Source organism: Amblyomma mixtum, chromosome 8 (genome assembly GCF_055824585.1).
Source record: "Amblyomma mixtum isolate Tamu chromosome 8, ASM5582458v1, whole genome shotgun sequence".
NCBI lineage: Eukaryota > Metazoa > Arthropoda > Arachnida > Ixodida > Ixodidae > Amblyomma > Amblyomma mixtum.
In genome coordinates, this window is record NC_143019.1 from 95,641,252 (window position 1) to 95,703,462 (window position 62,211).

Sequence of the window (62,211 nt, forward strand, 5' to 3'; positions counted from 1 at the left end):
CGGCGGAGCGGGGTTGTGGCTGGTACGTCATACCATATGTGACTCGCCGCGTCTCGCCGCAACTGCTGCTCGCGGAGCTGGCGGCGTGGTGACGGTGAAAAACTTTAATTCTCAAAGAGAGTTGGGGGTGAGAAAACCCCGCGGTATGGTCGGTATCCTTAGTCCGGGACACAGCACGACGAGGCCCCGTCTCGCACCCGCTTTACTAGAGCCTTTTGGAACTCCAGTGTAGAGCAGGTGAGGAGGGCAGTCTCCCATGCCTCTCGGGTGGGGTTGGGGGAAGGGGGAAGGTGAGGATTCTGAGTACATGCCCACACCATGTGAAAGATATCACAGATCTCTCCACAGTGCGGGCAGCGCCCATCCGGGTTAGGATCGAAGTGTTTTGCTGTGGCAGGACAGAGAAGGGTTCCTGTCTGCAGGCGCCGCAGAGTTCGCTCCTCCGCCTTACTCAGCCCCTTGGCAGGTGCCAGGTAGAGACGGTGGCTGTCGCAGTAATGGATTAAGATTTCGCGGAACCGCAGCAGCAGTTTATGAGCTTCTGAGCCAGGAGAGCTAGGATGAGGAGCCTGGTGTCCGCTCGCCTTCGCAACTGCGTTGAACAGCGTGATTCAACACCCACCTCGCAGATGCACTGAACCACCTGACTCGCCGTTCATCTGATAATAAAAAGCCGGAAGCGTCGCTTGACGTTCACAGAACTATTTAACACACCAGAAGACAGCCCTCTCTTTAATCAAGCAACAACCAAGTCATTGATATGCATTAGAGCTAATCCACAGTAAACCGTGTCTGACCATGCTTAGTCGAACTTCCGCTCTGCAAACCAGGTTTAGCCGCGTTGAACCCCAGCCAACTTTTTTGTGAATAATTTTGCTGTGACGCCGCCCGCAATTTACTAGTGAGCTTTTAGTAGCTTTTCGTGTTGGTATGTTCGGTTACGATAGTACCAAATAGCCGTCCCGATGTGTTTGCAACGAATCATTTGGTGTTCACAAATGAAGATTTTGCAAAAGTGCAGTTTTATTCCGCTTGGACTTTTACCGTTTACAGCGTACCCGTGTATCTCTGGCCATTTTTTCGTGGGCGTGCTACGCGTTGTTTGCGGAACCACGTTCGCGCTGCATTTATTTTATTTGTCTTGGCTCCATCAGATGCCATACGATTGTATCTGTGCGTTTCCCCCGCTATCCTTCGGCTTTTTTATTTTCTTCTTGTTCGCGAAGTGTCCGCTCTGGCTGAGGCAGTAAACGCTCAAATATCTCTCCCCCTCTCTCTTGCTCCTCCTCTTCTCCCTTCCCCTCCTTCCGATGGCGCACCAGAGACAAGGCTTGCAATGAATGGCGATGGATACGTAAGGAGAACGCTGCATTGGACCAATGAGCGTTTTCCACCGGTCTCTGCATGCAGATATCGACGTTTCGTGGAGCTCGTCAGCCGCAGACGACGCTATCGCCGGACGGCATAACCGCACGCGTTCCGCAGGGCATACACTTCGTTCAGAACAGACATGGGGCGCGCGACGTGCGTAGATTGCCCCGTGCCCGCGTTGTCGGCGGTTGCATGGGTTTTGCCATTTTCCTGCGACTGTGTTTGCTCTTCAGCGGATCGAATCAAGCCAGTGGCAGCGAGGGTTTGCTTCGGGGGCGTCGTTTGGATCGCTTTTTTCGTTATTACCGAGGCTTCGATCCATCGGTTCCGTGATAGAGATAATTCGTTAGGTAGGCAACAGATAAAGCACAGGCAACAACATGGAACCTTCATTAACCGTTTTTTTTTTCAAGCTTCAACCTTGAACCTCATTTTCTGCTGTACATTCAGTGAAGGTACAGCAAACTGGAACGCACCCAACGAAAAGCAGTAACGTTTATTTTCAACAAATGCGGTCGTGTTTCAATCTCGGAATTGCTTCAACAATGTGACCTCGCGTCTGTAACTAAGAGGCATCGCATATATCTAATGTCCTTTTCCCAGTTCATTGCAGGACATTACAGTATTGACACTTATGGTCTCTCCACTTACTCGACAGGATATAGTACAAGACAGCGGCATGACAAGTCAATAATGCCCCTAACTTAAAGAATTAATTCTTTAAGTACTCTTCCCAGAAACTATAGTTGACTGGATGGCCTCACTAACGACGCAGTCATGTAGACGTCATTAAGACCATCTCAGGTGCACCTGAAATAATTTACTATTGTTTTGCCTTTATGTGTGCGTAGCCACCCTGCTAAGCTCTTGAACAAATACCGCAGTATGCATAAATAAATAAATAAATAAATAAATAAATAAATAAATAAATAAATAAATAAATAAATAAATGTCTGGACTCATGGGTGGAAGTGTAAGCTTTCATTGCATCTGAACAAATTCTTTCGTAGCGAGATCCGTACGTTCAATATGCAGTGTGTGTAAGGATTGTTACCCTAACGGGTGCAAATGAATATCGCAGCAAGATTATAAACTAGACATGGAAACGTGAGTGATTGGAGCATGGGTTGTGGACCTGCTTTCGGTTTCGTCATGGGAAGTGTACCTGCGGAAATTTTATCAAAATTGCATGCATCTTGGGTGTCACCTTCATGAACCCTACTGTCGTCATTTTCTTCATATTCTGCCGCCAATAGGACCAGGTGTCTCCTCTGTTTCGTGTTAGGGCAGGCACAGCTCTTGACTTGTGCATCTGTTCAACACGAGTCCTGAACTAAAACGTGACGGTAAACCGGGGGTCTTGCATGCCGTCTCTCCCTGAGAAATATGGAAAGAACCAACAGGTCTATGCCAGCAGTTTTAACGTACCTGCGGTGCTTAGCAACCCTGAGCACAACCTCCTTGTAGTGTCTCCACAAGAACCCCCCCCCCCCCTCCCAGCGGTGTGTGTATGTGTGTGTCAGTATTCGTCACCCGTCACGGCTCACGAGCTACAAAAAAATACCTATGTGCCTCAGGGGTTACAAAAAAAACCACCGAATGGCTGATATTATTTTCCAGCCGCGTCACCAGTAGTCAGAAGCTAGAGTAGAAACCTGAAACGCGTGTGTTTTATATGGTTGGCAATTGAAAGTATTCCCCGTTCTTCCAGGCGAATTCGAGTGCGGTAGACACGAAACCCAAAAGGCGCCGGTGTGCTGTGCGATGTCAGTGCCCGTTAAAGATCCCAAGTTGGTCGAAATTATTCTGGAGACCTCCACTGCGGCACCTCTTTCTACTTTCAATCTCACCTTCCTCCCTTCCCCTGCGGCGCGATTGAGGTGTTCATCGAGAAGTGATGCTGTTACTGCGGCCATTCCTTTTCCTAAAAAATGCATACACTGCACCTGTTCTTTCACTCCCACCTTCCTCCTTTCCCTTGCGGCGCGATTGAGGTGTCCATCGAGAAGTGATATAGTTACTGCGGCCATTTCTTTTCCTAAAAAAACATACAGTAATGCGAGCGTGGTAGAAATAACCAAGGAGAGGTAAGGCTCCAGTATGGAAGTTGCTAGGCCGTTAGTTCCTTCGGGGTTGCAAAATAAGTTAATACCGCTGCGGCTGCGTCGGCGTGCCTCTCACGCCGTCGGTCGGACGTCATCAGCTCTAACCGACCGCTGCCGTTTCATTAGGCGCCCGGTGCTGGCGCCTTTGACGACGATCAGAGGCGCGAGTCACGTTACGCCATGCTGCCCTCGCTCATTCCACGGCTGTGCGGAGGGCGCTGTCAAATTGCGGACGGCGGACGTCTAGACGGGACGTCGACGTGACCTGGCAAGCCTAGACGGCGACACGCTGCCATCTCTGCACTGCGCGCTCTGCTCCGCGGAGAGGGCAGGCCGTTCCGGGGCTATCCCGAGTTTGGTTGCCAGGTCAGCCGTCTGATATTCTCGACAGTCGACGGGCTCCCCCACGTTTTAGATTAGGGAGCGATGTCCCTTTGCGGTCGCCATCGCTTGCGTGTCTTCGTCGCTGTGCCTCTTTCCACTGGCGTTCTTAAGTGCTTGTTGCGTAAGCAAGTGAGAGTTATTTTACAAGTTGCTTTCTTTAACAGCGACAGCTGTTAAGGCCTTGTGTGCCGTTTTAACGACGATTATGTCGTCGTTGAAGCTATGGAAGAGGGTAAACGGGGATAGGGCTTTCACCATGCTGTGCCATGCGGTGCCGGTGCTGTACTACTATTTCTGTAGCCCGAACAGCAGTATTCCACAGTTCGATATCGACGTTGCGGCATACACGTGTTGTCTTGGTGTTTCAAAACAGAGACTTGGTGCATCATATGGGATACGTCAGTTCACACGACACTCATCACTAAGTAGTCTTCATTACGATTAAGGAAGTGCAAAATAAAAAGCGTTTCATGTGCGGCCTAAATATGATCCTCATTCAGAGTCATCGTCGTCGTTTATTTTTTTCTACGTAGACAATGAAATGCCACAAAGGTTTATTTCGCACACGGTACGGTAAAACGCACGGGGTTCCAGATCACTGCTTGACAGCGGTGCGATTGCAAGAGAGCCCACAACGCCAGCATGCTTTTCACCCGTGGGCGTGCATGCCAGCTTTGCCTTGAGGGAGACATGATCCCGCAGGCTCGACTAAGTGTTTGTCTTCGTGCGGTCTGGCGGCCTCTGGGAATGCTGGTTGCTCTGTGATATAAATGTGTACTGCTATAGGGATATTTAGTACACATCGTTTTTATTATTCTTGTCATGTTGTGTTAAAGGAAAAAGACACCTTTAGCATACCATGTCACCGTTAGCGGAGTACCGGCAGCCCGCGCACAGCTAATGCGCCTGCGCAAGCCGCCTTGACGACGCCAGATGGCGGCAGGTACACGGCGGCTGCGCTCGCGCCAGCAGCATCGGGGCCGATCAGCGCGCGCTCAGCGGCGGTGGGCGGGCTCCTGGTACTCCGTCAACGGTAACACTGCGTGCTAAAGTTGTCTGTTGTTTCCGTATACCTGAACTTCGTATTAAGACCAAAGGCTTTAATGCGTCATCGTTGTCGACAGAAGGCTGTCAGCAGAGGTGTCACGCTTTTCGGTTGGTCGAAATGGTTATGACGTCAGAGTGCGGCGGAATTGAAGTAATGAGGTCACCCACGGATGCCGGACGCCCCCTTTTGGAGCACATGTTAACCAATTAAATAGTTGCCGTCCGCTCCGACAGGGGGCGTAAGGCGTCCGTGGGTGATCACATTACATACATCATTACTGCGGACAGAGCCATGAATACAACCGAACTCATCGAAGCAGAGAAAGTCGTGCTAAAGAAGCAGCCAAAGTCGGCAGTCAAAGTGTGTAGTCAATAAAGCACTAGTACAGCACAAACAGTCTCGCAGTCAATGCCAAACAGTGCGCCAGGAAAGACCAAACAATGCCAAACAGTGCACCTTGCAGCACTTTAGAAAGTGCCCCCTGAATGTTTTCTCACGCTTCGCTGACGATTGCTGTTTGCAGGCACGACATGGATGGAGGAGATCGTCTCGCTGGTGATGAACGGCGGCGACCCTGACCGCGTAAAGAACAAGCTGCTCGTGTACCGGGTGCAGCACCTGGAGGTGGGGCCACCCGTGGGCCACCTGTGGCACCTGCGCAAGACCCGCTCACCCCGGCTGCTCGCCACACACCTCCCCCTCAAGCTCATCCCCAAGCAACTGCAACAGGCCAAATGCAAGGTAAGTACGCTATCCTCCTTTCTGGAAGCGCAGATGCGGCTTACTGTGCATAGTTCGTGAAGGTACAGTAAGCAGTATGCTCGAAGGTGACACGCGTCCTGGACAAGTACAGTCTTCGTCAAAAGTAACCTGCACGTTTTTCTTATAAGACGTATATTCAGGCTATTATGCCAGCCCTCAAGGTCTAAATCTCTGTATGGTAAGAAGAACCCCTGTTGCCACCTTCAAAGGACTTTTTGATCTTTAGGGAAGCCGTGAGGGCTCTGTTATATAAATCAGAAGCAACCCATGGAGCCTGGTTACTTTTGACAAAGACTGTACGTTACACTAGACAAACACGTCCGCATTTGACACGAGCTCTGTAGCGGCGCAGGTCGGTGGAACACCGAGGTTCTGCGCGCGTAGAGTTAAGGGTTCGCAGAGCTGTGCCCGAGCCAATCAAGGCAGGGGCTATAGATTTGACCATTTTATGTCCTATTGTTGTCTTTTTGGTCATGGGCAATTATTGTCGTCCACCATCGTAGACACCGTCGCGAAGCCACGACCAGAGCAATCGAGAATGTAACCAAAACGGTAGAAAAGGCCCCAAGTGGCTCGCGAAACCCCCTGGGAAGCGGAATCACACGCTACGTGGCGTTGATAAGATAGCATTGAGTTAAACTGCTCATAAAACTAATCCGGAAGAGCATGCTATCGAACAAGTTGCCTTTGCATGATATAAATGAACTGGGCACTTGACGAGGACCGAGAAGAAACACATACGATGACAGACAAGCGCTAAGTTTTGCGCCCACTTCTTTTATATTATAAAACCAGTCATGTGGCCTCCAGTGGGTTCTGAGACCCACGTTGTTCTGTCGGAGCTCCCGTCTGGCTCATGCGCAATACCATGGTAAATTTCACAACACTAACACTAGGGGAGGCCCCTACTCGGCATAGCCGACGATGCATAGCATCTCACCTTAGCCCAGAACCCCGCTTCCGGCTCCGGGGCCCAGTTTTAAAGCCCTAAAGGCCCGGCCCACATTCCGTAGCTTCCAATCATGTTGCGGTCTTAACATCATTGGTTCATCCAGGGCATGGCCAGCCCTCCAGCTTCCGTAAGGTAGAGCTCTCTCGCCACCACAAAATAAAAACAAACACAAATAGACATTCGTGCCAGCACGTGCGCGAGTCGGTACCGCGGAGCGGGGTAGACACCCGTAATTCCCGGCGCGTTCGCGAGCGGCCGCGTTCCAAGGAAGGAGACGCTTCGCTTTGAGCGCTCCCAGCCGCGTTCCGATGGCCCCGCGTACACTAACGATCCCTTACATTGGCTTTGCATGATATAAATGAACTGGGCACTTGACGAGGACCGAGAAGAAACACATACGATGACAGACAAGCGCTAAGTTTTGCGCCCACTTCTTTTATATTATAAAACCAGTCATGTGGCCTCCAGTGGGTTCTGAGACCCACGTTGTTCTGTCGGAGCTCCCGTCTGGCTCATGCGCAATACCATGGTAAATTTCACAACACTAACACTAGGGGAGGCCGCTACTCGGCATAGCCGACGATGCATAGCATCTCACCTTAGCCCAGAACCCCGCTTCCGGCTCCGGGGCCCAGTTTTAAAGCCCTAAAGGCCCGGCCCACATTCCGTAGCTTCCAATCATGTTGCGGTCTTAACATCATTGGTTCATCCAGGGCATGGCCAGCCCTCCAGCTTCCGTAAGGTAGAGCTCTCTCTCCACCACAAAATAAAAACAAACACAAATAGACATTCGTGCCAGCACGTGCGCGAGTCGGTAGCGCGGAGCGGGGTAGACACCCGTAATTCCCGGCGCGTTCGCGAGCGGCCGCGTTCCAAGGAAGGAGACGCTTCGCTTTGAGCGCTCGCAGCCGCGTTCCGATGGCCCCGCGTACACTAACGATCCCTTACATTGGCTTTGCATGATATAAATGAACTGGGCACTTGACGAGGACCGAAAAGAAACACATACGATGACAGACAAGCGCTAAGTTTTGCGCCCACCTCTTTTATATTATAAAACCAGTCATGTGGCCTCCAGTGGGTTCTGAGACCCACGTTGTTCTGTCGGAGCTCCCGTCTGGCTCATGCGCAATACCATGGTGGGCTGGTAGCAATGTCACTGAATTTATTTCAATTAATTTCGTTGCAATGTGCCACGGGGGCAGGTAGCTCACAACCTAGCTAGTGTTCAGGTTGCCACGTGTCATTGTAGCTATAGGTTGTGGTGACGTCGCGCAAGGTTCACATGACCTCTCTCGACCAATCAGGGAATTTCGTGACAGAGACGCCGGAAATCTTTTTTTTTGTGCGAACGACAACCTAAATGCTGTCACATTAAAGAAACCTTGTCCCCGCATAAATGCAAATTGAGCATGACTGGGAGGTCACAGAAGAAGAAAAGGCACACAGAAACTCTGCCTGTCGTCACCTTTAACTAGATGTGGGGAATGGCAGAAGGCGGTGCAAAGAGGGGTGACAGTTTGCAAGCAAATTCCAAGCCCCGGTCTGGAGCTTGCGTCGGTGGACCCGATTCAATCGAAACAAAAGCCTGTCACCTATTTCGTGGACGCCACTGCTATTCTTAAGAGCAGTTGGATTAGAATATGTCTCTCCACAGTTGCACGGGTATGTCACTGTCGCTCTGCTGGTACTTGCTGAGGCCCGCTTGGGAGCCTCAGTCCGCACCACATTTGTCGTGTCGTTTTATTACCGCGCTCGTGTGTCCCTGGAAGGGAAGGTGCGCATGCGAGCGCATGCGACTTTCGCCGCCTGGATATTTGTTCCACTATGTCGCAACGCGGATCATTTTTTTTTTCGCCAAGATGCGCCGAGCTTACTAAAGCTGCACTAACGCGGGAGTGCTCCTGTATATAGGAACACTAGCACTCGGTCGCTGCCAGCGCCGTCTACTCGCCGAAGTGGTCGCGCAGAGAAGCCCTTTGTAGCCCTTTTCTAACCGTTTATACCTCGAGCCCGCTCGCTGAGTGCAGGCGCGACAAGTCGGCTGATCGTCCCTTGTGGCGTATCGCTCACCAGCGCTAATCTTCTTGATACTGCGGTGTACGGCGATAGGAAACACCGATCGGGACATTGGGACAGCGGCTATTAAACAATCGCGTGGCTGTTTTTGGCGATAACGAAACACACCACGCCTGGCAAGGATGTCGAGCGGCGGTGTACGGCTAGCTTGAAACATAGAACTGCGCGCTGAAATTAGCTATACTTGTATGACCCTCAACGCGTACAACTTTCCGGATTCGGAAGGTCGTGTGTGACGGTGTAGGGTGCTGCGCCCCGACGCGCGTTCCATTTTTAGCCCAGGGCGCGTCGATGGCTGACTTTTGTGAGCTTCGTTTAGCCGTTCGTCGAGCTCTCGGTGGTTTGATCCTGTTTTTGGCGCGTAACGCGGTGGTTGGCGCGCTTTTGGCGTTGCTAGGCGTGGTCCTATGCCCTTCCTTCGATTTTCGTATTATTCTCATGCGGCCCTTTATCGGCGTCCTTTGGTTTGGGTGGAAATGGCCGCATTTCCGCCTCTTTGTGGCGCTTTTGTTCCCGCTATAATGGATCGCTTCGCGCCAAACTACGGCTCCTTCCACGACCGAAAGGGTCATGCAGTCTGACCGAGCTGCGCTGTTGTAGCATTTGTGGTCAAGTTATGCTGTCCGAAGTCCGCTTCACGCAGACTATATCTGTGCCAGATAGCTTTCTAAGTAGAATGTCTATAAAAAAAGCCTTTGTGCGCCTCCCCTTCCCCTTTCCTTTCCTCCTTTCCCGCCAGGTCGTTGCTTTATAATTGATAGTGGCATACAGCTGTCCAACAATGCTCCTTAGATGGACACCGGGCAGCCGTTAGGCTTTAACAAGGAAAAGTACAAAAACATTATAATTGTACCGGACTCCCATCATTCACGCCTTATGGCCAGATGATGGGCCCGGGCTTGCTCTTACAAAGTTTCTTGTTGGCACTTCACGGCACGTCGCACAACTATCGATGTGCTCTCTGTAGCATCCTGGAGAGGAACATGCTTAAGGTCGATTACCGTGATGTACGGACGCCATTGCGGTGTCAAGTCCTAGAGACTATGTGCGCTGTCCTTCCACAGAAGGGAGTCGTGATCATGAATATTGCTGTATGAGTACATACTTCCTCGCGCATGTTTTTAACGCACCAGTGAAATTGGAGCTCCAAAGTTAGTCGCTGAGGTGCACGTTAAGTAGCATTGAACCGATTGACAAGACAAGGAATGATATGACAACGGCGACTGCATAAATTGGCGAGCTTAAAGAATTCAAATGCGTGAAATCCGTACGTAAGGCATGGAAGTCCTTTTGAGCTAGCATTTGAAACGCTAACGTAATCGTCGATTAAAACTCAGATCAAGCTTCTCCGCTGCACAAGCGCCAAGTAGGGCGCGCATGACGCCGTAATCGAAGGTACCGGTACATTTGCAATGCGTTAAGGCTTGCTTTGAAGGAAAAAAACCAACGCCAACGAAGGTTTAGCTCGTCGAGAGTTGTTTGGCAGCATCAAACGAGGCAGAGCAGGATGTGACTGACGGCAGCAGCATTTTGAAACCTTATCTTCCGTGACGTCATGCTAAACTTAATCACACTTCTCTGGTGCATTGAGGAGAAGTCTAAATTACAATAATCGATCACGTCACTATTTTCAATGCTAGCGCAAAAACACCTCGTATGCTTTATCCACAGACAAATATATGAATATTGCGGAATTCTAAACGTCGTGCAGTTTCCCTTTAAGGGACTTGTTATATGCAGTGTGTGTCTTCTCTTCAAAGAACGCTATGCTGGGCGAGTTGGTTGGTGTGCATTCTGACGACCAGGGCGAAATTCGACACTGGACAGAAGTACAGCACAAGCGCACGGGTTGTCTTTTATTTCTGTCCCTTTTCTTCATTTGTACATTTTTCTCGAAAGTGTGCAGTTTGCCGGCTTTGTTGCCGCGCAATGGGGCGTTATTGGGTCATGTCACAGAGCTTGGCTGCGAAGCTCTTAGCTGGGCTGTAGTAACCGTACTGCGAGCACGAGAGGCCGACAGCCGGACGCATAATTAACAACATGACGATAACAATGGCTTTTTATATCGGCAGAAGCAAGCTCTCGTGAATATGCTACTGAAATGTTGACAACTTCATTAAAAAAAAATTAACTTCACGAAGGCCTCAGGTGATATCTTTCTTGACCATCTGGACTCCCTTTGTGCAAAAGAGCACCGAAGGACGTCGACAGCCTATGCTTTAATCCGCCGATACCTTCAGCACGGCTTCACCCCACATGGCCCGTCGCACTATCCCACTGCTAACTGCGTTCGCCTAGTTTCCAGGCTTCAGCGCTATGGGAGGATGCAATGGCACGATAGCAAATTGTTCCCATTTATTATTCGCGCCCTTTCCTCAGCAGTTCCTTCCAGGAACACTTGCTTGAGAGGAACTGTACCGTACAGAGCGTCTCACACTCTACAGTATAATTGCATGGAATGTCTGTGAAAGGCACCACAAGCCTACCATGAGCATGCAGAGCTATCATTTCCTTGCCTCTTAGGGCTCCGTCTCGCGGCTGGCCTTGTGGAAGGTACGGGGCTGAGGCAGGTCTGGACAGAGCAATGATCTTGATGCTTGTCCAATCTTGTGATACTGCGTCGGATTTAATTGCTTCCTTAACGCGAGTGTCACATCGCTTAGTCGTTGCACCACTGCGCCAGGAGTGGTATGAGGACTCCCAGCGGTCTACGAATGTAAAAATCGCGAGAATTGGGCCTAGTAGGTTGTTAATGTGGTTCAACGTGCTTAACATTTCACATAACGAAATGAAGACGCAACATTATGTTCGAAGGAACCACAATCATTTCGCATTGAAATAACAAAATAGAAAGAGAGATCGCAGAAGCTTTTGAAATCAAATCCGCCGGTGCCGAAAGGTGTATCATTAATGTTTCGTTGTTGTTGTCCGAGAAAAAGGTCGACCTGCTTAGGCTGTTGCGATGACTGTGCTTTTCAGCGTGGATCTGCTTACGATCGCTGATATCGCTATGTTCTCTCGTTTCTTTGTGTGCCATTGATGACGCTCACGTTTTGTGTTCCAAATATTACCCGTTTCCTCCATTAAAACCAGTTGTAAGTTCACGCTCTGTATTGTGTCTTCATGTCGTTCTGTGAAAAGTTAAGCGTGTTGAACCACTATAAATGTAAAGCAGAGAATGGCCTTCTGCTTATAATGAAAATATCCCATTACGCCATCGCGTTTTATGCCTTTAATGCGCAACTTAAGCGTCTCATCCAGTTTTTTATGATCCGTTTTTGAAATCCTTCGCTTCTCATGCATGGACTCTGGCCGAGGATGGCATTTTTGTTTTTAATGGCTACGCGCGGCCCACGCAATGGCAGGACGGCTGGAGGGTCGAAATAAGCACTGGATTAAGGAAGCGATAGTGGTGTAACGCCCATCCAAGAGATTCATCGCTGCGGCAACACGCACCTTCTTTAGTGTGCTCAGGGCGCTGTGGGTATAACGCGTAGGCGCTTTGTCGATGTAGCGGAAACGTAGTCGCACAGGTGAAAAGTGAGAAAAATGTAATCCTAAAGTATTGCAACAGCTTCGGTGGGTGTCTGCTTCCTGGAAAGGCTCAACACATGGAGTCGTTTCGGCAAACGGCTTATCACATACCATATGCTGTGCAATTGCACGCAACCACCCTCACGTCCTGCTTCCTCACCTTCCCCCCAGTCCCGCTTCCTCCCATTCGCTTTTTTATACAACTGCCAGCCTCTGTCATGTTTAGTTCTGAACACCTGCGATGTGTGGCATTGCTAAACTCCTCTACGTGCTGCGCTCAAATAAGTGCCGCACCAGCTGAAAGAAGAGAGCAAAAGTTAGGCATCGCAGTCTGAAGTGTTAGCTTTGAGTTGCTAGTGCATACTAACTAAATTTAAAAAAAAATGGCAAGTGTCATGTGCTGCGCTGTACGAAAGCCGCTAGGTGTACCTTTGCAGGTGCGATGGTACGACTCCTTCGGCGTAAGCGCCTTACGTTATACTATAACGGACGTTTTGTTAATAGCCCATGCGGTCCGGTAATGTTATTACAGAAGTTGCGATATCCGCGCTATGAACGGAAGTTTTATTTCAGTCAGGCTCAGTGGGCATTCGACCTCCCCGGAGGAGGCCGAAAGTGGCAGAACAGTCTGGCGCTGGAGGGAAGGACTAAGTGGCGAGCCAAATACAGCAGTGGTAAAGAAGCACGCGACACCTTGTACTCTATCCCATATAGCTCCCAGCAGTCAATTTTTTTAACTTCGCTAACTGCTCTTATTGCTGCAGTGGGTACCCACAATACACGGGGCGTCGATAGACTACAAACTTCAAATATTTTCAACAGGCTGCAAATGAAAGATTGAAAGAAGGTCCGCAGTGAAGCTATAGTCCTGGTTTTTCCACAGCGCCGGCATTAGCGAGCACGCATGGTCCTCGCTCTCTCTGACCCTAGTGGCTTAACGGTGCACCAGTTGTTTATCCAGGGCGCGCTGCGTCTGCGTGCCATTCAAGCTGATGCGCGAACTAAACGGAGGCGTGCCCCGCATAGCCGCCCCCCGCTTATCGTCGCATTCATTTCTCTGCAACCAGACTGTATACGTTCCCAACGGGCGCTGCCCGGGAGGCGACGCGCCCCGCATGCGACCCGGTGTCGCGCCCTGGTGAACACCGCGACAGGGCCGGCGTGTCCGCACTCCACGCGGCACGGCCGTGATTTAGAGGCGCGCACTACACGAGCGGAGGCGTTCGGCGTTCTTGCTGTGCAGTCTCTTACCCAGTGCTGCACTCGGCTGTGTTCCGTGTCAAGTTCTTTAAAGACGTGCGATATTGATACCATAGGAAGTCGATGGAATAAAATGAAAGCCGGTATGGGCTGAAATTCAATACGAGAATGTTATTGTTGGGATGATGATCGTATTGTAATTGCGCTAGATGAACTCGGCCAAATAGCCTCGTGGCACAATGTTTTTGGTCTGGGGCTGCAGTTCGTGTAGACCGAGATCAATTTTTCCTAAGAATTTTGCCCTAGAGGATCTTGGCACCGGATCAGGAGAAAGGTGCGCAGGTCGGTGCCCTGCGGCACTGGTGATCGAACTGCGCGCGTACCGTATACGAGGGAGAAGCTCAGCCGACTCGACCTCCGCATCTGTACTTCTCAAGAAAGTGCATGCGAAATCCCTCCCAAATTTGCCACGGAAAGAGCACCCACAGCTGGGTGAACATCACTTAGCACTCTGCATTACCGGGGGCGTATCGGGGAAGAGCTGAAATAAACAGGGCGGGTCTATTCGTATATTAAACTGTCTGAGCAAGCAGTAAAGTAGATCATATGCTATGCTTATTTACTGCCCCCCTCCTCCCCCCCCCCCCTCCGAAAAAGAAATGCCTCGTCCTGACCTGTTGTGCTCTGGCCGCCCCTTCCTCTCCTGCCTCCTAATCCTATTATATCGAGGTGCGACTGTCGGGATCGCTTAACTGTTAAACACGAGAGGGATCGATTGTTTTCTGTGAACTCGCTGGCGTCCCCCATGTTGTCTTCAGGACTCTATCCAGCCGCGAACTGACGCTGGCACTTCGGTCCTTCAGCCTTGAGAAGACAAAGACCCGTTTCCTTTCCTTTCCTCTCTAGCCTTGGCTGCCACAGAAAGTTGACCGCGAGTGCAGACAAGCATCGACAGGTCGTGCAGGTAGATCTGCAGTTTTTGACTGAAAACTCTGGGCTAATAGCGGTCAGACCATACGGTCACATGCCTTCGCCGAACGCGTCACAAGGATGAGCAGAAGTGCACTGGCCTTCATTAGCTGTCGTTCCTGACGTGCCGAGACCTCCTTTCTCGGAAAGTGCATGCATGTACAATGCCTATAGTGTCATTCACATTGGGCAATAGGGATTTTGAAATAAGGCAGATCGATTCAGTCCCTGAGTGTTTGGAGTGCTTCTGAGCTGCTGGGAGGGGACGGACTACTCAGCAGCATTGCCTCGCATTCATCGCGGCTTATCGAATGTGGACGCTGGGTTCACTTGTGCCTCGGTCATTATGAGGATGGTGTTTACTCGTGATTAAGCGAGCGCGGTTTCGCCATTGGCCCAGTGACGGCGATCCGCTGTGACGTTATTTGATTCGCACCAATGAGGAAACGGAGTATGGTAAGCGTTTCGAGGGAAGGCTTGCGCACGCATCCTGTCGCGTATATGGAACTCGTCTAGCTTCTCGTTATCTCACGCTTTGTGAGTACCGCTCGCAAAGCGCCGTCGTTGGTCGGTACACGTTTCTGGGCTCTAGAAAGTGCTCGAGTTTTGTATGCGCCGCGCTAACTGGGGCCACGCGAAAATGGTCGCCTGCGCGGGACACGCTTCAGTCATCGTCGCGAGCGCGATTGTGCTTGCTGGCGCGCGTGACGGGTTTGCAAAGTCTGCCTTGCCACGTGGTGACCCGTCCAATCGGTTGAGGGGTGGGACGGGTGGCGGAGGCGCTCAGATTAGGTGCACTGGATTTCTGGTCGTTACAGAGCTATTTTAAAGAAAGGCCCGATTGTTTGTCATGCTTAACTCTGCTCCCCCTCTCCCCACCCTGACCGCTGAAAAATACGATGAAAGTGAATGTTTTGTGGTCCCATTGCTTCAAGCAATGGCTTTCGTTGTTGCGGGAGTGAACGCTGCAGTTCGTGAATAATAAACTCGTTAGCTGCGTATAGTCTGTCATGGTCAAGGTAACAGGGGCTTTTCATCCGACGGACTGGCTGTAATATCTGTCACGACTAACCCTGCGTTTCAGAAGAAAGCGCGGTGACATGCATATGCGACCAGGCGTAGGCAAGAATAAGTCGTAAAAGCATCAGGACTTACGCGGCTCCTATACCCTTTTTTTAGAGGTGTCTGTTTATATATGTGCGTATTATCTGAGTTATTCTGTACAGAGCAAGCAGTGCATTGATTATGTGTCATTGTATGCTCGACGTTTATATTGAGTGTTCCTTTGAATTTTGAGTATCTTTGTTATCTGACATTACATCGTTGGCATTGTCGCGAGTATAATTACGCCACCGCAAGGTTTTGTCACGAGCACCAAAATAGAAATGGGAACGCAATAACGGGGAAACTTTCGTAAGCCGTGCTGGCTGAGCTGCTTTGCAGTTCTGCGTGGCTGAGTTTGAGGTGGCGGGCTCCTTTCCGGCCGCAGCGGGTGCGTTGCAATGAAGGTGAAAATGCGGAATGGAACTGCACTGAGATTTCAGTGCAGGTTTATGATCCTCGTGAGGACAAAATGAATCCGGAGACATCCATTATACGACTTACCTTATAAATTACAATACAACTCAGGCACGTATGAATCGGCAACGTTCGCGATGGCTGTTGTTCGACCTGCCGCGGTGGCTCTGTGACTCGAACCTGCTTGCCTCTATTAGTTCGTGGCTTCGATTATGAGCTGCAGCCACCTTGTTTCGATCGAGGCGACGCGGAAAAGCGCTGCTACGCTGAGATTTCGATCCAAGATAAAGAACCAAATATTGTACTTCCGGCGGTCCGGTACAAGTCATACGTAAGCTGTGCTGCAACTCTGGTGCAAAAAAAAAATGATTATTTGCATATAACTGCACTTGTGATATCTCACCGCTCTCGCCCCCTTTCTCGCTGCGCAGATCATCTACGTGGTGCGGAATCCCAAGGACAACGCGGTGTCCTACTACCACCACCACAAGATGAGTACATTCCTCGGCAACTTCAAGGGCTCCTGGGACGAGTTCCTCAGCCACTACATGGCCGGACATGGTGAGTTCCTTCTATACATCTTTCAAGGAGTCTAGTGCCTGATCGTCAGAAATTCATGTAACGAACTACAGCTCTCGAAGTGCACATCATGATTAAGCCGTAGTAACTTTTTTTAGTTACGTGCATGTCTGTGGGCACAGTTTGAGTGCTTCATCTGAATGTCTTTTTTTTCGTGAGTTCGTTTATATTATTACTTCCAGGTAGAGTTTCAGCGTGCCAGTAATCAAGATGGATGGGTGCATCTTTTTTTTACTCACTCTCTGCCGATTTCATCGCCAGTGAATTTCCAACGATGGCTAAGATTATCGTGGCCGTTTAGTTTAGAACTCGGTCAATTAAGACGCTTGACCTGATATTTAGAAGCGTACCAGCACTTAACATTTCGTGCCGTGCTGAAAACTCCGCTCACTGACTCCGCTCCTACTCGACCGGCCCACACCTTCGCTCACCCATGGACATCGCGTGTACGTTCTCTTTCTCACACTGTCCGCTATTTTGTGCTCAGAATAAATTCCGGTGGTAAAGTTTGTTGTTCTCCAGCAGCGCGCGATTACACGCAGGATATCCAACTATCAGTTCGGCTTAACCTGCGTTCATGGCTTCGCGCCTTCCTCAGGAGATGCGGATACACGCCTTCTTATATATTCAGCGGGCCTTGCGGTACTTGTCGTTTTCTTTGTCTCCGGGACCCTGGTCCCCATTCGGTACTGCTTGCTTCGTTAAATGAGCGAGGACACGACCGATGCGGCACTTTCGACACTGGACCACTGATGCTCTATCGCGCTTGTTACTGTGTCGTCGTTTTTCTCGGTTCATTTGTGAAAGCGCTTCGCTATTGCGCAAGGCGTCAGTCGATGGTCGCTTTTTATGTTCGTCGAGGCAGAGCTTGTTCTCATGGGTCGGATGCCACGCAGAATGCTTAGAGTTAGAAATGCAAGAAAGGGCCGGTAAGAGCGTTTTAGAGCTCTTTCAGAAAGGCGTCTTCGTTGCATGTGTGAAAGCCTCGAAAGGCAGTTGAGTGGGTAACGCCTCCCATTTCACGATTGGAAACTCGGACTTACGAGTTTAACACTTCTCCGCGATGAAGCACTTCTGCAAGCAGCTTAGGGTAGTGACCTCTACTCATTCAGCCCTCTAGAAATTCTGGAAGCATTGAGGTCCGTCGCCTGCTGTGCTGAGGTTCTCGCTGGTAGAAAGCCTGTAAACAACTGAGTTGCTTGCGTTCGTTTTTTCTTTGCCCGGAGTTTCGCCCTCCAATGGTAGTCACGTGGTCTAAAGCCAGCACAATGCAAGTTTCTCTTGCGCTTACAGAAGGATCTGTTTGACCCTTAGGACATTGGCGTGACGAGTCGCGATTTCAGGGGTTTCAAGACGATGTCATCTGTTTCAGGAAGCGGCGATGTACCATTACCGTTGCTCGCTGCGGCACCGACTCGATATCGACGGAAACTTACCGATTCGCATCGACCAGCGCATTGCGCCGGCTGGCCAAGATCGATGGTGCAGGCAGTCGCACTTGACCCTGTTGTTTTCCGGTCCGTGCAGCCGCGACAAACTAACGAGCACACACGAACAGAGGCACGCTTGTGAGTAGACGACGCCGTTATGCTTGCATGAAAAGTCAGGAACGGTGTTGTTCCGGTGGCCGGAGCGGTCGATGTCTCCGGGCATTTGCGAGGGGTGCGACGAATGGACATGCATTCCTATGCATGGTTGCAAGAAGGCGGCCAAAAAGGTTTTATGCATTGGACCTTTTGCTTATTCATTTCTCAACGGTGGTGATACGAAGGTTTAGTTCCGAATCTTGGCTGTTGAGCGGGATTGAGACAAAGGCTCAATGGTCGTTCATTACTTCGTTTTAAAATTTAAATGGATGCTAATATGTTGACCAGAACTGAACGCTTGCGGCAGAGACAAAGTGATGCGTAATTCTTCTATGGGTCTTCGTATGGGAATGGTTTGCAGGGAAATAAATGGACTTTTTATGCTCGCAGAAAAGCAGGAACATCAAGGACCTACGCAGAAGAATTAGTCGCAAACACCTGCCATTGTGTCGGTCGCCATTTTCATCCCTCTGCCATACAGCTCACTAGGAAAGCGATCGGAACCGTCGGATTTCAGATGGCTGCAATCAGTGGTGCAGAGAACAAACACACGTGATATTTACAAAACGTCAACAATCATTGCTGTAGCGATAACACATACAACATCATTTTTGTTGAAGCTCCTAGACACGGCGGTTATTCTGTTGTAGCGACGATGATGGGCTGATGATTTATGTTCTCTCCGGTTATGCGGAAGTTGTTCTGAATGCCGCAGTTGTTGCAAGCATTCAACATATTTTTAACATTGTGTCTGAGATTACATCTGCACTGTGTGCAGCGGTATTTTCTAGGGCAGAGGTTTTTATTCAGCTCGCTCGTCGCAATTCGTATAGAGCTTGTTTTTCAGCAAGGTTTACTTTGGTTCTCACGTCGTTTTTTTTTTCTAAAAAGCGGGCTTTCACAGGGCGAATTCAAAAATATGCCCATTGTACAGCTTCAAAAAATTTAATTACTTGATATTCATTAAAAAAAAGTTGGAGACATGAATAGGCTAGACTGCAGTGTAGTACTGCGGGATTTCTTTATTTTAACTAAAGGCGTAATAAATGCATTCTTCATCAGTAATGCAGGTTATTCATGAAATATTAGGCCACGTGTTGTGGACATGATGATAAACGTTGAAGTAAAATAAATTCCAGCAGCCTTTGCTATTATACGCGTTTTACAGGTAAGTAACGGAATTGTAGTCTCGTAATTTGGTTATCATGGATGTTAATAGATTATAAATAGCTTTATATTCATTGTGCCTCATCATCATCATCATCATCAGCCTGACTACGCCCACTGCAAGGCAAAGGCCTCTCCCATGTCTTTCCAATTAACCCTGTCCTTCGCCAGTTGCGGCCACCGTATTCCCGTAAACTTCGTAATCTCATCCGCCCACCTAACTTTCTGCCGCCCCCTGCGACGCTTGCCTTCTCTTGGAATCCACTCCGTTACTCTGAAGGACCAGCGGTTATCTTGCCCTCGCATTACATGCCCTGCCCAAGCCCATTTCTTCCTCTTGATTTCGACTATGATGTCATTAACACGCGTTTGTTCCTTCACCCACTCCGCCCGCTTCCGATCTGTCGACGTTACACCTATCATTTTTCTTTCCATAGCTCGCTGCTTTGTCCTCCACTTGAGCTGAACCCTCTTTGTTAGCCTCCATGTTTCTGCCCCTTAGGTGAGTACCGGCAAGATACAGCTGTAGTATACTTTTCTCTTGAGGGATATTCGTAAACTGCCATTCATGATTTGAGAGAACCTGCCATATGCGCTCCACCCCATTCTTATTCTTCTAGTTATTTCCCTCTTATGATCCGGATCAGCTGTCACTACCTGACTTAATAGACATATTCTCTTACTACTTCCAGCACCTCGCCACCAAATGCGAACTGCTGTTCTCTTGCTAGACTGTTGAATATTACTTTGCTTTTCTGCATGTTAATTTTTAGCCACACCGTTCGGCTCTGCCTTTCTAACTCATTGATCATACTTTGCAGTTCATGTCCGGAGTGACTTAGCAAGGCAATGTCATCAGCGAATCGCAGATTACTTAGCTATTCTCCATTAACTCTTATTACCAACTGTTCCCATTTCAGGCCCCGGAATACCTCCTGTAAATAGGCAGTGAATTGCATTGGCGAGATCGTGTCTCCCTGCCTGACACCTTTCCTTATTGGAATTTTATTGCTGACTATATGGAGAACTATGGTAGCTGTGCAATCGTTATAAATATCTTCCGATATTTTCGCATAACACTCTTCTACACCCTGATTCCGCAATACCTGCATGACTGCTGAGGTTTATACTAAGTCGAAAGCTATCTGGTAATCCATGAACGCTATATACAGAGGCTGGTTATATCCTGCGCAATTCTCTATCACCTCATTGATAGCGTGAATATGGTCTATTGTCGAGTATCTTCTGCGAAAACCTGCGTGATCATTTGGTTGATTTTCGTCTAAGGTTGTCCGGACCCTATAAGCCTAATATATTTTAATATTGCAAGCAATTCTTGAAGATGGCGATAATCATAAAGCAAACAAACTAAAATAACAAACGAAAATTTTCTTACTCTTCTCCTCAAAATATCGGGGTTGCATGATCAGCATAAGTATTATGTTCGGTTTGAAGGCCTCGTGTATAGCGTAACTAGTGTAAGAAAAAGGACGAACCGAGAACAGCCCCTTGTGGAGCGGCGTATCTAAGAGCACTTATAACTGACTTTGCATGGCGAGTGTGTTTTTGCGGCAGTTTGCTTGCCAAATTACCTGCGAATAGTTCACGAGCGGTTACCGAAATGCTCTGCTCATGTTTCTTAGTATAAAAATATCTTTTTTATTTCATTCGGGAGCGTTGTGCACTCTGTGCATAGAGCTCGTAAATTTTGGTTCTTCATTCTGCGGCTTTATGTCTGTGTTTTCCTATTGCAAGGAGGCTACTGTCGCGGTGTAATGATATAATTTAACAGAAAACCTTACATCTGAATCGTTGAGAACTTCCTCTTTCTTATGTTTCTTGTGAGAGAAAAAAATACGGATGGGATCTATTGCTATCATTCTATCGTCTGCTTTAAAACTGTCTGTGTTCTTTCAATTGCTAAGTTGTCAGGATGAACAACGGTAGATATTTTTTAACATTGTATTATTGGTTAATAATGTGTTGGTTCAACGCTTTTATTCGTTTTACTTTTGTAGCATCCTGACATGATATTTAGCCGCAAACTGCCGGTTTCAGGCTGCTTTAATGGCTGGCGAAAATACTGTATTCGGCATGCGTTTTGCAATGTCCGCACAAAGTCGTTGAACATTTTGCCTTAAAGAAGTAGGCTACGTTTAACGCACTTTTGTGAATTATTAGACATATCATGAAACTTACTCTTGCAATTGCTCTCACGTGCTAGCTTTACATCAACATCATGTGTTCCTGGTCTTTTCAAGCACGGTGAAGTACTCGGGCTCTCCGGTCGCTGTGAAGGCACCGGAAAGCTTGTGTCGGGAAATAATTAATTTCAGAAGGATTGTAAGTCTTAATTTATGGAGGTCTTGTCTTTTGTGCTTAAGTTTACTGAATTGAAGTTTTGCAAGCTTTTTTCAGCTGAAAAAAATAGCTACGACTTTTTCATGCTGTTGTATACTGATCTCAAAACGATGCGTAACGCCTTTGGGCACTGGACGTCGCGCACGCTTTATGAGAGAGAAAAACGCAAGCAGACTGCGTACGAACTCGTTTCTCGATACAACAACGCCATCCTCGGATTATCCTCGGCCATCCTCGACATATGTTGAAAGCTGCGTTTGTGCTGTCTCATTGTAATTAAGAAGGTGCTGCCGAGCCCGCCGAACTTGTCCTGACTATGGCTCGGTGTTTACAAATTCAGTATGCTTCTCTTGTTTTCAAGTGCAACGCCCAATGAAGGTGTTCCGTTCCTGATTTTTGAAGATTGTCGTAACACGTTGTGATTAGATAATTTTGTGCGGAATTCTGAGCAAAATTCTAGTAGGGAGTCTTAGCGTTTCGTTAGCGGTATCGTCAGGCGTTATCTACGCACATTTTCTGCGTGTAAGTACGTGTTGTCGGTATGCGGCTAGCGCCCGATAGTTGCGGTAAAGTTTTTCTAAAACTATTGCTATGCTTTCGTCGGTGCCTTCGTCGGTATTTTCTTAGTCGTTTTGGTGCGTAATGATCACTTTCAATGTTAAAGTGCGTCTAGATTTGAAATTAAAATAGGCGATGGCGGTTCATGAACTGCTGCAGGTCCTGCACTTAAGCATTCGAATGTCAAAGCTAGCTCGTAGTCTCTTTTGAACACGGATGGCTGAACGTCAACGTGCTCAGACTGAACATGTTTTCATTGCCAGAAGCACTTTTGCCTTAAGACGGCGATGCCCCTTACTATTCTCGGCAGCTGTCGTCGAATTTTGATGGCCGCGAAATTCTAGAGGCCCGTGTGCTTTGCGATGTAAAGCGTAGCGGACGGTAAAGAACCCTGGGTGGTCGAAACTTACAGAGCCATTCAGTACGGCGTCCCTCATATCCCGAGTTGCTTTGGAACGTTAAACCCCAATAAACAATAAACTAACTTACTTACTATGCCAACGACCGCTGCGTTTGACCTTGAACCCGTCCACGTGCACGCAGTGGTGTACGGCTCGTGGTTCGACCACGTTCTCCCCTACTGGAAGTTCCACCTGGAGCGGCCCGACCGCGTCATGTTCGTGTCGTTCGAGGAGCTGAAGATCGAGCTGGGCCCCATGGTGCAACGCATCAGCCAGTTCCTGGGCCGGCCGCTGGGGCCCGACGCGCTGGCCGCCGTGGCCAACCACTGCTCCTTCGACCAGATGAAGAACAACAACATGGTTAACCGTGAGGTGCTGCCCATCTCGGACCTCTTCGACATGACGCAGTCCAAGTTCATGCGGAAAGGTACGCCCCCTGGCCAGTTCAATGCCGAGAGTCGCGGCGTCAGTTGCACTGTTGTGCGATCTGCCCGGTGGCTTACGGCCTATTTAATCGGTGTATGTAGTGTAACTGACTATATATCCTTTGTTAAATATTGAGCGCACCCTCTCTTCACCCTTTCCTGTCCAACTCGGGTTTGCTCTTCGGCCACGTGTTGAGGCAGTTCTCATACGCTCTTATCTTCCAGTATTTGGCGGGATGGGGTTATCAATACTCTCACCCTCTATTGATGAGAAGCGGTGGGCTACGAAACAAGCCACGCTGTACAAAATGAATTTCACGGCTAGCTGTTTCAACACGCTTGAATTGTCGAACCATCTAGCCTGCCCGCAAGTGTTCAACAAATTCTCACCCTCCTTCAGAGGAATGGGATATCGGCAGTGGTATCGCGCCTGCTTCCATCATCTATAAATAATCACCTGTATCACGTGGCCAGAGACGGGAAATTCTCAACAATATCCACGCCCCAGTTCAAGTGTCCTTTCACACCAAGGCTTCTGGGCCTATGACTATCCATATGACCCGCTTGAGAGCATTGGAGTCTTGGGTCATGTTCCTGACGAAAGTTGTTCATACTGGTGTTACTTGAAAGCGGAGACGAGCGACTGATATCCTTAGTGTGCATTCTTACTGCAGTCACTAAAACCATTACCTTGTGCATTCATCTTTCGTTCTATACCCTACGTTTCGTGGGATCTTCATCGCAGCATATACGTTGTCGTGATGAATGGAGCATGCACTGTGCGCCAAGTGTTTCGTAGACGTAAATTGGCAGATAAAACGCCTATTTCAGTTAACTGAAGCTCAGAATGACTCTGAGTTTGCAGTTGTTGCAAAGTGCTTGAGAATTCTTAAATAGCTCCAGTAAACAGTCCAGAAACAAACCGAATATGAATTTTTCGTATGTTGCTTGTAATATTCATTATGTTAATCAAGGTTCCATTAGACCCCTTTATTTCCCTGCAGGTGATCTGCGCGGAAACGATGTTTTTATCACCATGAGGACATTGTGTTTCTTTGCAAATAAATTTCAAGTATGGCGCAAAAGAAAACTTTTAGTTTCAATATACGTCGCACTGTGCTAAAAAGACGACAGTAGGTTGACTTTCCTGGATGTGAACGAACTAGTTTGCAAGAACATTTATCAAAGCATATTTGTTGTTTTTTGCGCTATTCTCAAGAGTAAAAGTACATATCTTCCTAACTGAGCAAACTTAGCATTTTCTTGCTTCTTCCCGACAGTGCTGCAAAAAGTTCCACATTCTGATTACGCACCAATATTTCACGAGAGCTACCTTTGCCCGTGTATGACAGAATGCGTACAAAATATCGGTTTGAACACGCTATTATACATCGGCAATCTTTCAGAGGCTGGCAATTAATCTGTCCGTTTTTCCTTGTCTTTCGGCGTTTCGTTCGATGCAGGCATCATCGGGGACTGGAAAAACTACTTCACGCCCGAACAGTCCGAGGCCTTCGACACACTGTACGCCGAGCGCATGGCGGGCAGTGGCCTGGACCTGGTGTTCGAACCGCAGGACGCGCTCGATCGCATGCGCAAGTTCGGCCGCATCATCGTAGACCCCGAGCCCAAGGTCAACTGGGCCCGCCGGGACGGCACCGACTCCAACGCCAACAACGAGGAGGACAAGGAGCAAGACGGCTCCGGCAAGAGGCCCTTCCCGTGCTTCTTCGATTCGCCGCCGCTCCCCCGACGCCGCGAGGCGGTTCTACACCACCCCTTCATGACGCCCGACCCTCTGACGCTCACCGGCTAAAGTGGAGGAGCGCAGGGCGCCTCTGCGGTTGCCTCATCCACGGCGATGCGAACGGTTAGGACTAACGACGGCGGGGACTTTGAAGCTGCGGACCAGTGCCTTTGCCGGCATTCTGCTCGCGGCCGTGAGTGTGCGCAGCGATTTTAGCCTTACGGTGGTGCGCGGCATTAGGCTCGTCGATTCTGAACAGTGCATTGTTTGCCCCCTACCACTTTTTTTTTCGTTTGTACGAGTGACTGCTTTTTGCCGCTGGTGGTGTCGTACATGCGGCTTTGTTCGCCGTCGATGTACTCACGTGCAGACTTAGGCCTAACCTCCAAGAAGACTGGCTTTCTCCACTTTCTGCAACGCAGGACGCCGTCACTTCTGGCACCATAAGTCATTTCCGGTTGCGGATGCTAAGCCTGCTACATGGAGAGGCAACGAGCCTCACGCTGATCGTCGTCGCTTTTGCAGAGACATACAGCGAAGTTGGTGCAGCTTGTTAAGCCGAAAGAGGGAGAAAAGATGCTGTTTTTCAATGTTTCATGAAAGCACGAGAAATGGCTGCTGCTACGTGAACCCCGCACCTGTCTCTGTATGATTGCCCAATCAGATGTTTCCCTCTCACTTTTTTCTGCCACAGAAAGAAGCCTGTCTCCTTTTTATCGCACTAGCTTTCACCACACGTTCTCACGACTGCTGTCCGCAAGGAAGGAACGGGATGGTACTTGAAGCTTGTGTAACATTTAGTACACAACTTCATCAGTATGCATCAGCATGGATGCCCCATAGACTTTCTGTGCGCACGAAATCAAAGCTTGTAACTGGCTGTGGATGCTGAAAGGAAGATAGAGAAATCCGTCGAGCCTGTCATGTAACGCTAACAGAATGGCTGTGCGGCTCCATTTGTATACTAAACGCTGTATATCACCATAGCAACGGCAGCTGTTTTGAACAGTGTGAAGTTTTGAGCATTAAGGAGCTTTTGGCCGCGCTAACTAAAGCGCAAGCCTACAGTAAATACCTAGGGACCAAACACTTAAACTTTTTTTACTGTACATAAAGAGTGCTAGCATGTAGCATGGGCAGCGGTTAACTCCTGACCAGAGTTGTGTGATGTGGCACTGTGTGTTGATTGTGGCGTGTGCTTGTGTGCTTCTGGTCTTGCAGCCTGGATCAAGTTTTGCCTATGTCCTTTCCGTTTTCCTTTTATTGGGAAAATAAAGACACATTCAACATCGCAGATGTCTTGTTATATTCTTTTAGACGAAAGAACTCAAGTCAAGCAGACATTTAAGCTGCAGTAATGGAAAATTCCTTCATTTTGAGCTCTTGGTTTTAACTAAAGTGAACTGGGCATGCGACATCTACGAGCGCAGAGTCCAAGCAACTGTTATGAAGAGTGAACCAGTAATGTTCATTGGTGGCCTTAGTGCCATTCAGAAAGCTGATGATGACAACACCAGACCTAAAGCGAAATAATTGGCGTACTGCGTCTTAGTGCATTAAGGCAATGCTTTTCAGATCTTTAGAGCAACTTGCTTTCGCAGCAGAAGTAATGAAAAGGGAGAACGTCTGCCATGGGACCATGCAGTTTGAGAAAAGTGCAATGTTTTGTGCAGAGAATGACTATGTAATGTTGAAAATTTGAGTGACATGGAAGTTGAATGCCCTCCAGCGAGCATAATGATAGATAGAGGTCCCGAGCATATACACACTCCTACTTAACATCCTCAGTGTTTCTGTGATGACATTCGAAAGCTATGCTCTTTGCGCAACAAACAGAGATGTGAAAGTCTTTTTTGCCAATTATTTTCCATCAGTTACCAGCCATAGACACCGTCCCTGCAGATAGGATATTGTGGTAAGACAGGTACACTTTGAAAAAAATGCAAGAGGTGCCGATACAAAGAGCTAGTGCAGTTTTCTGGCAATATCTGCAGTAGTATCTGCAATATCTGCATTCAGCAAGGAAACTACAGAAGTTCAAGGGCAACCCTAGAATTTTGTAAAGATTTAAGATGACATTCGGTTATGGTTTTCGTTTTGTATGATGCATTCAAGGCTGCATGACTGCACTTTCATCGTCACTATAGAGCCAAAAAAGTGGGCATATTCGACATGCGCAAACTGCGTTCTTAACAAAGCTTTAGGATTCAGCTGGATGTGGCTTGGAAAGTCTGCATATCTTTGTTTGTTCACAAAGTTAGGCCACAGTGCTGGAACCACATCTAAGAGCTCACGAATGGAGTTTCACTCCTGTCACCAAACAGCATCGTACACTTTACCGTAGTTCACTCTTTACACTTTACCTTTTTTTCTGGACTATAGTCTTTCCAGTTAGATGAGCTTGAAAAAGCGCCTTCCAAGGTAAATTGCTCATATGAGGACATGTTTTAATAAAACGCTGCACATAACGCAACACTTAACAGGCGAAAAAAAATATGTATCTATAGATATGAGTTTAAAGCTGGAAAATTACCTTGGCTTGTTTAAGCTGTTCATAGAAACACAGACAGAGAGAGAAAGAAATGGACGGAAATACAGAGAGGTTAACCAGGCTATGCTCAGTAGGCTACCCTACCATAGAAAGACGACATAGAAGAGGGTTCGACTTTATGATGTAATAAAAACAGAAGACACCTAATAAAGACTAGCGCTGTTGTATGTCGGGCGAATAATCGCACAACCCCCAGTATGAAATACAAATGCGATGTTTCTGTAATTTCAGAACGGCTTGAAAAGGGTGCCATTTGACCTCACTAACTCCGCTCAAACCAATTCCGTTATTTTTCGCTCGTCTTTATTTGGTTTCACTTGCAGCTATGCATTGAACCTACGGGGGACATGTGTAATGACGTTCATCGGCAATATTTAGCAGCATAAAAGAAAATTATAGCGTGTCATTTAGGTTTGAAAAAGTTCCAGCTTTCGTCGTCTTCTCGTTTTCCCTTATGGGTGTCATTTCATCGCGCACTATACTTCCAAAGATTGGGATGAATTTTTTTGGCGGAAGATTTGCCTTGCCGGAATAATGACGCACTGCTGCCTGGACCGCCTTTAGTTTGTCGTAATGTTTTGCTGGCAAGGAGGTCCTAGCATGTCCGGACTGATCGAAGTTCGAAGAAGCCATATCAGCGCTCTCAGCCGTTTACTGGGCAATATCCGCGTTCAATTTGCTAGTTTCGGCAACTATCGTGGCGGGAGTATCAGAGCGTGCATTGTCGTGCGAATCAATCAAAATTGTTTATGAGGTAAAGTTCGACTAATAGTAGTAGTAGTAGTAGTAGTAGTAAAAGACTTTTATTCGACCAAAATTTATAGGCCGAGCATTTCGACCGCCTGGGCGACCAGAAGCCGCTGTTCTTCTTCCCCTTCAGCGCCAAGCCAGTCGAGCCAGGTGGTGATGGATAGAGAGGGTGGGGGGAAGGAACCCGACTGCTGAGCAGCCGGGCAATAGAAGAGGCAATGGGCCAGGTCCGCATAGATACAGGGGCAGTTGGGACAGGAAGGGTCCGATCGATAGCGATAGAGGAAGAGGCGGGACGGGGTGATAACTGCATTCATCTGAATGTGCCGAAGAAGGCGAGACTCCGGCACCGTGAGTGATGGACGAGGGGGAGGGTAAAGGCGTTTGTCGAGGCGGAGCTCAAGGTAGACCTCTTTTATGGTGCGGCGAAGGGTGAGTCTCCCACCGTCCTCCGAGGGCTTGGGCCAGGGGATCAACGGTGCCCGGAAAAGTGTGCCGCGGGCGAGCTGATGGGCCAGCTCATTGCCGTCAATCCCTGAATGCCCAGAGACCCAGCGGAGGAAAACGATGGAAGGCTGCAGTGCGGAGACCGCTCGTTCGACCTCCTGTTGGAGAGAAGGGGTCAGGGTGCGTTTCTGTATGTGGTGTATAGCGGCTTGTGAGTCCGAATAGACTGTGTACTCTTGGAGAGAGGGAAGGAGGGCAAATGACTGGAGGGCATGCCCAATGGCGAGAACCTCGAGGGACAATGCGTCTGGAGGGTGTAGATACGGCCCGCTGGTGTGGGTTTCAGGAGCAGGGAGGTGTGGATGGTACAGGGCGTAGCCGCAGGAACCTCGAGGAGCCACGAAAGAGGCATCCGTGTAAGCTACGCCCTGGGTATCAAAGAGAGGGGAATGGTGCTGCGCGGCCGCATGACGACGTCCGGCGTGCAGGACGGGGGACATGTTGGTCGGGAGGGGAAGGATACGAAGATTGGGGGCGGGGGTGGGAATAGGAGAGGTAAACGGGGAGATTGGAATGGGCGAGATACCCGCTTGAGTCAATAACCACTGACCCTGACGGGTAAGGGAAAGCCGGGCAAGCTGCGAGTCACGATGGAGACTGAGAAGAGAACGAAGAGGATGGAAGAGGCCTGTGGCAAAGAGCTTAGTGGTAGAGGTAGTGATAGGGAGGTTGAGAGCTGCCTTGTAGAGGCCCACAAGGGCAGTCTCGAGAGCGTTAAGTTGAGTCTGAGTGAAGGAAGCGTAGGGTGCAAAGTACAAGACCTTGTTGAGGGCCAGCGCGTGGGCAACTCGGCACGCGTGAGCCTCGTGGAGACCTGAGCGTCGAGTGACCACGCGCCGCAGGAGGTGAGTTACAGAGTGGCAGGTGCTGCCAGCGCGGTGGAGGGCTTGCACATTCTTAGTCGCATGCAAAGGGAATCCAAGAACTTTGCACTGTGTGACGACAGGAATGGGAGAGCCAGAAAGGTGGAGAGAGACGAAGTGGTTGTGTGAGCGCTGGTAGGAGGAATGGTTGAGAAGGAGAAGCTCGGATTTCTCAGGAGCAGGAGAGAGGCCAGCGGTGGTGAGAAAGGAGTCGATGAGATCTAGGCCACGTTGCAGGGTGTCCTGTACGTGACCGGGAGAGCCAGATGAACACCAGAGAGTGATGTCATCGGCGTAAAATATATGATGCAGGTCGGGAATTTCAGCTAGCTGGGAGGCGAGAGGGGCCATAGCGAGATTGAAAAGGGTAGGAGAGAGAACAGCACCTTGAGGAGTTCCACGGGTGAGGTGCTGTGGGTTAGACAAGTGGGTATCTATTCGAAAGCGAGCCACACGTTTAGAGAGGAATGAGCGGATATAGGAGTACATGCGGGAGCCACAATCCAAAGAGGCGAGTTGAGAAAGGATGTGATCGTGGCAAACACCGTCAAAGGCCTTGCGAACATCGACGGTCACAAGTGCGTAAATTTGAGTGGGTGTAGGGGACAGAAACGTTTGCTGGAGAATCAGAAACATGTCCTGTGCACAGACGCGGCGTCGGAAGCCAATGAGAGAATGGGGGAAGAACTCCCGTGCCTCAAGAAAATCACAGAGGCGAGTCAGAGCCATTCGCTCAAGGGTCTTACCAACGCACGACGTCAGGGAGATTGGGCGGAGGTTAGAGAGAGAGGGAGGTTTGCCCGGCTTTGGAATCATAGAAATAAGGGAGGATGTCCAGGAGCTCGGCAAGCAGCCGCTCTGCCAGGCCTCATTGTAGGTTTGGAGCAGGAATTCTTTGGCGCAGTCAGGAAGGTTACGAAGTGTGGTGTATGTAATGGCATCCTCACCGGGAGCCGAGCGTGTAGCATTAGCAGCCAGAGCAGATTCGAGCTCCCGGAGAGTGAAGCATTGGTCCAGATCGGGGTTAGGTCCACCTGAGTACACCGGGTAGGAGGGTGCCAGAGGGGGCGGGAGGTAGAGAGAGGCGAGTCGATCAAAAGCTTCGGAGGGAGTCCCCTGAGTGAGGGCTTTAGCTAGAGTGGGAGCAAGGGCAGGCTTAGTGCCAAGGAGGGATTTAAAGAGAGACCATGCGGATCGCGAGTGCAAAGAAGAATCAAGGCCATCACAAAGAGCACTCCAACGAGAGTGCTCGAGGGAGGCGCAGTGGGCGACGATCTCGGCCCGCAGAGCAGTGATCCGGGAGGAAAGTTGGGCATTGTGTGGTTGGGAGCGAAAGGAGCGTTGAAGACGTTTACGGCGACGCCATAAACGGAGAAGGTGAGGATCTGGGTCTTGGATTGGGTAACGAGAGCGAATGCGACGGCTACTGGACGTGAGCGCTGCAGAGATGCGCGACGTCCAGTCGTCGTAGGATTGAAAGGAGTCGGAGGCGAGATTAGTGCGAAAAACATGCCAGTCAGTGTGAATAACCGGATGACAGCGAGGGATGTGGGAAAGAGAAGCGGTGATATGGATGAGAAAGTGGTCACTTAGAAGAGTTTCGGCTGTCACCTGCCAGTGAAAGGAAAGTGAACCCCGAGAGAAAGTGAGGTCGGGTGTCGTGGGGCGTTGTGAGGCAGTGCCCGCTCGAGTAGGAGAGCCAGGAGTATTAAGAAGGGTGAGGTGGCGTTCCTGGGACAGACAATGGAGGAGGCGGCCGGGTTTGAGGGTTTGTGGGTAGCCCCAGAATGTGTGAGGGGCATTAAAGTCACCACCAAAGAGGATATGGGAGGTAGAAGGAAGAGAGTGAAGGAATTTACCCAGAGCAGAGAATAAAGAGGAAGTGACAGGGGGGTTATAAAAAGACAAAAGGACGAGTGAGATGCGGGAAGAAGGGTGGTAATAAACCACACCAACTAAATATTTAAGGAGGGTGGAGGGGATGTCAATTTGCTCTACGAGCACGTCAGTGCGTACATAAATAGACGCAAGTGGTGTGGCCGTAGTGGCATGGTAGGCGCGGTAGCCGGGGACATTGCGTGCCGTTCGGGTCTCCTGGAGAAGGAGAAAATGAGGCAGAGAGGGGCGGGTGAGTAGATACTGGTGGAGGGGGTTCTTATTGTGGCAAAGATTTCGGCAGTTCCACTGCACAATCTCGAGGTCCTCGCCAAACGCCATTATGATAGTGGAGAGGAACGCGATGGTACGCGTTCCTTCTTTTTGGCCGGGGGCAGTGACTCATGCAGGGATTGTAGCGTAGAAGTGAAGGATTCTAATTGTTTGGATTGTGCTTGGAGGGTGGTAAGGATCTGGAGAACCGAAGTTTCCAGCTGAACCAAGCGAGTGTGATGGGCCTGTGTGGTGGTTTCTACAAGGTCAGCCAAAGGGGCGACCTGGGCGCTGGAGGAAGGAGTGGTGAACGTGGCAAGGTGCTCATTTAGCTTGCTAAGCTGGGAGGTAAGAGAGGAGGTGGTTGTCTGGAGGGTTTGAGTCAAGGCATGTATCTGCTGTTGTAGATCGTGGGAAATGCGCTGCTGCTCTCGCTGCTGGCGTTCCAGCATTGCCAGCCGGAGGTCGAAGGAGCGTCTCTCGTCAGTCAAGGATGGAGAGGGTGGTTTAGTGGAAGAGAGGGACGCTGGCACCGAGGATCCTTTAACTATGGCGGCGTAGGAGCCTGGTGGTGACGTGATCGGAGCTGATGGAGATTCATGATTAGAGAACGAGGAGGAGGGGGTGGTAGGTTGAGTGGCCCGGCGTAAAGCTAGGCGTCGGAGGTATGCAGTTTTAGCACACTCGCGTTGTTTAGCAAGGAGAAAGGGGCAAGTGGGGTCGAGGGAGGGGTGGGTGTTCACCTTGCAATGAACGCACCAGGGCTGGGCACACACATGAGCGGAAGGGTCAGCGGGTAGAGGAGCAGCACAGCGACGGCACTTGGCCGGAACGCTGTGCTGGGGGCATTGGTGGGCGCGGTGGCCTAGAGTGAGACAACGGGTGCAGGTGGGAGGCTTAGGTTTCTGAGGACGGCACCGGAAGGCAACGCGTTTGAAATAAACAAAGTGGGGGATGACGGTACCAGCGAACGTAATGAGCACTGATTGAGTGGATCCCATCATGCGAGCAGCGAGAATATCTGTTTTAAAAGACTCTAGATCCTGCATGAGCTCATCAGGAGTGAAGTGGCCACCGACGTTATGGATGACGCCGAGGCATGAGATGGGAGGATGGGGGGAATAAGTGTTGATGCTGACAGGCTTACCGTGAAGGTGAAGGTGCGTGATCGAAAGTAGGAGGTGGGCGGTGAGAGGAGAATGAGTTTTTAAAAACACAAGGCTTTGGGCTGGCTTGGCCTGAAGGGTGATGTCTGCACTAGTCTTGGAGGAAAGTTGTGCAGCTGAGGTGACTGCGGCGAGCACGTCGTAGAGAGGCAGCTTGGGATTGAGGGTACCAGGAGGGAGTTGTATTCCAACAGTGATGAGCTCGGAGCGGGGTCGGGTGGCGGAAGCAGGCTTACGGCTGGCACCGATGGTGCTCCAGCCGATTTCCGGGGATGGAGTGTCGTCTACCGGGGACGCCATGAAGTCCATGTCTGCCGACGAATCGTCAGCCTGAGGCGCAATCTGCGACGCTGGTGCCGGGCTGCAGGTCTTGGTGTCAGCGGGTAATGTGGCAGGTGTAGGCGCGGCGGCACCGGCGGCGTCGACGAAAGCAGGCGGCTGCGACGCGTCTATGGGCCCAAAGGTGTTGGCGTCCCTTAGAGCGTGGAGTTGGCTAGCAGTGGACGCTGCGGCGACGACGAACGCTGCCGGCTGCGCCGCGGCCGTCGATCCGGAGCTCCCAGCGTCGCTCACAGTGTTGGTTGCAACAGGATTTTGCGCGGTGACGTGGGCGGTTGGAGTAGGCCCCGCGGTGGCGGCATCAGTGGGTCTGGGCTGCAGGGGCTTCGTCAGACGCTGCATTGCAGAGGTGCAGGCGCGGCGCGTTAGGGTTAGCGAGGCGCCGCGCCGCATCAGACTTTTGGAGGCGCTTGGAGGGCCAGCTCGGCAGCGGGCCGTGATGACGATGGTATCCACGTGCTTCGGAAGCCTTCCTGAATCGATGGAGAGGAAATCCAGGGGCGGGCGAAGCCCTGGACTATGCCAGGGGCAGGTGAAAACGGAGCACGGTAGGCAGCCAGCTAACCAGGGCGGCGCCACCTAGCGGGAATCCTTCGACTAATTGTCGTACTGTGGATAGACCCCTGAACAATAGTGGTCGACTGCGGCGGCTGAGGGGAAACGCTAAAGGCGTCCGTGGTTTGTGCGGTGTCAGTGCAAATTAAGGTTCCACAGGTGTTCTAAATTATTGCTGAACCCTGCACTACATCTTCTCTTACTGTCTTCTTTCACTCCCCTTTTCCTCCCTTCCCTAACGGCGTGGTTGAGGTGTGCACCTTAAAAGTGAGACAGTTGCTGTGCCATCACCGCCAATCAAAAACCAGTATGTTTTTTAAAAAAGTAAATGGCGCAGTAAATCTAATTTTATGGTGGAAACCTGAACCCCGCCGTGAGGGAAGAGAAAAGGTGGGAGTGAAAGAAGAGAGAGAGAGAGAGAGGTGGCGTAGTAAAGTACAAGGGATTAATTTCAACCACCTGGGGAACTTTATATAGCACTGCATATGGATGCTTTTTTGTGTTTCGCCTCAATCGAAAAGCAGACGCCGCGGGTTTGCTAAAACCAATGCACTCCGCCTCAGTAGCCGAGTGTCTTAACCACTGAGTAGTCGCGGCGGCGGCGTTAGCGAAGGGATGAAGGATAAAGGAGGCAGAGGGAAAGAGGCGTTGTACTAAACGACTGTAATGACATTGAACATCTGCGGTTTTGTGACGTCTTCTGCAATCGAGCAGCGCACGAGCGCTTCTGAACTTTGTCCACATCAAATTGCGGTCGCCGCTAGAATTCGTTCCCACGAATTCAAATGGTTTATTCCAGATTTCCTACGCGCGACGGAGCTTGGAAAACGTTCAGGCATAACCCATCATCATCATTAGCCTGACTATGGCTACTATAGGGTAAAGGCCTGTCCCATGTATCTCTAATTAACCCTGTGCTTTTCCAGCTGCGGCCACCATATCCCCACAAATTTCTTAATCTCATCCGCGCATCTATCTTTCTCGCGTCCTCTGCTATGCCTGCTTTTTCACGGAATCCACCATTATGCGCCAGAGGCTTTCTTGCCTTCGAATTACATGCTCTGATCAAGACCATTTCTTCCGCTTGATTTCGGCTAGAATGTCATTTCCGCGTTTGTTTCCTCACCCATTCTGCTCGCTTCCGGTCTCTTAACATTACACATATCATTTTTCTTTCCATAGCTCGCTGCGTTGACCTCAAGTTGAGCCCTTTTCTTTAGCTCCCACGTTTCTGCCCCATACCCATAGGTGAATACCAGGTAAGTACAGTTGTATACTTTTTCCTTGAGGGATATGAGGTAAACTGTCTTTCTTGATCTGAGAGAACCTGACATATGCGCTCCACCTTATTCTTATTCTTCTAGATATTTTCCTATCACGATCCAGACTAGCAGTCGCTACCTGCCCTAAGTATAGCCATTCCCTTTGAGCTTCCAGCACCTCGGTACCGATTGTGAACTGCTGTTCTCTTGGGGGACTGTTGAACATTATTTTGGCATTTTGCATGTTAATTTTTGGAAACACCGTTCTGCTTTTCCTGTCTAACTAATTGATCATGCTCTGCAGTTCATCTCCTGAGTGTCTTAACAAGGCAGTGTCTTCAGCGAATCGCAGATTACTTGGGTATTCTCCATTAACCCTTACCTCCAACTGTGACCAATCCAGATCTAAAAACGTTGATCGAGACCGCGAAATAGCGCCTGTTAACAGGCGGTTAACTGCATTGGCGAGATTGTGACTTCCTGCCTGGCACCTTTCCTTGTTGGAATTTTCTTGCTGACTTTATCCAGGACTATGGTAGTTGTGCGGTCATTGTAGATATCTTTTAGTACTTTCACATCAGACTCTTTTACTCCCTGATTCTGTAATTCTTGCATGACTGCGGAGGTTTCCACTGAGTCGAATGCTTTCTCGTAATCAATGAAAGCTATACAGGGTCTGTTATGAAAGTAGTAGGACTGATTTTTTTTCTAAATTTTATTTATGATAATAGTACAAACGATCAGTATTTTTCAAAAAAGCACCCTTCCGCATCTGTACACTGCTGCCAATGAGTTTTCCAGTTTTCGTACGCCTCCAGGAACGCCTGGACCGAAATGCTGTATAGCTCCCTCGTCACGGCCTGTTGAACCGCCTCTACCAACCCGTGATGCTTCTCCTTGAGCGTCGACTTTATTCTCGGGAATAGAAAAAAGTCTGGCGGGGTCATGTCGGGGCTCTAGGGGGGGGGGGGGGGGGGGGGGGCGAGGCAGCGTTGCCACCTTGTGCTAGGCAAGATACTCCATTACGAGGAACCCTGTGTGGCTCGGCGCGTTGTCATGGTGCAGCCGCCATTTGTAGGCGATGACTGAGCGGTCACGAACAATGCGTTTTCTCAGTCTTCTGAGGACTTCCACGTAAAAAACTGCATTAACTGTTTGTCTGGGTGGTACGAAGTCTTTGTGGATGACTCCTTGTCGATTAAAAAAGCAAATGAGCACGGACTTTTCCTTCGATTTGCTCTATCGCGCTTTCTTGGGGCGTGGGGAAGAAGGAGTGGGCCATTCTGACCTCTGCCGCTTGCTCTCCGTGTCGTATTCAAACACCCACGTCGCGTAACAGGTCACTACGTTATTAAAAAAAATCGGGGTCCTCATTCACGTGATGAAGAAGATCCTGTCAGATCGCTTTTCGGCTGGGCTTTTGCTCCCCGGACAGCACTCGCGGCACCAACTTCGCGCACACTTTCGTGATGGCTAAGTTTTCTGTCACGATCTCAAAAACTTGGATTTCAGGAATGCTAAAGTCATTAGCAACCATTCTGATACTCATCCTGCGATCACTGTTCAGTAAATTTTTCACCACGACACATTTTCGTTGGTCTTGCTGGTCGATGAGCGTCCGGAGCGGTCATCGTCTTCCACTCTTTCCCTACCTTCTTAGAACAACTTGAGCCACTCAAAAACACCTTATCTACTCATGGCAGCATCCCCGTACGCCTCCTTAATCATGTCATGATTCTCTTTGCCCGTTTTACCAAGCTTTACACAACATTTGATCGCGTATCGCTGATCCAGTAGACACTCCATGATTCTTCGTGATGAGGCGTTTCGACAGGGGTCCTCAGTACAAGAGACCTGCTCTCTTCAACGGCCGAGAGCAGTCTGCCGATTTTCCCCAGCGTTTCCAATATCCCCTTTCACCGATCCTGCGCGCGCAAACAACCTTTCGTCCACCCGTTCGCCCACGAAAAAACCAGGCCTACTACTTTCAGAACAGACCCTGTATGTAGGCGTTGGGTATGTTCTGCGCATTTCTCTATAACTTGATTTATAGTGTTAGTAGGGTCTATTGTCGAGTATCCTTTAAAAAAGCCTACCCCGTTAATTGGTTGATTGAAATCTAAGGTTGTCCCGACTCTAATAGCGATTACCTCAGTAAATGCCATCTAGGAAACGGACTGTCAGCTGACCGGTCTTTAATTTTTCAGGTCCCTGACGTCCCCTTTGTTATGAATTAAGAGAATGCTAGCGTTCTTCGAAGCTGCTGGTACACTCGATGTCATTAGGCATTGCTTACACAGGGCGGCTTGTTTTTCTAGCGCAATCTTTCCTCCATCCTTTAACACATCTGCTGTTAGCTGATCCTCATGAGCCACTTTCTCCCCTTTCATTGCTCCTAGGGATTTCTTTACTTCCTCTTTTGTTACTGGCGGGATGTCCCATTGCGGAGCGCTATTATTGTTCTCTTTAGCGTTGAGATTAGGTTTGCTACTCTATAAGTTTGTGTAAAACACTTCGGCTACTTATACACTCTTATCCATACTGCTAATGACATGGGCCTCTTTGTTTCTTAACGCATACATCTGGTTTTTACCCACGCCTAGTTTACTCTTCACCGTTTTTAGGCTACCTGCGTTCTTTGGGGCATGCTCGATTCTCTCCGTAGTACATTTCTTTATGTCGCATACCTTGCGCCTATTTATTAAAATTGATCGTTAACTTTGATTTATTAACTTTGAGGCGCATAGGCTTACACCACCTTCAGTTTGTAGCTCTTATTAAGCCTAATTGCGATTGCTGCCACGTTCTCGTTAATACTGTAATACTCCTCTATGTTGCCAGCTATATCCTAAATGATAACGATTCCCACACCTTGTTCTCGTCTCTCCGCTAATCCACGATAGCAGAGTATGTGCCCGCCACTTAGAACTATGTACGCCTCATTTGTGATCCTTGCCACAGTAAGCCCTATGACATCCCATTTAATACCCGCTAGTTCCTGGAACACCACTGCTAGGCTGGCCTCACTGGACAAAGTTCTAGCGTTAAGCGTAGCCAGGTTCAGTTTCCAATGGTGGCCTGCCCAGAGCCGCAGATTCTTAGGACTGTCGGTTGCTTCGCAGGTGTGACTGCCGCCTTGGTCAGTTGCTCCGTAGCAGCTGGGGACTTAGGGCCCATGGTTAATTGGTTCGTTCATAGAAGGTTGTGGCGAAGCACTACACAAGGGTGGCCGAATCCTGCTCCGTTGAGGGAGCTCATAGTCGGTTATGGTTACTGAGGCCAGGCCGCACCCCTGGCCTGTTATGCAATTCCATCGACATGCGGCGTTTGCATTTTGTTTTCTTTCAAATCCGGCAGAGAATCGCGCGGCACCCGGATTCGAATCCCAGTCCTCGTGCACGCCAGGCGGATCCTCTACCTCTACGCCATCGCTGCATGCTAGGTTACAAGAAAACGAAACGCTCCGCAACCAAGAGGACGGTGTCCTTCACCTTGGCATCTGGTGGCACCGTCTCTGTTCCTTTTTTCACGCCGAGTTTGGGTGATTCAAATCCCATACTGCAGTTTTCTTTCGAGAATGACATGGAATTTCGAGCCAGGCTATTATCCATCCCAACGGAGCGCAGCAAACAACGTGCTTAGTTTCGGAAATTTAGAGAAGCGGTTGAGTGATTGTTTCGCACCTGGGTTGAGATGACGAACACTGCAGTTTGGTAGAGTGTGTTTTACACGAATTGAATTTATCGTGCAGACCAAGAAGATGACAAGGAAAAGACAGGAGGCATACGACCACTAATTTTAGAATTTCTTATGAACAGCTGAGCACAATGTACCGTCAGAAGTCATGGGCAGATATCACACATGCGCAGCAAGGAAACTTAAGTGCTATTAATTTGTGTGCAGTTACGTCACAGGCCTGGATATGCAATGATAGCTACGGAGAGCCTTTAAGATTGCTTATGTGCTTAGAATGCAAAATGATTTTTAAAATTTTTTTATTTCCTTTTACTTTTTTAATTTTTCCTTCCTTTCTAATGACCCACCTACTCATTACCATATACTCTTAAGGCATGCATATGCTGGTGTACACGTCACCTTGGAGGGATTAGAAAAGCATGCGAGGAATAGTCGCGCGGTGGAGTTCGCTTCTCTGGAATTCATGAATGCTTTTTAAGCGATGTGATCACGCTTGGCCAATGGAAACGCGAACGGCACGGGAAAACAGACGCGAAACTCCGGGAGCCTATAGACCAACGCCGTGTTTACAAGCACACTGGGAGTTCGCGGCTGCCGGACTGCGTGGGGTGTAAAGTAGGCGTAGAGCCCATAGGCATAGATAGAAGCAAATGTTTTAAAAGTGAAGTATCCATTAAGCACAGGGGAAGGAGGTGGCCCTGTGCAATTTCGAGAGAGGGTCCATCTCGGAATTACTTAAAGGTGCTCTAAAAGGAAAGAAAAAACTACAGATAATGTTTACCACATTCGAATCGGAGCGAAAGCACGGATTTGTGTGCTACGTGGAAGACGACGGTAAGCAGGCAGTGCCGCGGGACGGAGCAGATGGAAGTTAAGACGACGCTCTCCAATGCATGCGCCTACCTAGTGCTCTGTAAATAGTTTTTTTGCCACACACACACACACACGCACACGCACGCACACACACACACACACACACACACACACACACACACACACACACACACACACACGCACACGCACACGCACACGCACACGCACACGCACACACACACACATACACACACGCACGCACGCACGCACACACACACACGCGCGCGCGCGCGTGCTCTTTGCTGCATCTCGCTGATGCTCTTCGCTGCATCGCGTGCGGCTGTGTCCCGTTGCAACACGCGCGAAAGGTAGAATGGATGCACATTGTTCAAAAAATGGCGCGCTCTGTGCTGCCGACTATCGCGTGTTTGTTGACGTACTACTCGTAGGTATGATCTCAGAATACCCCTATGAATGACTATGCTGCGGTTGTTGCGATCTCTACGGTCGTGTATTGCTTCATGGGGGCTGTGAGTGGAAAAGAATCAGGGTACGTTTTGCCCAACTGCAGTCTTCTGCCTGCCGCCTGTAGCCATCGTCAGGGGGTGCACGCGAGACACATGCTAGTTCTGCGAGGAGCTCCTCGAGAAACCTTCGTCCACAGAGCCTCCTTTGCGGAAGCGTGAATGGCGTATGAGGACGAGACTAAGGCGAAAAGACGGCCGTGAAAAAGGCATGTCGCTGTCTATTACATGCGTATTTTGTAATGCTATGCCCTCTGAAGAACCGTCACAAACAACCTTTATGTTTACAGGCTAGTAGAACATCTTTTGCGAGCTGTGAATCAGGCAGCAGTTATGAACGGACGGAAACACTTTCGCATCTGGCAGCCTTTGCCGTCGGTGACGTAGCGTTTATGGCGTCTACTTAGATCGTTTGGGAATGGCACGAAAAAAACTTCCGTTTCTGATTTGCGCGAAGTTTCTCTCACGGACAAGAGCGAACAAAGAAACAAAAATTCTGGCCGTTTAGCATTTCAAAGGGAGAAACATTCTGCGAGCGCACAGTTTTATACAGGCGGACACCACCGCTACCAGACTGAACGCGCGATTGAGGTGTGCACTGACCCAGTGTGCCAGCTATAGTGCGCATTTTCAGCTTTTTTATCGTAAAAGAAAAAATACCCAATGTATGCCGCTGCCTAAGCTACAGTGCCGCATTTCTGCAGCAGTGTTAACGCAAAATCCTCCAGTGCCTTGTATCTGTCACAACATTGTGCACGACAACGCATTCAGCGCACACTCTCTGTCTCTACCGCTACATAGCTCAAAACGCCAATACTACTTTGATAGTAGTATTAGTTGAAGAAGGCGATGTGGAATGCACACAGCGAGAGTGTGTTTCAGTTTAACACGAGATGTGTTCGGTTGCGCCGATAGCCTATCTCTATTCCCTGGGCCCGTGTATCGGCAGCCTCAATTTGGTTTTATGGATTCGAGTGTACTGAAGCGAGTCTAGCGAATGTAGATTCAGCCTGCTTGCAACATCCTTCTTTATTAAACTCCGCACTTGGACTGTGCCCCTCAAGGCCTGGCTTCGCGCCAACGAGACTTTTTTTCCACGGACAGTGGATACACTTTATCCACTTTTCCATGGACTAGAGACGATCGATCATTGCTTTGTGGGGTGCCGTGATACAGTGTTTTTCTGGGACATACTACAGCGGACAACTAAAAAAGATATTGAGATCGTGCCTTACAGTATAGGCTCTTGCTAGTCCTGTAAGACTCAGGGATTCCCTGCGATCTTTTAATGCTGATTAGACTTTTCAGCCTGTCGAAGAGCCGCATGATGGATCGACACGCAGAACGACCTCGTTCATCTAAGTCTCTGTTCAGTGAACAATGCTCCTTGGTGCGAGGGTTTATGCTGCGCAGGACCGGCCGACTGCTGCTGATTCTTGACGCATGTGTATGTCTCCCGCAATTTTGATGTGCTGGTGGTGTGCAGTGTACAAGGCACGACAATGTGCGTCTGCATCGCGGAATAGTATGCGTGTGCGTGAAGCATTTGGTAGCTTAGCTGGTTTGATTTCCATGGAATACAGAAAAAATTGCGTCGATAGCCTTGTGCTCTCGCGCAGTGGCCAGAAAAGGTGATTTGTTCGCGCCGCCTCGTGTTCGAATGTCAGTCGCGGATGTTTAATTTATTTATATTTATTTATTTATTTCACAAACACACAGACGTAGCACGATCTTGCTCGGGGTGAGATGACCAGTGGCTTCACTGGAGGCGACCACTGCCAACGATAATCCGTGCTCAGCGTCGCCAGCAGGCACGCAATTCAGTAGGCTAGACGGCCGCACCAGCAAAACGATAACTTGCCAGAAGTTGTGGGCAGAGCGGACCAAGGCGGACCCTCCGACGACGCTTGGGCACTCGGTTCTCTACATCCGCGTTGTATGCAAACTCGTGAACAGCTTCGTTCACAGTTAGAACCAAACTCACACAGCGAGCAAGCGATGTGATTTTCGCCATGTTTACAGGCAAACTAGCGGCCGAAGAGCCCTAAAGGTAGCGTCGGTGCTACATCGATATTCTAGAGGAGATCATTGAGTTTTTAAAAAAAGCATGTAATATTTTTAGCCACCAAGGCCGCCTGGATACAGCCTCAAAGTAACGGAGCCGCTGGTGAATTTGGCGGCAGAAAGGAGTGCAGAGAGGTGAACCTGATCGACTATTGCCGGATCTCTGTTCACCCCCTGCTGTTGGGATCAGGTAACCTGGTCGGAACGGAAGAGGGACGAGGAAGGCCGGAGACTGGGTTACGAAGAGAAAACAAACAAAACTTTATACAGACTATTTACATGATTTAGAAGTAAGAGCAACAGAGAGTGCACCTCAGTGGAAGAGAGCTTATTCGCCAACGGGAGTCTCTTGGCCGCTCTCTCTGCCGAGTTCTATATGCTCTTCATTTCCTAGGATCCCTGGACGGGGGCCGATCCTGCTGCAGAAGGCGTGTCCTAAAAAGTTCACTTTGGTGCCGATCACACACTCTCTCACCACTGGACACTCCCCCGTCATGTGATGAGATTGAGGGTGAGGAAAATGCCATTTAAGTCATGCAGGCGGCGCGACTGGCGCTCCCACGATGTGCAAGTGGCCGCACATGGGACATGTGCCTTCGCCTTCGGCCTTCGCCGGTCTTCAGCCTCCGCCGGCCTTCGGCCTTCGCCGCCGTGGTCACCCTGGTCGTGGGAGTCCACGCGCCAATCCACTTAGGCTGGAGGGGAGCGCGAGCATAACACTACCTACGAAACGCAAAACGTCTTAGAAACGTCCTGTAACAGTTGGAAATGGCTTCACACGTCTTGCACTAGGCTGAAACGCCTCAGAGACACGGCATTAAGAAGTTTTTCAGAAACATCTCTGAGTCCCCTGCAGTAAGACGTTACTTCAGAATTCTTTCTACAACTTTTAACTGACGACCCACGACGAAGACACGCCCACACGTTCAGGCAATTGACACAAAGCTGCCGCCGTGAATTAAAGATGACGTCTATCACGGCGATGGTTTTCGACCTTCGCATGTTTTATTCCAGCCATTGAATAAACTATTTCAAGTACGGTGCTTAAACTATTAGAATTCTCTGCGTTACTACGATGTTTGCACTCGCACCACTTCAACCTCTTGCTTTAACATCATATACCATTCGGCCTCCTCCGCTGTAATACTACGCTGTTGTGCCGCCTGTGGCTGGGAGTGGCGTTCACAAACGCCTATTCCCATCTCATCGCAATGGCAGACTCTCCAGCGTGTGACCAGTGCGGTTGTAATGAAACGATCGGACACCTCCTCTGTGACTGCCCTCGTTTTGAGCGAGAGCGCGCTTTCCTAATTGCTACTCTGCACTGCTTGGACTCGCGTCCTTTAACAGAGTCCAACGTTCTGGGGCCGTGGACACAACCTTCCTCACAAAGGAAAGCGGTGAAAGCGCTTCTGAATTTCTTAAGGGACTCAGGGTTGCATTCTCGCCTATAATCTTTAAGTTTTCAGTGCGCGCCCTCTGTCCCTGTGACATAGTGGTCGCTGGACACTTAGAAAACTCATTTCATTGCTGCTCTTTTTCCTTTTTTCCCCTTTGTTCCCCTCCCCAAGTGTAGGGTAGCCAACTGGCCATCGCCTGGTTAACCTCCCTGCCTTTCCGCCCTTTTCTCTCTCTCTCTCTCTCTCTCTACTTTTTGAAGAGCAGGCGCACTAGTGCAGTCACCGCGCTTCGTACTCAAACTTTGAAAGCGCGTTTAGTCCTCATCAGCATCCAGCCTGACTACGCCCACTCCAGGGTAAGGGCCTCTCCCATGTCTCTCCTATTAGTTCTGTCTATTGCCAACTGCGGCCACTGCATACCCGCAAACGTCTTATCATCCGCCCACCTGAATTTCAGCCGCCCGCTGCTGCGCTTGCCTTCCGTTGGAATCCCCTCCATTACCCTTAAGGACAAGCGGTTGCCTTGCCTTCGCGTAACACGCATTGCCCAAGCACATTTATTCTTTTTTATTTCGACTAGGGTGTCATAAGCACATGCGTTTGTTCCCTCACCTACTCTGCCCGCTTCTTGTCTCACAAGCCGCAAGACTCACATGTTCCCCCCAAAAATCCGAAGTCCTAGACCTGCACTCAATGCAACACAGAAAGAATAAAGCCACTGAAATCAGAATCTACGTGGAAAGAGCAGCCATCCCAGAAGTGGAAACACTAAGAATCCTGGGAATGCTGATACAGTCAAGTCAATGAAACGGAACATTCATATAGAGACTGCAGAACATTGTCAATCCAATCTCCCTCCTCATCAGAAGCATCGCTCCTCATCAAAAGCACCAAGTCAGGCCTTCGTTCTTAGCAAAGTCATCTACTCTGCAGCATACGTCATCCTTACAGTCAGAGAAAGATAGGAACTGGATTCTCTAATTAGACCGTCCTACAAAATTACACTGAACCTCTCCTGTCATAAGCCAAATGAAAAATTGCTCGAGCTAAGAATTCATAGCCCCTTAGAGGAAATGACAGAAGCACACCTTCCCGCCCATTAAGAAAATCTATCAGGCACCGAAATGGGACGTCTTATCCTAAAAAAAGCAACAATACAGAATGACGGAATCCGTGCGCAGACTTTGCAAATTCCGAGACACGTGCAAGAACAATGAATAGTCCGTCCTCTGCCCCAAAACATGCATCCAGACTATGATACGGAGAGAAGAAATGGTTGGTTGGTTTATGGGGTTTACCGTCCCAAAGCGACTAAGGCTATGAGAGACGCCGTAGTGGAGGGCTCCGGAAATTTCGACCACCTGGGGTTCTTTAACGTGCACTGACATCGCACAGTACACGGGCCTCGAATTTCTCCTCCAAAGAAATTCAGCCTCCGCGGCCGGGATCGAAAACAAGTCTTTCGGGCCAGCAGCCGAGCACCATAGCCACTGAGCCACCGTGGCGGCTGGAGAGAAGAAATGCTAGGCCACAAAATCTTCACGAAAGATTTTAAATTCACAAAGACACGTTGCACGTGGACGCGGCAGAACATACCGACAGAGACGGCTTTTCCCTGGCAGTCGTCGATCATCGAGGTTCTCCCTTGCATCGGCGGCGATCGATAAAACAAAATTTCTGGAGGAGGCCGAAAGAAGCTGCCATGGCTTTAGCCCTTACGTTCTCCGCTACCAAATACATCACCAGCGGCTCTAAAACCGCAATTCGAAATTTTGCCAAAGGAAGGTCCACTCCGCAGCCATCAAAATCTTGCAAAAATCTCCAATGCCCACCAAATCACATTCACCTGGGTTCCCGCCCTTTCGGACGATCCTGGAAACGAAGAGGCTCACAAGTGTCGTTGTTAACCGGGAGGTGAGCTACCCTGAGCTCAGGTCGACCAAGGAGCGAGTGACATCCTATAAAGAAATTACAACCTAATTCAAGCAAGAAATACAAATCTTCCCAGAACCCCATAAATATTTTGAATAAAACACAAGTCTGTTGGCGGCAGGTGCAAACAGGCACTTTATTGAATCCGTACATGTACTACAAATGGTTCCCGGAGCAGTTCAGCCCAGTCTGTTCTCTCTGTGGGCACCAAAAGGCAGGCACACCGCACATCCTTTACTCACGCAATCAAACCAAGCCATCAAAGAGTGTACAGCTATCTAGTGGGAGGCTGCGCTGCTCAGCTCGGACCCGGAGGTTATACTCCGAGTCGCGGAACGGGCCGAAGAGGTCGCCGAACGACATCTTCCGTCGACAGATCGACATCCCGATCATCGACAGATCGGGAACACTACTTCAACACGTGCCTAAAGCCTCTTCTTTAATAAAGTTCATTTCCTCCTCCTCCTCCTCTTTTTTGGCTCTCGTTGGCGGTTTACGTTGCTAGCAGTTTGCAGCTTTCCCAAGATATCTTTTACTATCAGCACTGCGCTGAAGTGTGAACCTCGTTTTCCGCAAAAAGTAAATCATCTTCAATTATTCTTGTGGGGTGAAAACGTCAGCCTTACCGTGGCCAAGCCGCGAAAGTGCCTGCCTAGCGCTTCACTGCTTTTGTTTGCAAATCACAAAGCAGTCTCAACCAGCGTTTTTGCGTCCCAGGTGTACTTTTGACGTATTAAAACAGTGCGTTTGCATGTGTGTGAGCTTTCGTTAAATGGGTGCAGCTCGCTCTCACACATTTAGCGTTGTCTATGGCCTCCTCTATTTGCGAAGGCTGCCATGAAATTTTAACCCTAGTAAATCAAGTGTCACCATTTGCGCCGGCAAGGGGACACAACTTCAAACTGACCATTTTTGGTTAAAAACAGGTAGGAAAGGCGCAGATGTTTTCTACACATCGTTAGAAGACTCCTCGATTACATTAAGCAGGATTTTATTCTTGCCAACAACTCTTCTCTGGCCTCGTGAGTGTTCCACTGCGACTTGCTATGATTGCCATCAATGACAGTCATGTTAAGAAGACTTTGGTTATGCTCATAATTGCGGAATAGAATATGCAGTATTCATTATCATGAAGCGATCATGAAAAAAATCGAGGTGGCTGCGTGGTTTTGCGTTGGGCTGCCGATCCAAGGTCGCCGGTTATTCGATGCCTGTTGCGGCGGCCGTTGATGGCTTATTTCGTAGAAGTTGAGAGGAAAACACGGTATCTATAATGCTGCCACAGCGTGGTTAAGGAGCTGATTTGTATGTGATTTCACTTGGTTAGTTTTATCTGTTGTTCCGTCATTTAAGCTTATGTAAACATTTTCTATAGTGTCCAAGGTCTGCTCCTATTGCCAAGAGGATAAACAGAGTAGCTGGTTGAATTATGTTCCAAAAAGCCCATGCAGTTGTCTATTTGTATATTAGTATTGAACTATTTGTATTGAAAGCTCAAGCAAAAAATAATTTCACTCATGATCAGCTTTTTGGTATCTTGGTATGTTGCTTATTCTCCTAGCCTCAGTGGTGCTGCTCTGTATGTATGCATGCAGTGCTAAGTTTTACAAAAGTCGCCTGAGTGTCTGGGCTTGTGACAATCGGTAAGCCAGATTTGCAGAAGGCGCAGTCCTTGCTGCACTTTGCGCTTTGATATTTGCGTCCACACTGTTCTTTAGTTCAGTCAAGAACCCAAAGCAATGCGGCCGCATTTCGTTGGAGGCGAAATGCTAGAGGCCTGTACGCTGTGCGATGTCAGTGCACGTTAAATGACTCCAGATGCCGAAATTATTCGGAGACCTCCACTACGGTGCCCCTCATGTCTTTCGAACGTTGAACGCCATGAAATCAAAGGTTTCGTTTATGCCTGAGATTCCTAGCTGCCACTTTGACGAAACTTGGCTGCCAGGACAATAGACTATCCTTAAATTCTGCTGTCAAGATTGTGCCTAGCTGTGCATCTAAAGAGGACAAAAATTCAGGAGAGAATCCATCGACTGTTGTGGGGGCGCTCCTGGTGTCCTCTGTCTGTGTCAAAAACCAGGTCTACAAACGCATTACAAAGCCCTCTATAGCAGCTTCAGGCTTGCCGGCTCAGCGCCATCTAACTGCTGAGGTAAAAACTGCGAGGGAGGCTGTCTGCATGAGTCGGCACGCGATGGAGCGCACCGCGTCCGCATGGCAAATGATCTATGGTTTTTCATCGTGCAGACCGGGGAACATTGTTTGGGTGCAGCGTGTTGTCTGTCTTCACGCAAAAATTCCGCAAGTCAACTGGCAGGTGTCGCACTGGATAAGAACGTATCTGGGAGGTCCGAAAGGAGCGGACATGAGGCGTCGTAGCCAAAAATGTAGATTGCGGATTGCCATTTTTTATTGCTTCGCTTAAATTTTAACAGTGTTTAGTAAATAATACTACTAATTATTTCTGCGGCACAACTGTCCATCATGAACTTAGAGACTTAATCAGAAGATCAGCTCTCTGTTTGTGCTACGTTACGTCAGTAGAGACACCAGCATTGCTCCTTGAGCCCACTATTTGATTACAAAACATTGCAGCTCCAACTTTGTGCATAAACATTGCATAAACTTATGCAACCTCCTGCATTGGTGCTACGTTTATGCGTCATGACTTAGCCCTCATTAAAAGAGCTGCCGCTTGTACTGAATACGGCAGTGCACGCCCTAAAATTTTTTGAGCATTGGCTTTTCATGCTAATCACATTCAGTAAGCGTGTCGGAAAGGGATACTTTATAAAATTGTTGATACGGTGCTTTGAGAGTACGAAGCTGATTGTATTCAACAAGACTTTAGCACCGCAATATGTCTGTCCCATATTCGCGTTTCAACTTATCGAAAAACTGCGGAATTAAAAACAGGACTCCACACTTTACAATCTATACCATAAAGCCTACAGCTCGTTTGTGAATCTTGTAACTTTTCTTCCCTAGCCTGCTTAGGAAAAATTGGTGAAAAGTAGTTCACAGAGGTACTGGTTTCGTTCGGTCCGCAGTATGGATTTATTCAACAGGAGGAATGGTATGGGTTTCGAAGTCACAGCAGGTCAAATGTAAGCATTGTTCGCTTCCAGGGGGCAGCATAATCGTGTCGCCGTGGCGAAACGACCCAAGAACAAACGGTGAGTCAGAGACGCTTGCGAGCTCTTGCGTTCACTTTTATTTCCGGCTTTCATTTCACTGAGGCTTTGTTCAGGTCGTCGACCGGAGAGCGCTCGCAAAAATGGGGCCGAGAGCAATTGACAGTTTTGTTTTTTGTGATTTCCTTTTTTTTTCTTTTGCAGCGCATGTGCATGCGAAAAGTGGGTGGAAAATCCAATTGTACTTTCAGCAATTTGCTAGTTTAATTGGGCCCATGTAATAAACACAGGTAGGATCCACAGGTGTAAGTATGGCGAGCTTACACCCTTTGTTATCGGAAAAACTATTAATGTATACGAAAAAGAAGCCAATAGTTGGGATAAATGGGGCGCATCTTTTGAAAGCCAGGAAAACTACGAAGAGAAACGTACCCGCACGCTTACTTCCTTAAATATTTTAAAGGTGCATCTGCACGGAACCAAAACATTTATTTCAATGATCAAACCCCGAGAAGCCGGAAAAGTGCGCTATTTATCATCAGTCAAGGCTTCGGGTAGTTCATGTTCACAAGAAAACTATATGAACAACTCTGAAGGTTAGTACTGGCATAAATTAGACACTTCTTTTTATTTAAGGCAGCTCAAAGGGAGATGAAAAACTTATTTTAGCTTGCTAGCTTTCTACTGAAAGTCCTTTATTTTGTAATTAAAATGTATGCGAAAGCATTAGCAGAGTTGCTTTTTGGAGCAAATTTGCGGCGTAAAAATAGGCTGCAAGAAAACTAGTGATCTGGAAAACGGCTAGGAGTTCAGTTTAAGATGATTTCACTTCAGATAAACTGTGCAAATCTCCTGTGATGTTAGGTGTTGTTTTGCGCAGTATTTACACATGGCTCAGTGTTCGAACAGCAGCTGAAATGGCAAAAAAATATGTTCAAAAGTGAGCTAGCCCTCAGGCATAACTGCTACCTGTCTCACATTACAATGTTCTCCGGTAAGAATGAAATTGTTATTCAGAAACCATTTTTCCTTGGCGTAGTCTAAAAACGATTTAAATGCACTAAACTTACACTGCCGATTTTGGACCTGAAGCGGCAGAGGGTGGCTGAAAAATAGTAACGGGATTACCACAAGTTAACAAACTGCAAGTAACGTTTGGAATTGGAGAGGTGAGCTTAATAGATGCATACAAAATCCGCGGTGCTGGTTTTCTGATTGTCCAGGGTACAAATTCTTTCGTACGGATGCAAAGTGCAAGAGTGGCTGTTGCAGATCAAAAGAGCGTAGCTACTGCTAAAACGAAAGAAGCTGCAAGCAGGTGCGCAGAAGCAAAAGAATGCCTTCACTTCTCCGTCGCCATCGCCTTAGACTTTGAGTCACCGTCGTTCGCACATGACTGCGGAGTTTTCATTGCAGAACATTTGCCTGGTCCGAAAAGGTGAAATTCCGTTGATCCGTACTAGGTGGCTATCGGTACACGGCTGACAGCGACCTGAGCAGCCCATTCAATGGCTAGGGATTGACTGCCCAGGTCTGAGCTTAACAACACGGCCTCCCATTGCTCGAGAGTAGGAACTTGTATTAGAGATTCCGGTGGCGGCTTCTCTTTACAGTTCCACAATATGTCATCGTAAATGGCTAAATAGCTCCCAGAACTGTCCTTGCATTCAAATCACCCGTGCCGTCTCCAAGTTCATATAGCAGTAGAGTTACTGTATGAGTCACTTATACAGTAATCCTATGTGACAAGAGGAAGTTCTCCACCCCCCCCCCCCCCCCCCCCTTCATTGGGATTTCTGACTGGAGTGCAAGCCACCCCGTAACCAAGACGGTCTGGAACTGCATGAGTTTTTTTCCCTCCATGTGCAACTGACAGAAGGAGCTGATAGCGAAACTTGCGACTGGACAGCAATGGTGCTGCCATCTGTACCGTCATGAAACAAACACCAGCCGCGGCATATACAAAAAAAACGGAGAATAAGGTAGATGGCTCTCAATATACGCCGGCGAACTTTAAAAATATTGCTTACGTCTGATGTGCCTAGTAAAACATACTTACGCGCACGTTTGACGTATCTTTTTACTAGGTTTCACTGGTGTCCGAGGCTGGCACAAAATCGCATTGCGAGGTTTGCCCGGGAACATCCATTATCTTAGCACTGCTGCTGAGAACGTAGTCGCAGGATTAAATGCTGGCCGAGCAGGCCGCATTTTGACAGGGTACGAGTGCGAAATACCCCGCTTTACAGTGGATTTTAACCGTGTGCTGCGCGGTGCCTCCATGTGGACGAATTTGATACGGACTCCTTCAGTACAGTGGAGACCGCAGAAAGAGTCACTGCATACCAACTGTGCCTCTTTCTGCCTTCTTTCCCTCGCTCTATCAATCCTTCCCTCACAGTGCAGTAGAGGTTACCAGAGCACTACAATTACTGCTCCTCACATTGAGTCTGCTCACAAAAAGTTTTTCTTGTTTTGTACTTACATTTTTGCCGTTTCAGTAGCAAATCCCAGACATGTTTCTTTCTCAATGGTCCGCTTGATAAAATTTGTACTCGCTCTGCCTCTGTGGATTACAGTTTCCGTCTGTAGTCGCATCTTTTATTCCCTAATGTTCTCTCTCTGTTCTACTGTTAGCGTACAACCGAGCAGTTGGTTCTTTTGCAGTAAAGCCAATTGTCAAAATGCTGATGTTTGCCATTTGTTACGTGCTAATAGATTGGATTTGTGAATTTGACATACGGTTGTAAATAAGCATGTGAATTTATGATTGCGAATTCTGTGTGAAAGTCAGTGGTTATCGTCCTCAATTGCTGCATGCAAAAGCGTCGTTTGATGATAGGGAACGTTCTGTATATGCTCCTACATTGCTACTGCATCATGAAAAGATCTGGACCGTTTGGTGTAATAAATAGTGCACTGCAAGCAGGAACCGTTCAAAGAGAACGGACCTGTCGCAAGTAGTTGATGAAACAAAAAAAAGAAGAAAGACACTGCTCATTATTTGTCTTGACCCCTCTACATGTTTTCAATGGGAAGTGTAGAGCAGTACTTTAGAAACAGCACAGAGGAAACTTGGCGAATAACTGCGGAAGTAATGGTGCGCTGAACGGGCCTTTAGTCAAGGAGCTCGGCGTTGAAACAGTTTTGCCACAGACTCGCAATGGCTCTATTCTGGTGAGAAAGCAATGGCTACGGGGAGCATGCTGATATAAAGATTTTTATGGAAGCTCTTTTCAGAAACGAGTACATGGAGCGCAAGCGTTATGTAGCAAATATGCGACGCAGTGTTGAAGGGTTAATGATTCAGAGCTCCACATCGGCTACGATTGACGCTTGAATGGAGGGCTATCGACTACAAGAGCCTGTTTAATGAACAGAGAAACAGCACAATACACGGGCGCCTTTCCATTTCTTCTACATTCGAAATGCGGCCGCTGCGCTTCTGGCTTAATCCCGCGCTTCTTGCTCAGAAACCCAACGCCGTAGGCATTAATCCATGTTAATCCATCTTAGTCCACCGAGGGAGTCTTTAGAACTTCAAGATAAAACTTCCCAGGCAAAGGTTCATCAGCATGGCTCTTTTATTATAGCTGTTTTTGTTTGCCTCCATATTAGTCTGTTTTTGATCTCAGTTTAATGTATTGTTTGTTCGACTGTTGAGTCATCTGTCCATTCATGCCAGCCTGATGTTATCGTTTGGGGTTTCTTTCATTTTTTTTATTACCTATTGAATTTTGCATTCAAACACTCATTCCAAGAATGCGCGCTGTTGTGTCAAGTCTGTGGCCTCGCAACCTCTCAGCGATATCTGCATATGTGCCCGATTCCGGACGGAGTCCACGTAGGGACTTCGCACCAGCCCGGCCCGTAAGAACCGCGGGGTGTCTGGAGGCTGGGGTCGCCTCTGGGATCGTCATCCGGATTGCGGGAGGGCAGCAGGAGATGAGCGTGCTTCTTTAGCTTAGCCTCCAGGCGCTTCGCTTCTGCCTCCAGTGCCTCAGACAGGTCATTCTTCTCCGCAGGATCGGCTGCGTGCGAGAACACAACGAAGTGCATTGTTCAATCTCGTTTACACTTACGTTCGCGCTTACAAAAGCCGAATACTTATTGTTCGAAAGCTCCAGATTTCATTACGGCCGGTCACCGTGACTGTGCGTTACAATAAAGAACGCTATTATTTGCAGGCCGAATCAATTTGTACACGTGATAGCTAGGGTGACGTGTACGCTTAGCCTTCTGACCGCCCCATGACCGGCAATTGAGGGTTTCAAGAGGTACCGTCTTTTTCAAACTAAACAGGCTACCCTTACTGCTTATTGAGCTGTCAGTAGACTTGGTATAATTTATAGAAGGGCCGCGATAGCACTGCATCCCGTCACAAGACGTCATTTTCGCAGCCCAAAAGGGCAACCGACCTCAGCGCAGCCCCTGCGCTTAAAGCCCATTGCATCTTCGGTCGCGTGAGATTTGTTGTTGCTGACAAAGACGGCCCGTGCAACCAGTCATTGCTTGTACACTTTGGTCGCTTCTGCCATTAATTTCTGTTGTTTTTTTAGAGAACATCAATTTTCGGTCAGTGGAGTAAAAGAAGGTAAACGATGCTTTGCGGTCTCAACTGTTCTGCTTGCTTGGTCAGTAAACGCAATGATCCAGGGCATTTCTCCGTCCCGCAACTCTGCAATTAAGCCTACAATTTGGGTCGCATTCTTTTGCAATTTCTCTGGGGTTCCTTTGTTCGAACATAGTACGTTGCTGACAATGCTTACAATTTCGCATTTGTGCAAAATGAGGTCAGTGTTATAGCACATCTGGTAGTTTTTGCTTCGGGCTATGGAAGTTTTACGTGACTATTCGCGGTCGAGTGGAATTTCTTAATTCGTATGAAGCTTCGTGATTTTTTAATTTCAGGTATCATGTTGTGCTGAAAAAATTCAGCACCATCTTATTGCTTCTTATGATTCTGCGTAGATGCAAATGCGATTAATAGTTATTTTATTATAAAGCTCAGAGCAGTGCTGCAGAAGCCTCCTCAGCTTACGGGCTCAGGCAGCTTGCTTACGCTCAGCAGCCTTGCCCCAAGCATCTTTTCGGCGTTGTTCGTCCATGTGACAGCCGTGAAATGTTCCATACAAGCACCACGCAGAGGTTGGCTGCTCACGTCAGCGCTCGGGGCGCTGCCCCTCGTAGAGCCGCCGCTCGCTCGCTTTCCACAATGTCGCACTCTTTCCATTGCCATACCTGCGCCCGCCATTGCTTTACAGCTCTCTGGGATATGCTCTCCGGAAGTTTTCTGGCGACGATCACGAACAAGCTTAGGCCGGGTATCTTCGCAACTATTCTCCTAGATGAGGCTACACAAATTATACTGGACGTCGTTTTTCACCACAGTTTCTTGTAAACCTCTGTCCGAAAGGAGGCGATATGTAAGCATCAATTCATAAAGTTCCATTTCTTTTTGGATCAAAACTTTTTCCTTCAATGCTTGCTCGAAAACATAACATTCCTTTTGAATAAAAGGCTTCCTTCTCTCTCCCGTTATCTGTCGCGCTTACTATGTGCTGCAGATCAGAAAATGCTCTTTTATTAGCTAAAAAATTTCCTGTGATGGGAGGTCATGCAAAAGAGAGTAAAGATTCCAATTTTCATACTCAAGAGGATATCCGACGGCATGCACTCCACGTATACTGTGAAAAAAGCGCATGCTCGGCCGCAATGCTGGGCTTATAGGATGGTCCAAATTGAATTTTAGGCTCACAACTCTGACAGTCCTGCAGCGCAGTAGTGCACCCGGCGAAAGGGAAATCTTACTGGGGCTGGCTCCCATCGCCGATCAATCGACACATTGCCTCCAGCTGCGCACAGCGTGGATGCACAGTTGTATTACACAAGCGACTAAGGCATCGCTATGTCATACTCCATGCTGTTTTTTTTTATTGCATAAGCTTCTGCCGTTTGTCTTGTTAACTAGCTGGCTATTGTTGTCGTGACACTCTCTAAAGAGCCTCTGCGCACAAGCCTCCGCTCATATCTGCTTACACGAATTTTTAGCCGCAATAAATACCTTGAGATGAAAACAAGTGGTGCAATTCACAGCATCTTGCCCATAGGACGCCGCAGTGAATGGTTCGAACTGCATTGTCTCTTGCACTTCGATACCTGCTACCACGTCTGCAATCAGCGGAGATTGTCGTTTCGGCTATCCACAGGATGAAACGAAAACAAAGCATGCACCGCTTTTCGGGACAGGCAGTGTACTAGCCACCTCCATGGCGCGCTGAAGCACTGCTGACAACACTGTGAATTGGTTTTACTACTACAGCTGTACGGCGGGACGTTCCGCTAGAGAAGCAGCATGAGCCTATAATGCAGTATTTAGCAAGTGAAAACTCCAGTTCTCATTCGCCGGCTGGTAAAATAATGTTCTAATTAGGCGGGCCTAAGCCTTAAGGCACATGGGAAGTGGGAGTTTGTTCTCCAGAGGAAGGCCATCCTCGGTCATGGGGTATCCCCTCGCCTAAACCACACTCATCCCATAGCTCCCATGAAAGGCCGCACATCAGCTATGAATGATTCATTCTTTCCAGATGCAATAGCCCGATGGAATACCCTGCCTGATAATATTGCTTCTTGCACAGATCGAGCAATTTTCCGCACTGAATTAGCGAATCACCTGTGTCTTACGTGATGTATTCGGCTTCATCAAATAATCTGATCCTGTGTTACTGTCTCCTTTAATGTTTTTTTTTGCTCTGTTTCGTTTCATTGCTTTTTTGTTTTTGTTTTTGTTGAGCTGGTACTATATGTTACACACTGTTCTTGCCCCCGCCTTATGTAATGCCCACGGGCCCTTAAGGCTTTAATAAATAAAAAAAAATGAAAATATGAGGACATTAGACTGCGCTCACTTAAGGAACGAGGACTGGAAATGAGAAAACGGGGGGGGGGGGGGGGACAGTAAAGTCGAGGTTTCTTTTTCTATTATCTACAGGGCATTCAAGACGGCTGTGTGAGATTTGTGAGACAAAGGCATCGTACAGCTTGAAAAACCGAAAAAAAATTCAGCCAGGCTTATATTTGGTAAATATAGCAGAAGCGTATTCAACATCTTGCTTAATGCGTCTGAACAGCGTTAAAACATTAGGAAGCGATACGAGAATGAGTCGACTGCTATTTTCACACATTAGCTAATTAGAGTAAAATAAACTTACGCTTCTGTAATTAATTAATTGAGCTTTCAGCAGTAAGAACTGTTAACATCAACAAAAAGCAGTTTTTCTTCAGAACAGTCGCCGACAGGAATTCGCTACAGCCAAGTGTTTCTGTCACAATGTTTTATTAAAACGAGCCGCCTCTTTACCTAAGACTGAAATTCTCATGTTTACTCGTGAGATTGTTTCGAGAATCAATCTATTCGCAACTGATCGAGTGAATGATTATTCGTGTTGCGTTCGAGAACGATTGCCGAAAAGATAACGCCCTTCGTTTAGCCCTTGGAACACGTCGGAGATAGCAGAACATCACTGAAATATAGGCGACAACAGTCTGAAGCGGAAGTGCTTTTAACTATGTCATGCTTCGGTGCGCGTCCGACTACGGTTGGATGGCTTCTTTTACAGCGCACGATAAACAGTAAAGCAACCCGGCTTGTTTGTTGTGTTGGATGCAATGGAGCATAAACGGCTACGGCTATAGTGCGCCAAACAGGGTGATAGAACTTGCTACTCCCCTTTAAACAACCTAATGTTTTAAACATGCACCTTATAATCACAAGACACGTGAAAGTGCGCAATGCGCTTTCCCCCAGTAGGAAATGTGTCCGGCATAAAATTCAGCGAAAAAAAAACCTTTTCTAGTATTTTGTGTAGTTTTGAGCCCATAAATAACATCTTTACAATTAGTCGCGAACCTGTTGCGAATAATTGCAAAAAAATAAGCTGTCAGTGATTAAGATATCTGATAAGAGCAATGACGATGGAGCATATACTCACCAGTAATGTTGAAAAGCAGCCGGGTCGGCATGCTGGCAACTGAATTTATGTCCATCGATCTTTTTGAAGGTTCCGGGTACCAACCGGTATGCGCAGTCGAAGGCCTTAAGATGAACTTCAGATCTCCGTCTCTGAAAGAAATCGTTCGGAACGCACACTACTCAACATCAAAGCAGAAATTCCAGTTGCCGGCTCCTCAGTTTTCATTTGTAATTGACCATTCGATTGGTTACCAGATTGCGCACTTGCTTTTCTTGTTTGCTTTTTTTTACCTTCGACTTTTTCTAAATAACCACGAACCAGGCACCTAAGTGAAAGTGTTGCTGGTTACACGCCATGTCTGCAGAGTCGTTCACCGGCTACGCATGAGTGAGATAGTCAAGGCACACCCTCCCTTCGCGGCACCTCATTCCCGGAGTCATTCGTCGAACGAGACTCATGGAAACCATTGAAGGACCATCGCGAGTGAACCAAGGTACGACTTCGAAAATAGATTTTGACCGCAGCGGTAACCGAGTAGCTGAGCATCCGCCTCGCATGCAGAAGGTACGGGGTTCGATCACCAGTGCCGCCGGGCACCCACCGGTGATATAAAGAGTTCAAGCTTCCCTGGCCTGGCGCTTGGCTTAATCAGGGTGAAATGCTTGGGAAACGGGTCTTTGACCCTTCCTTGAGCAAAAGAAAAAAATACTGTGTGACATTGCGCTCTTTGGTCGCAGACCCGCTTGCGCCATAAAAATTCGCTATCATCATTCACTATAATCGACAACAACTCTTTTCTACAGTATTGAGCTCCTGCGAAAGGAATTGACGCGCGGAGCTCAGAACTGCTAATGTTCACAAACTACTATTCTCGTAGCGGGCCTGCATGGAAGTGCAACAACCTGAGCGGACCACAACATCAGCAACTGTTATGGCCAACAAATTCAAAGACACCGACCAGAAGCGTCCTAAGAGTACCTTCGAAATTGTGTCAGCTTGCCATACGTAATGGGACTCAATCACAAATCGAGCCCCTCCCAGAAGATGTGCCCTTTTATCGGAATAGGTGACGGCAGACAGCACTCCGCAAACACGCGCTGTGCTCTTTCGCTCCGGCCTCTCGCCTCGAAAACGGCATGAAAAAGCAATTGTCCCCTCCATTCCACTTCTCTCCTAATTTGCAATTAGCCTCATTTGCTAACCACTGTGAAACAATGTTCATTCATTTATCCATGCGATTAGATCACATCTATATTGTTATTTTTACATCTGTAATTATCTGTTAATTATTGTTGCGTGCACGTCATTTTGCTTTTCCTCTCTAACATTTTGGCCGTCTTTTCTGCTCTTTAAGTTGTTCCATTCGTTCATCTTTCGTTCATTCTCTCGTTCCTTTCTTCTCTCACCTGACTGCCCCCACCAGCTTGCCGTTCTTACAGTCTAGGTTGTAGATGAACTCTTTTCTTATTCCGCCGACTGTTCCGTCCCTGATGGCTGGCCACTGGTCGACTCCATCGAGGTTCTTCAGCGTGCGAGACGTTGTTCCTCCGTCCGCCGCAGACAGGATCGTCGGAAACCAGTCGACGACGTGCATATAGCTGGCGAAACACACATTCTGTGAGCTTGCTTGTAAGGCGACCTGCTTCCGCTTACAGGATGCAAGTACGGTTGCAAAGGCCTGATCGATACATGAAATCAGGTGCCAGTTTGCTTGGTTATACAGTTCAGCTTTTCCTTCCTGGAATCTAAAGCTTATCGCTGGCGATTTTTTTCTTGAAATAGCCGTGCTTACAATCAGCTGGATCAGTTGGCCTTGACCAAAAAGTTTTCTAAGAAAACGAACTTGACCCTACGGACGTTATTCGCAGTATCTGAGGAAAAAGAATAGTTGTTTGAACTAAAATTAATTAAAAATTTAGAAATGTGAAGAGTGGGAAAACTTTTACTCCCTAATACTCGCCTTGCACTACTTTGGAAGATACGTTATGCAACAACACTACGTAATCTTCTGGTTATTTCAAGAGTAAAAAAATACACATGCCCAGAAATTATGCGTTTTGGAACTTTTTTTCAGAACTGCGGAAAGTAAAGACACATCTTTATTTTGTGCTTCCAACTGTTCTCTCATTTACGCTGAACTTATTGTAAAATAGTTTGTCATGGATGAAAAACAAAGCTTAAACGGCAGAGCGTATTCGAAAGCACTCATTCAAGAATCGAAAGCACTCAAGTAACATAACATTCGTTCTGGATTCGGATAATTGCTTAACATATATGCATTTTTTCGAAAAAAAAGTGGTAGCGGTCGCGGGCGCCGCAAGATTAGTTTTTTTTCGGCTCTGTGGCGACGATTCCTGCTGTTTAGCAATGATTTAGAGGTATCAAAATCAGGCAGTGCTGAAAACTTTTACAGCGCTAGTGTGAATGTATTGGCGTACAAAGTTAAGTGAACTGTCCATTCATAGCTCCCAGTTAGTATTAAACCGCAAGGTGAGATATGAGATTAGCTCACTCTTAATACTTCGAAAATTTGTTTTCTCATATTGCATAATTAGCTTTAGACTTCAGCCTAGAAAACCTCTACTGCAATTGTGCGATGCGAGTTCGTGCTTCTTTAGAAAAACACCGTCTTGCACTTCCTGCCTCTTATTTCCTAGAAATTTTTAAAAGACATATATCTTCAAGAGTGATGCCCTACACGCTACATATCGAAGAACAGCGACCCGATCTTGCGAGGGCATTCAAATTTGAAGTGCAAGGGCTCTTTAAAAGTCTACACAGTGTGTGAAGCCTACTTTTTCGTGGATACAGGATGCTGAAAAGAGGATCAAGTGATCTTAACGGGCTAGAAACCTTTCCCATTTATTCACTGTAGCACGACAGCCACTAAATACGAAATCTGATACCAATGACTTCCTTTCTAGATCCGAACATAGCGCCTCGTCATAAAGTTTTGATGGAATTCGTGAGTGTCAGCGTGGAGGTGCTACCAGTATATTTTTGCTCCAACTCTTGTAGCGCAGACGTCATCCTGTTTAGACCGGCTTTCTTCTTGAGAGTTCTCTAACAGCGATGAATGTCAAGCACCCTGAGCAGTTTCAGCGGTTGAAACAGCCCAGTTTGTACTCTAGCCGATATTCAACAAACACATGCCTGGAGCTGTGGCGTCCCCCTTTCTTGATCAGCGGTCCAGTCACAAAAGCAGGCACCCTGGTGCCTCCCTCGAAGAGTGTGTTCTTGTTGCCTCGGAGTGGCCAGTTGTTTCCACCGTACAGCACCTGGCCGCCATTCTGTAAGAAGCAAGCAATAAGCGTCAACTTATAGACAACAACGGGGCTATGCGATAAAATGGAAACACACTCTCGAGGAGACGTCGCCTAGTTAGTCGACATTGATAAAAGCGGGTCGACATGCACAAGCTGCTCTAGTTTTCGCACCGGTACTAATAGTCCTTAACAATGTCCAAATAACGCGGATGATGGGCCCGCTTGATGCGCTGACCAGTATACATTGCTGCTATACTGGCAAGCTCTTTGCTCTATTTTTCCACGTGATTATTGTGTATATACGTTTGCTCCTTTCAATAAAAAAGTCAGTTTCGAGTCAGCGCTCGTCTGTGTAGTATTCTTGCTTCGTCCTCCGTCTTGTTTGCGCTGTACCCCCAAGATGAATTATTGCAAACTCGCCCAGCTTTCCATCCTTCTAATACATTCCAGTTTAGGACTGTTTAAAGAAACTATCAAGGTTCTATGTTCTGAGGTGAAAATTTCTGAAGGTTTCATCTTTTCTTCACGAAGAGCGCCTTCATTTGTGAACGGGAGCTTTTGGCCGAAGTACTTTGCTTTATTTATTTATTTATTTACAAATACTGCTAATCCTAATTGGGATTGCGGAAGGAGGGCTTAGTAAGGTTACCAAAACGCGGTCAAGCATAATCGGAACATTCAACTGGTCAGCATGTTAAGAAAAACAACAAACGGTAAAACGAAAATACAACCGAGCTGTGACGGAAACAATCAAATAACACATAAAAAAAGGCTAATGTCGGTACTATTATACAAAGAATAACAAAATGTTGAAACAATGCTAGTTGTTATAATACGCAGACAATAAGTAAACAGTAAATATTGATACAGCTCAGAAGTGGACGAAGAAGAAGTGCTTGGCCATCTCGCTTGTGACGAGGAAGAAGTGGTTCGTCTTCTTACTGGTGACCGCTCGGCAGACTGGAACAGTTCTTGTGTCTCTAACTGTGTGCCGTGTAATATTCGTGACAAATCTGGTGGAGGTGCTGCAACTCGTTGGCAAAATTTGTAAGGAGCACACTAGCACAACCGTCTTGTAGTTGGACGAGCCCGCGAGCGAAGGCTACTCCCTTCTCGAGTAGCAGGGGTACGTGGCTATCAGCGACACCTTCGTAGTCGTGGAATAAATCGTTCCTTACGAGAACTAGCACACTCGACCGGGTGGCACCATTACGTCGTCGTCAACAAGTCGCAGAGCAGTGAAGCGTGAATCGTCTGTGTCAGTGCGCGCCACGGGCCGTTTCGTCGAGAACGTGACCCGTGCTTCGTGCTGGTCAATGACAGCACCGTTCGTGTGGAGAAAGTCGAGACCGAGAATCAAGTCCCTCGAACACTCACGGAGGACTACAAATTCGCCGACGTACACAAAACCACGGATATCGACACGAGCTGTGCACCTGCCGGCAGGGATAATCAGGTGACCCCCAGCAGTGCGAATGCTGGGCCCCGACCACTGCAAATATAAGCGTACACTGCAAATTCATTAACATAGTATAGGTGTTTAGTTTATGTAACGCTGCATAGTTTGACAAAAAGCTTACACATAAAAAAACAAATAACCATGGGTTAAATAATAACAGAACGCAAGCAACCAGGAATGAATAACTAATAACACGACATACTCTCAACTGCAATATTAAATTTTGTCAATGATGAACTGTTAGTAATGGATGGATCAAGGCTGTTCCATTTTCGAATTGCTAGTGGGAAAAAGGAATTTTTAAAGCAGTTAGTATGAAAATGATACTCACTTAATGTATGTGAATGTTTATGACGCGTTGATCTTGCTTCGGAAAGGGAAATATATTTAGTAGTGTCGAGTTTTAGATGTCGATTTATTAGTTGAAACATGAGTTTTAGTCGTGCGACTTTTGGACGGGTCTGCAATGATATTATTCCTGCAGTTTTCATTAATTGAGTAGGCGAATCGGTGATTTTGTATTTGTTAAATATAAATCTGACTGCTTTTCTTCGAACGGCTTAAAGTTTGGTTATATCTTGATTAGTATAAGGAAACCAAATGACGTTAGCATATTCGAGAACAGATCTAACGAAAACATTGTAGGCTAAAAGCTTAGTTTGAAAAGGGGCTAATGTGAAGCGTCGTCTAAGAAAAAAAGAGTCGTTTCAAAGCTGTTGAGGTGATTTTGTCCACGTGAGTCTTCCACCTGAGGTCATGGGTTATTAGTACGCCAAGATACTTATGATTAGTCACTGCAGTAAGTGGTGTGCCATTTATAGTATACCGAAAGTCGGATTTATGTTTCTTTCTAGAAACATAAATTTGATGCGCATGAGCAAATGATGGGGGGTATCAGAGCCGGGAACATTTTTACTGCGATCAGACTGATATGCCTTATTAATGAAGTCTAATCTGTGTGGTGTCTGTAAATACGGCAGATTGTAGTCTTTTTTTTTTTTGGCAATAAACACAGCAATTTGGTCAACCAGAGAGAGACTGCCATTGAAGACCTTGTCGG

The 62,211-nt window shown here is 48.1% G+C and overlaps 3 protein-coding genes across 3 annotated transcripts; 1 reads left to right on the forward strand and 2 right to left on the reverse strand.

Moving 5' to 3' along the window:
* Positions 1 to 5,412: 5,412 nt before the first annotated feature.
* LOC149333619 (sulfotransferase 1B1-like) lies at positions 5,413 to 26,038 on the forward strand. The gene is made up of 4 exons (XM_089558721.1): positions 5,413 to 5,649; positions 16,354 to 16,483; positions 22,717 to 23,001; positions 24,463 to 26,038. Exons 1-4 carry the CDS (start codon positions 5,443 to 5,445, stop codon positions 24,813 to 24,815), a joined length of 975 nt encoding a protein of 324 aa, XP_089414847.1. The 5' UTR covers positions 5,413 to 5,442; the 3' UTR covers positions 24,816 to 26,038.
* Positions 26,039 to 26,856: 818 nt separating this feature from the next.
* LOC149333620 (uncharacterized) lies at positions 26,857 to 33,651 on the reverse strand. The gene is made up of 3 exons (XM_089557763.1): positions 32,713 to 33,651; positions 32,178 to 32,430; positions 26,857 to 26,887 (listed from the first exon to the last, which is right to left on the reverse strand). Exons 1-3 carry the CDS (start codon positions 33,461 to 33,463, stop codon positions 26,857 to 26,859), a joined length of 1,035 nt encoding a protein of 344 aa, XP_089413889.1. The 5' UTR covers positions 33,464 to 33,651.
* An 18,603-nt stretch (positions 33,652 to 52,254) lies between these two features.
* Positions 52,255 to 60,124, reverse strand: LOC149333621 (arylsulfatase I-like). Its single transcript, XM_089557764.1, has 5 exons — positions 60,113 to 60,124; positions 59,580 to 59,716; positions 57,833 to 58,024; positions 56,445 to 56,575; positions 52,255 to 52,484 (listed from the first exon to the last, which is right to left on the reverse strand). The coding sequence occupies exons 1-5, from the start codon at positions 60,122 to 60,124 to the stop codon at positions 52,255 to 52,257; spliced, it is 702 nt and encodes a 233-aa protein (XP_089413890.1).
* Between the last annotated feature and the right edge of the window lie 2,087 nt (positions 60,125 to 62,211).

Coding starts and splice junctions, on each gene's coding strand:
- LOC149333619 (XM_089558721.1), top strand. CDS start 5,443: ATGGAGGAGATCGTCTCGCTGGTGATGAACGGCGGCGACCCTGACCGC. Junction 5,650..16,353: donor TGCAACAGGCCAAATGCAAG/GTAAGTACGCTA, acceptor CTCGCTGCGCAG/ATCATCTACGTGGTGCGGAA. Junction 16,484..22,716: donor CCACTACATGGCCGGACATG/GTGAGTTCCTTC, acceptor ACGTGCACGCAG/TGGTGTACGGCTCGTGGTTC.
- LOC149333620 (XM_089557763.1), bottom strand. CDS start 33,463: ATGCGGCGCGGCGCCTCGCTAACCCTAACGCGCCGCGCCTGCACCTCT. Junction 32,431..32,712: donor CACGCACCTTCACCTTCACG/GTAAGCCTGTCA, acceptor GTCTCACTCTAG/GCCACCGCGCCCACCAATGC. Junction 26,888..32,177: donor CCTACCACCCCCTCCTCCTC/GTTCTCTAATCA, acceptor TTGGCTCTATAG/TGACGATGAAAGTGCAGTCA.
- LOC149333621 (XM_089557764.1), bottom strand. Junction 58,025..59,579: donor GGGGGACGCCACAGCTCCAG/GCATGTGTTTGT, acceptor GTGTTTCGCCAG/CTATATGCACGTCGTCGACT. Junction 52,485..56,444: donor GCTGCTTTTCAACATTACTG/GTGAGTATATGC, acceptor TCTCGCACGCAG/CCGATCCTGCGGAGAAGAAT.